Source organism: Papaver somniferum, chromosome 4, assembly GCF_003573695.1.
Source record: "Papaver somniferum cultivar HN1 chromosome 4, ASM357369v1, whole genome shotgun sequence".
In the NCBI taxonomy this organism is placed as follows: domain Eukaryota; kingdom Viridiplantae; phylum Streptophyta; class Magnoliopsida; order Ranunculales; family Papaveraceae; genus Papaver; species Papaver somniferum.
Genome location: NC_039361.1, coordinates 153426748 through 153498836, shown reverse-complemented (window position 1 = coordinate 153498836; position 72089 = coordinate 153426748). Strand labels below are relative to the sequence as shown.

Genomic DNA, 72089 nt, shown 5'->3' with positions numbered 1-72089 from the left:
TGTCCTTTTCTCCAACGGTCTTCTACAACAGCTAGTTACTAGCGGAACTGTTACCGGTTTTTCAAATTTCATTCTTTCTCCAATCTCTTTCTTCTCTCTGATGGTGCACTTTCTCAACCAATTCTGATTTTCTCTTCACCTGTGTCCTATGGCTACCTCTAATCTCTCGATTCAGTGTTACTGTAACTGCATAAACTTCTCAAATCACACACAAACACCCATCCCAGCAACAGAACAGATGAAGAAGGTCACCAAAATCACAGCAATTACCAAAATCACAAGAATTACTAACATCACTGGCATCACAATCGGCGCAAATCACTCAGAACATTACCGAATCACTAGTCACTCTAACCACGAAACTGGGTCTCCCCCTTCCATGGAAAACTCTGAACCCAATTTTATTACCAAGTTACATTATACAGAAGAGTCCTCAATTAGCATTAGAAGCAACAAATCGTTCAATTTCAAGGAACAAAAGCATTTCCCTCATCTGCACTAAAAAATCCTACAAACCCAAACCCAACCTTTTGGGATTTTCCCTCAAAAGATTTTTTTCTCATCATAAAATTTACCAAAATCACTTCATCATCAAAAATACCCAGATCTCTGATGTTTTCAAGACACTCACTACTCCCATTCTCGAGGATGTGAAGAAAAATATCAAATCTATTACAGCTCTATTCAATCTCAGACCTTCTTATTTATCTCACAGTGGATGCTACTTTGGGTACTTCTATGGTATAGATACAGATTCAACATTGGACTACAAGGTTTCTCCTGGCCTTTTGCTACAACAATTTCAATCTCTAGCTCTGAGATATCTAGGCTGCTATCATTCCTGGGTCATCTTCTGGATTCCTGCAAACCATCATCCTGGTATGTATCAGTATACAATCTTGGTTTCACAGTCTGGGGGTAAGTATCTGACTCTCTCTCCCTTTTTTAATGTATTATTCTACCCAAAGATTCTTAAAAGCTTATTCAACTCAAATCATTATAAATCTGCACCTATATCTAGTACTTTCTGTAATCTGAAACAAGGTAATCCTTAGGAGACCCTACCCTTGTATGCTTACTGGCCCTCCTACATCTCCAATCTAGCTATGGTTGAGATGTATTGCATAATTGTTTCAAACACCATAAATGTTAACATGCTCACTGACTTAACCAAAAAAAAACCAATTCTAAAACCCAACATCACTTCGTTCTGCATTTGTGTAGCATGGTACAAACCAAAAAATAAAGCTGTTTGTTTGTATATTACTGCTCACATCACTCTGTGCAGTTCTTTGAAGCCTACCTGGCTAGATTTTGCTTGCATCTCCAGATCCACTGGCTGCATCCTTGACAGCTCTAGCCACAACAACTTGATACACCTTCGCTACAACCCTTGCATCGGCTCCAGGTGGAAAGGTTTCGTCAGCTGGCACTTCAAGAGGATGAGGTATCTCTCCACGCATTGCACTGGCTCTAGCAGCCATATATACCTGACCCACAATTCTAGAATCAACCCTGGTGTCAAAATTTCCTCTTCTGGTATTTCATGCGGATGAGTTACTTCACCAATTCCTGTCTGGGATACTTCGGCCACATCCTTAGCCATCTGCCTAAGTGCTGGAGCAAGCATGAACAGGTTAGATAAGAGTACCTTGTCAGGAGTGGGAGGACGAATATCATTAATGCGAATCTGATCTTTGATGTCATCAGGAATTGGGGCAGCAAAGAACCTCTGTCGAGAACCCCCACACATAATCCTCTCATCACCCACCAACACAATACCTTCCTTCACCACTCGTCGGCCTTGAGTGGGATGAAGTGCAAACAAAACCCGGCCACCCTTAACGCCCACAAGTTTCCCATTCTCGATACTCCCTCGCTCGATCCTCTGCTGTTGTTTACCAGTCTCGGCAAATGCATGCACATCTCTCTCATCTCCAGTTCCTGCACTGCCAAGACTTGCAACAGAATTATAGTGCAACTGATTCTCATTTATACCAGTAAAACCTTCACACACCCTTGCAGTACCATCCTACAAAAATTTCATACCAATTCTCAAAATTATATCAAATTGAACACCCATTCTAGCCTCCTAAACATTAGAACACAAATCATACTCAAAACTAGATTGAATCTCAGAAAAACAAACCTGATGCAAAGGCTGACTTACTCGGGGTCGTTTTTGTTCTCTCTGATTAACATCTTGGGGTATCTGATCACATTCCATAGCTTGAAGATTCAAAGAGAGTATTCTGCTGGGATATCTCTAGGACAGGAAGAAATGGTAGTGTTAACTGGTTGTTTTCATGAAAAACTGAATGAGAAACTGAAAGGAACTACCTTCTCTGCAGTTTTATTTGGGCTGGGAAGAGCAATAATTATTCAATCTCAACCGTCAGATTCCCAAGGTGGCACCCCGATTCCCAGCTCTAAATATTGGCCTTGCAACTTGATGTGCATAATCAAGCCTACTAGCATCATAATTTGGCTTAGTACAAGCAAAGATTTTCCATTGGCCCATGCGAAACGACAACTAACGCTTGGCAAGAAAACCTTGACTACTCCAGCGGGTCTGATCATGAGTATAAGTTCATAGAGCAAACCCCTGATGTCCGACCCGAGTAAAGATCACTATCATCCAGGGTTGGACCAGTTAGAAAATCTGACTCAGAATCCCCCTTCCAATCCAATGCAAGCTAAGTCACATTCGAAGGGGCCAGCTAAGGGGCCAACTCGGCCTGAGGTATGGTGGATGTCAACATTTTATACCCCAGGCACTACTCAAATCACATTCAGTAACAAGGTAATTGTGCAACACAAGGGAAATGTAAAATATGTTCCACTCATCTTGAATTATGTTTTCAAGCTCAAGCCAAAAAACAAAGTAAGCCTAGAAAACTCAAGCTTTCCTCGCTCAAGCCATACTAACTTCTTTAGGATGAGTAAGGCCCTTCTGTTTTGGCTTGATTTGACCAGGTTTTGGCAAATTCTCATGCTAGTCCTGCTGGCCAAAATAAATATTTCTATCTCAGTCAGCCCCATCCACAAGTACAAGGACTCTGTCAAAATTAGCTTATACCATTACGATAAAAAACTCTATCATCCCGTGACAAACTTTCAAAATAAAGCTAGTCATATCATCATCACATGCTTGGATTACAATAACTCTTGCTGAGCACTGATAAGGATACCAGACACTATGAAGGCTATGGAATTTCTATCTGCTACCCCCAATGGGAAAGAAAAGGTAATAATCTCAACAAACTAATTTTCATTATAACTCAATTTTTGTGCAGGAATCTGAGCCAGACCCCATTAGCCATCAACACCAAAAACAGTTTCCACAATTTAAGTCACAGTCACCAGTACATAGAGGAGAAACATCAAGCCAACCAGGAAAAATCAAATCACTGCAATGGTCTTACCCCACCCATTGACCACTACTCATCTAAACCATTTAGAATTGGCATGAGGACAACCCACAAATTAACCAGATACCTACAAAGCTTTTGTTTTGCTGACATGATGAAGAATCTTTTTCAAATTAAAGCCTAGTCTGATTCCTCCCATCATTATTGCTGGCTTTGTCTTACCAAATTACATAGTGGTCACTATATCTACTGGAGGATACTTCTTAACTCTCTCATAATATCTACACAAATGGATTCCTCTTCAAACTCTTCAACTCCATCCATTGAAAACCTTGTTGCTTAGATAAACAAAACCCTCAATATGCCTGAAAAAGATCTTTACCCCAAGGTTTTCTTAAACCCTGAAAATGTCAGAACAAAACAATCTCTAGATTGGAAACGGTGCTTCATTGGGAAGCTTTGCAGCAATATTTGTTTTGAAACATCCAGAGTTAGCAACTTCATCAACAACAACTGGGAATTCAATGGCAGAGTTGAGCTGGATATTTGGAACAGGAGAAGGAATTATTACATTCACAGACTCACCCATGAAGAAGACTATTCAACACTTAGAAATGAAGGAACTAGAGGAGTGTTTGATAATCTTATGGTGTTGGTTGAAGTTCCAGGGGGGGTCCAAATTTAATTCATGAAGAACAATTCACCAAGGTTATGATATGTCTCCTCATCAAAAGAATCCTAACCCATATTATACCAGATATCCAAAATATCCCGCAACCTGTTGGAGTATATCAAACTGCTAAAAGACCATATGGGAGAGACAAATTTTAGAAAAACCTAGAAGTAAAGCTCACAATTGATATTACTAGACTTTTAAAGTTTGGCATTGAAGCCTTTGAAACACCAACTATCTCTCATTGACTTAAATTTGCTTATGCTCTCAATGGTATTAGATTCTGCAAAGTATGTAGAATCCTAGATCACCCTTCTCATCCTTGTCCCATCCCATCTACATCCTCAAAATCTAACTACACTAACTACAAAAACCTACCAACTCCACAACCACTACCATCACCCCAAACTGCCTATCAAAAAGCTGTTCAAGGAAGGAGAAAATAGATTGCTGGGATCATAGAGAATGAGAACGGAGAGTTTGGGGTCGAGAGGAGAGCTCAGGAGGCGTGAATCAAGAGTTTTCAGAACTCTGTTTCTGCTGCTGCACCAAGAACACGAAGAACAAAAGACCACCAGAGGCAGTCATTTATCAACAGTGACAACGACAGCCACACGAGGGTCGCAGAGTTACAACAACAACAGTTCTTTTCTACCGTTCTTTGTAACAGTGTTTTGCAACAATTATAAACTTTGCAAAAACCCAATTTTCATGATTTTCTCCATTTCATCATTTGTACACCTACTTTGAGCAATGAAATCAACTTTTCAGCATGTTTCCAACATCATGATGAAGTAAACCCAATCGTTGGGGCTATGGAGGAAGCCATTGTTTCGGTAAAAGTGATATATTTCTATTAATTAATTACAACAACTCTATTATGATTTTTGCATTGAACTAAAAATTGTTTATATGATTTTGATTAGTTAGGTGTATTTTCTCTTGATAGAATATGCTTGCTTTAGGGTTTTGATATTCTATGCTTGGATTAACATCTATTCTTTTGGAAATCTACATGTCTAGGAAATACTATTAGAATCAATTTGAATGTTGAGTTGGATAATTATTGTTTTATTAAATCACTAATATCATCCAATGGTGGAATCCTAGTCCCATTCTCTCCATAATTTTCACAACATCTTTTTAATTTAGTTCGCTATTTTTATTTATTAAAAAAATCTAAAAATCCGCTTTCACAAGTCTTGAACGAATCATATTACTACAACAACTTTGAAAACACATCAAATTTTTGGCGCCGCCGACGCAGACTTTTCTTTAGGCTAGAGTTTTTATATTTTCTTTTTTCTTAGGTTTTTATTTTATTTGTTCTTCTTTACGTTTTTGGGGTTTTTGTCTTTTTTTTACAGAATTCAGAATTTGGAGCGGAAGAAAATTTTGCCAAAGCTTTTGGTGAACACTTAAAGACTTCAAGTGAAAGGCAAAGCGAAAGGAGTGAAAGAAGAAGATTTTTTTTTTATAAAAAAAAGAGAGAAAAAAAAAGAGACATTTTTATTTTTGTAGATTTTTTTTTTAGACTTTCTTTTTCTTTTGCACTTTATATTTTTGGACTTTGGACTTTAAATTTTGGGACATTATTTTTTTTAAATCCTACGAAAGGGTAGTTTAAATATAAACTGTTTGCAGGAAGGACGGTGATTACGATATCACCTCGGCCCCTCGGGTTCGTACATGATATAGGAGTCGTGGCCCGAGTCGACAACAAAGGTTCATCCCCCGTCTGGTACGGGAGGTAAGTTTGTCGAAACACTCGCGAATCCCCTGTCAGCGAGTTACTGTCTTCCTTCATATGCATATATATTGAGGACTTGAAAATGGTTGCTTTAATTTCCTAGTAAAGGGCAAGGACTGGCCATACAAGATAAGGGTTCGGATTTCATCACCGTTCTCTTCTTGCCCGCCTTAGGAAAACGACACCAAACGCGAACCTAAGCCTAAAATTTTGACTAGAACGAGACCGATATGGTAACAAGCTTAACAGGAAAGTCATTCGAAAAATATTGGTTACTCTTTTAAGCATACTTCGAAGTTCTTGACGGTTTCTGTAAGTTGAATGTGTGACTGCGCCGCCTTGTAATACTGGTGAGGCCTTGGGTATCAAAGCTCCAACGAGCTTCCCTCGCCTCTATTCAACTTACTTTGACTCAGATTGATTCCATAGGGGTTTGCTTAAATTATAATGAGTTCCCGTTCGAAGGATTAGAAGCTGGTATAGAAACAATCTAAGTGGAGCCATCATGCTTTTTGTTTGCTAGAAATCAGTAGGTTTGCTGTGGTGGAGTCAGCCTTGTTTGTGTTTGCATAGAACATCCCTTCCTTTTTAAGACTTTTCTTTTTGATTTTGTTTTTCTAGTGTATGCCCGAAGTTTTTAAACGGGCTTGGAAAAGAAACACTCTAGGTCGTTTGATTAGTGACAAACCTAGTAGTTCTTCTTGTGAAGGCGGGGAGCTCGAAGACTCTTCTTTTGAGAGCCCTGTTTTTGGAAAATTCAGTTTTGAGAATCTGTCTCTTCGTGAGGAAAGTACCCCTAGTACTCTTAGTCCTTTGGTAGTGCCAGAAATGGCAACTTTGAAAGCTTTGCTAAACCCAACTAGGACCTCTCGTCTGTCTTGTATCAAGTTAGCTGAAACCGAGGCAAATTATGAATTAAAACCTGGGACTTTACTGATGCTCCCAATGTTTTTAGGGAAGGAGAATGAGAACCCCTATTTTCATGTTAGGGAATTTGAAGAAGTTTGTAGTACTCTGAAAATTAAAAACCTAAGTGATGATGCGTTGAAACTTAGGTTATTCCCCTTTTCCTTAAAAGATAAAGCCAAATCTTGGCTGTACAGTTTGGACTCTGAGTCAATTGAAACCTATGACCAACTTACTTCTGCCTTTATACATAAGTTTTTCCCAAGGCATAAAACATCGTCTATTAGGACACAAATATGTACTTTTGCCCAACAAGAGGGAGAATCTTTACATAGGTACTTAGAAAGGTTCAATGACTTGATATCTTAATGTACTCATCATGGTTTGGAGAAGGTTCGGTTAGTTCAGATCCTCTACGAGGGTTTAGATTATTCAACAACAACCATGGTTGAGTCCTTATGCACAGGTGGGTTTGAGAATAAAACTGTTGATGAAATGATGACATTTTTGAATGAAATCGCCGATAATACCCAACAATGGGAAAATAGTAGGGAACCCCAGAAAACAATTCTTCTAAGTAGAGGAAATGTTAATAGGGTAGAAGGATCTTATGAGTCAGATGCCAAAATAGAAGCTATAGCCAAAAGGTTAAAAGTCTTAGAATTAGGTCATTCTAGTGGTAGTAGTGGAAGAAATGAGCCTTTTTGGGAAGGCCATGCTGTTGAAGAGAAAGCCAATGCTCTTTATAACAACACTAGGTTTGATAACAGACAGAAGTTTGACCCACATTCAGAAACTTATAACCCTGGATGGAGAAATCATCCAAACCTTTCTTGGTCCAAGGGCCAGAATCAAGGTCAGTCTAGTAATGCTCAGGTTCCCCCAGGTTTTGGCTATACTAAGAATCCTTCAGCTCCGGCACAGTTTCAGATCCCTTCAGATAAGAAAATCATGAGTTTAGAAGAGTCTCTTGCCTTGTTAACTCGGAACACTTTAGAATTTCAGCAATCGGTTGCACAAGGATTAGATGAAAATAAAAATATGGTACAAGCTAACTCTCAGGCTATTTCCGAGTTGAAAACCCAGGTTAGTCAGATAAATGAGACATTGAGAGAAAAATAAAAGTTTCCTAGTAAACCACAACCCAACCCTAGGGGAGTCCATTAAATATCTTTAGCTGGTGAGAAATTATCAAACCATGTGAACTCGATAACAACCCTTAGGAGTGGTAAAACGGTAGACAATAAGGTAGCCATGCCTAGTGGACATACTGTAGTTCCACCTTCTACTTCCCAAGAGGAGCCCGTAGACGAGGAAACTGAAACAGTCTCTAAGGATTCCCAAGAAATTCCTGATAGGTCTACCTTTGTGCCTAGAGCCCCATATCCACATTTGTTAGCTCCAACAAAGAAGGAGTCAACTTTCAACGAGATAATGGAAAATTTTAAGCAGGTGAACATCAATATTCCGCTATTAGAAGCAATTAGGAAGATGGATGCTTATGCCAAGTTCCTTAAAGATCTTTGTACACGAAAGCGTAAGCTTAATGTCCATAAGAAAGTTTTTTTAGCTGGTCAGGTAAGTTCCATTCTTCTGAACCAAACACACCCTAAGTATAAGGATCCTGGATGCCCCACCATATCTTGTCCGGCTGGTAATCACATGGTCAATAAAGCTTTACTTGACTTAGGAGCTAGTGTTAACTTACTCCCGTATCATGTATACACCCAGCTAGGTCTTGGTAAGTTGAAACCGACTAAAATGACACTACAATTAGATGATAGGTCTGTCAAAGTCCCTCGTGGTGTCATATAGGATGTTCTGATTGAGGTTGATAAGTTTATTTATCCTGTGGATTTCGTTGTTCTAGATACTCAGCCTGTTCAGGACCCAAGTCGTCAAATCCCAGTGATTTTAGGTCGCACATTTTTAGCCACAGCTAACGTTGTCATCAACTGTAAGACTGGACTTATGAACATATCCTTTGGTAATATGACCACTGAAATAAATATCTTTAATGTTACTAGACAACCTTTTGAGAACGATGATTTAGAAGAAGTGAATATGATTAGCACTTTAGTTCAGGATTTGGTTCAGGATAATTGGCTTGGCACTTTACCGGTAGATTCTTTAGATGATTTTGAGGAAACCATTCTCTTAGATCAGATATATGATCAATCTTTAGAAGAATATCTTGAGTATTTTAAAGATTCTATGGACCCAGAAATTCAGGCAATAGTTTTAGGTTTTTTTGAGAATAATGATGACCCTAAGTTTGGGGGTAGAGAACTAGAAGAATCTCTTGAGTATTTTAAGGACTCTGAAGATCCGAAAATTCAAGAAATAGTTAGAGGTTTGTCTGTGAACCCTAAGTTTGGGGGTAGTGATGGTTCTTGTGATTGTATCGTATCCCTAATTAGAGTCCCTAAGTTGGGACTTGAGCCTTGTACATCTGAGATATTACTTGATTCTTTTCAGACTCCGCAACCCGATCCTCCTGATACTATCCAGGAGGTAACCCAGGTATTAGAGACCCGTTTTTCGGATGAATCTATTTATCGAGACACACATATGAAGATAAACCCAGTTGTCTTGACAGAAACCTTAGATGAGGACGTGTTCCTTCTTTTCATTTTTCTAAATCAGTGCAGTTGTCTCATACTGGTGTCAGCTCTATTTGGTCTTATGGACCCACAATTGTTTCAACTAATGATATATGACTTTGGAAGGTGACAATCCTTTTTGAGGTATTTGATGTCTAGCTAAAGACTTTAAATTTAGCATTTTCTGGGAGGTACTCATGCTTACGGTAATATCCTTCCTTATTTCTTTTTCCATCCATTTAGTGGTAACAGTTTCTTATTGTTCATACTTTTAATTTCATCTTTAGAACATTGAGGACAACGTTAGATTTAAGTTTGGGGATGGGGAAGAAACTTTTTGTTAGCTCTTAGCTGCAACAAATAAACTTTAGAGCCTAGAAATTTATGCTTATTAAGGTTGGCACTAACCAATCTAAGTGGATGGGAACATCTTAGTTATAGGAGTTGAGGAACCAATCTGATTAGATGGAAACATCTAAAGAGTCTATTCATAAAAGCACAGAGCTCGAATGTTAGAATTAAAAAAAACATGGTAGTTTCGCCATATCTCGTTGAATCCTAATCCTTCTATTTTTATTTTTAAGTGATTTGGTGGGGCACACGATTCAAGTTGTTACCTTTGCTAGGGTGGAATAGAGTGATTGAGATACACAAAAAAAATAAAAATAAAAATAAAAAAATAAAAAAAATAAAAAAATAAAAAAATGATGAGACCAGACCATTATACCAACCGGAATAAATTCAATAAAGTCGACCGCTGGTGCCCTTGTATATGCCAGTTGTGTTGACCTAGAGTTAGGTTTATCGACCAATGGTCCCCTTGTATATGTCAGTTGTGTTGATATTAGTCAGACCGATATCTCAGTTCATTAGGATATGTTCACCTTGGCAGAGGCCTTTAGACATATATGGGAAACACCGTTCACTTTTAACCATCTCTTTATCCATCTTATTAATATTTCCATATGATTTGTTGACTCCGGTTATGATGTACATAAACTATCTGAGTAGAGCTCTGTCACTTATATATGAATTTTAGTATGCTGAGTGCAAACTCGTGTACAACAATTGGAATTTCGCATCAGGGTACTTCCTCCTGTAGTCAATGAGAGTATGCCAACCAAGGAGATTCTTTAGTGCCTTCCAAGGTTCTGCGTAGATAGCTAGGGTCTGGAGTAAAGGTTTTGTGGGTACACCTCTGGTAAACCCTCCAGAGATAACACTCCGCCACTAGGGCCACCTAGCGGTTTAACGGCTTGCTGCACGTGCTAAGTGTAGTCATTTTCATTTTTTTGCTCGAGGACTAGCAAATAATAAGTTTGGGGGTATTTGATAGACACATTTTTGTGTCTTAATTGTCCCCAGTGTCTCTATTGCTAGTGCTTGATATTGTACTTATTATGGTGTTTTTATGTTTGTGTAGGTGTTTTTGAAGAAATACACTTGTGTAGTTGTGTGGAAAAAGTTGCTCAAATAGTGCTATTTGGACCCCTGGAGAACATTTGTTATACGGACCCCAGATTTGGCTAAGGGACACCCAAGGTTATGCGTAGCGCAAATTCATCCTCAGCACCCAAATTTGTCTTCAGCACCCATCTGCTATTCGCACTCAAGAAAAGGATAGGGCACTTCATCTTCAACATTTCAGAAATAAAAATGGCGGGAAATATTCACTTCACTGGCAGATTTTTCGTTCGGATTTTGGAGGAGTTTTTATGCGATTCAATCGCTGAAACTTCATGGGTAGTTGTAGTATGTACTAACAGAGCTGGTATGGGTGTGTGTTTCGATCAAATTTGGTTGGATAACTTGTTTTAATCCAAACAGGGAGTTGGAGGAAAATCATGAGCTTGCACGAGTTGTGAGGAACTTAAACGTGTTCTGCTCATGTTGGATGACTCGAGCAACACTTTGGACCTTGACAAAGATAAATAAGGAGATTTTGCAGATGTAGAAACGCGTGAGAATCTAAATCAGGGAAGAAAATATTCCCATAATATTTTCTTTACTGCCCGAGTTCAATGAAGAATATTGAGAATTATGGCGTGATTAAATGAGGCTGGGGAGTATAAATAGATTGCTGGGATCATAGAGAAGGAGAACAGAGAGTTTGGGGTCGAGAGGAGAGCTCAAGAGGCGTGAATCAAGAGTTTTCAGAATTCTGTTTCTGCTGCTGCACTAAGAACACGAAGAACAAAAGACCACCAGAGGCAGTCATTTATCAACAGTGACAACGACAGCCAAACGAGGGTCGCAGAGTTACAACAATAGCAGTTCTTTTCTATCGTTATTTGTAACAGTGTTTTGCAACAATTATAAACGTTGCAAACACCCAATTTTCATCATTTTCTCCATTTCATCATTTGTACACCTACTTTGAGCAATGAAATCAACTTTTGAGCGTGTTACCAACATCATGATGAGCTAAACCCAATCCTTTGGGCTATGGAGGAAGCCATTGTTTCGGTAAAAGTGATATATTTCTATTAATTAATTACAACAACTCTATTATGATTTTTGCATTGAACTAAAAATTGTTTATATGATTTTGATTAGTTAGGTGTATTTTCTCTTGATAGAATATGCTTGCTTTAGTGTTTTGATATTCTATGCTTGGATTAACATCTATTCTTTTGGAAATCTACATGTCTAGGCAATAATATTAGAATCAATTTGAGTGTTGAGTTGCATAATTATTGTTTTATTAAATCACTAATATCATCCAATGGTGGAATCCTAGTCCCATTCTCTCCATAATTTTCACAACATCTTTTTAATTTAGTTCGCTATTTTTATTTATTAAAAAATCTAAAAATCCGCTTTCACAAGTCTTGAACGAATCATATTACTACAACAACTTTGAAAACTCATCATTTCATGATAGCTTACTTTGACCCCTAGCTAGAAGGCTTCTCTCTAAATATCCCTCAGTTTCCTATTTCTGGCAGTTCTTCATTTCAATAGCTCGGAACTGCCAAGGGATAGGTAAAAAAAATACTAAGAAATACCTTAATGACATGCTGAACAAATTCAATCCTGACATCTGTTTCATCTCTGAAACTAAACAGAAACATGGAAAACTTATAAAAACTATGCAACAACTTAATATTCAGAACTATTGGCATGTTAACCCTAGAGGGGCTAGTAGTACAGAGGAGGCCTGGTAATGACATGGAAGAATAATCTAGATGTTGAAATTCTGGATTACTCCATCAACCATATCAATGCTATAATCAAGGATACTAGTGGCCCTTCTTGGTTATTTACTGGTTACTATGGAAATCCTTATGAGACTAAGGATAAAATTCAATCTTGGAATACTCTGGAGTACACATCTGATAAACACTCTTTACCTGGGTTGGTCATTGGAGATTTCAACTTCATTTTGCATGACAATGAAAAGTACAGTACCCAACCTCTTGACAGTGTTGAAGCAAATCTCTTTAGTAACAAAATCATTGATTTGGATCTGAATGATTTAGGCAGTACAGGATGCACTTTCACTTGGTCTAATAAGAGAAGTGGTCCCTCTCTTTGATGGTTTTTTCAAATTGGTTGTAGTTGTAGTGGTAAAAAGGTTCTTTTCAGACTTGTGAAGGTAACAAAATTTCTAGATTTAAATAAAACTTAGGAAAATAGCAAACTGACGTAAAATTTTATTGAGAAATAGGGGTTAAGATTCCACCATTCAACAATACTTATGTGATCTAATATTTTTTTACTATGCAATTTAAATAATTGGGTTGATTCTAAATATTGCCAAAAGCAGATTTTCCAAAATATCAAATGTTAATCACAAGTATAATGCATCAAGAGTTTAAAACTAAGCATGCATTATCAAGGGAAAACACAGTTGATTAATAAAAACCATTTAAATCATTTTTATCAATGCAATCAATCATATAAAAATATTGCATAAATTAATAAAATAGAGATTACCACATAATTATTGTGAGAATGGCTTCCTCTGTCACCCCTGGGTTTGGGTTTAGCTCCTCATCCCAAAAACACACTCACAAGATAAATTCATGGCTAAATAGATGTTTTTATTGATGATATGGTGTTTAACAGAATTTTTGCAACGCTGTATAAATGTTACAGCGTGACTGTTACAATGTTCGAAAAAAGACTGCCTGTAAACGATACTTATGAACTGCAGCAAAATAACGACACAGTTATGCTGCTGTAGGTACTATTGAAGAACGACGCTCCAGGAGCGTCTGTTCTTCGTTCTTCGTCTTCCTCCTTGAACAGCAGCAGCAGCAGCAACAATCAATGGTATCTTCCTCGTTTCGGCTCTGAACTCTCTCCTATTTCTCTCCAAACTTTTCTAACCCCTCTAAGACTCGAAGCAATGCTTTATATAGCCAACAAAACCAAAATTCTCGTGCAAATCCGAGAGTATTTCTCTTTTTTTCTTCTCGAGCAATTGAGAGAATAATCTCTTTTCTGTTGCTTTGTACGCGTCCTCTGGCCAGTTATTACGCTCCAAACTTCTCTTAAGACTTGAACAAGACTAGATGCATAGTTATCTAGCATAAAAGTCTTCCACAAATCTCTCACAAATATTTGAAAGTGAACAGCACCGTATTGTCCTGTTTGGACTTTGATCCATTCTCCCGGTCATTCCAGCCCAATTGGTTGGGTTAAATTGCTTATACTGATCTTTTTATAGTCTAGGAAGTCCAGCCCATTGAAAATACGATGTTGAATCTCCATAAAACTCGCTCAAATTCGAACCCCTAAAACTGTTCTTCTGCAGAGTTCTTTTCCCGCCAAAATCCAGTTTTGAAACTTTGAAGATGACCTCCCCCTATCCAGTTCCGGTGTCGCTTTAGTGCATCCCCTGAAATGGGGTGCCCCTTATCCAAATTAGGGGTGTCTTTAGCAATTCTTCTGGGATGTTTTCCGCACTTTTTCGGGGTTCCTACAGGGTATTTCTGGGGTACTTCCGGTACACTTCGGGGAGCTTCCGGTATGCTATCTACGGAGGTCCAAATGCCATATTTTTAGCCAATTTCGCCACAAAGTCTTATTCTTCCAAAAACACCTACAAATAAATAAAATAACCAAATAAGTACGATATCAAGTACTAACAATATATACAAATGAGCTATATTAGACACATAAATGCGTCTGTCAAATACCCCCAAACTTATTATTTGCTAGTCCTCGAGCAAATCTAATAGAAAATAAAATCCTAACTCACTGTCGCAGGCATCGTCGATTGCATTTAGCGTATGCAATAAGCCTTTAAACCCCTAGGTGGCCCTAGTGGACGAGTTAAAGTCTCGGGAGGGCTTACCAGAGATATACCCACAAAACCTTTACTCCTAATTGGTCACAAGTATCCAAAGAGCTATGAGGACATAGATATTCTCAACCTATCTCCAAGTAACTATAATGCCAGAGAAATTAAAGGTGTCATCTCTAAAGCTAACTGAAGAAAAGGGGAGACACATCCAAACGACTGCTAGATAAAGAGATATCCGCTATACAGCTAGATAAACATTGTAAGATGCGTCCGCTGCTTTACAGCTGGATAAGATTAGGAGAGAGATAAAAATGAGAGGGACATCTGCTATACAGCTGGACTAATTACGTGTGATGAGTTAAACCAGTGCTAGAAAGATCTTGTGCCAGATTGAAAGCAGACTAACAAAGCAACCAAAATGCATCTTTCTTCGACTCTCTCACAGTGCCCAGTAGAAACAACGCCTTCTTCGGTCTTCAACTGTTGATGATAAACTCTCGAACTTCATAGAACCTTGACAATTAACTCTTCTCTTCGATTTCTTGCTTGACTTATAAATTTCTTCTTCCTTATGGCCTGATTGAACAAAAAGAACGTAATGATGTTTTTTTTTTTTTTTTCTTTTTCTTTCTTCATTCATTTTTCATTTTTTTTTAAAAAAAAATAAAATAAAATAAAATTACAAGACAAAAATTTACATGGCCATGAGAGAAGGACTTTCAAAACTTGGATCTTCGCAACTTGTGATGTCTTGGTATCATGGATTCTAACAACTTATATCATTTGCTCTTATAACTTCAACTTTGATTTTTGAATTATTCTCTTCTATTGTTGCTTCTAAACCTAAAACGTCTTCACTTTCTTCATATATTTTGATGTAGCTCCGCTTGTTGATGATGATAAGTTTCTACTGAGAGAGAGTCGCAATCCAGTAACTAAGACTACATTGTGAGGTTGCTTTGTCTTTCTGGCATTTCCTGACCTACTTGCCTTTCCATCATGTATGGTTAGGTCCATCACGGTTACCCTCTAAAAAGAACAAGTTCTCTCCTGAATTTCAAGGATCTCAATGTCTTTTTCTCTAATGTCTCAATAAGTTGTTATCTGTAGCATTCCAATTTCTATCTTTTCGGTGAGAAACAATATGTAAACTTAGCTAACCGGATACCATGTGACGCTAGAAGTTTCAAAAGTGCAACTAAAAAGTTTCTCCCATACCCCCAAACTTAAATCTAACTTTGTCCTCAATGTTCTAAAGATGAAAAAAAACATGAACAAGGAGAAACTGTTACCATTTGAAGCAAAAGAGATAAGGAAAGATATTACCGTTTTGCGTGAGATTGGGTTACCTCCCAAGAAGTGCTAAGTTTAAAGTCTTCAGCCAGACATCAAATACCTCAAAAAGGATCTTCACCTTCCAAAGTCATATACCAATAGCCGAAAAAGTTGTGGGTCCATAATACCAAATAGAGCTAACATCAATATGAGACAACTGCACTGGTTCAGAAAAATGAACAGAAGGAGCACATCCTCATCTAAGGTTTCTTGCAAGACAACCGGATCTATCCAGAGCCTCCAGTTGGGCTTCATAAGAGTGTCTTGAAAAATAGATTCATCCGAAAAACGGGTTTCTAATATATGGATTTCCTCCTGAACAGTATCAGGCGGATCAGGTTGTGGAGTCTGAATAGACTCAAGCGATACCTCAGATGCACTAGGCTTGAGTCCCAAGTTAGGGACTTCCAATGGGGATACTTGACGATCACAAGAATCATTACTACCCCCAAACTTAGGGTTTTCACTACTCTCAGACAAACCTTTAATTATTGCTTGGATTTCCGGATCTTCCCAGTCCTTAAAATGCTCAAGAGATTCTTCTAGTTCTGTACCCCCAAACTTAGAATTTTCGGTTCCTCTACATAGACTAGTCACAATGTTCCTAATTTCTAGACCATCGGGTTCTTGAAAAAGGTCAATTGCTTTCTCTAATTTATAATCAGGTGGTTCATCCTCTACTTGCTTCATAGCTGCTATGGTTCACTCTAAAACTTCCTTATTTTCTTGAAGCATGGTCTTTGGCCTATTCTCCTGATCACTATCCAAATCGGAAGTTATAGGCAAAATCTCAGATGGGCCTACAAATGCATAATTGGGGTCCAACTTAGGAGGATCTTTAGGCTCTTCGAAATAAGGGCTTAAGGTAGATTCGGTAGCTAGTAATGGTTCAAACCTAGATTTCCATCTATTGGTATCTAACATAGGAATAGAATCCAACAGAGCATTCACTTGTTCAATGTTGCTATCATCGTCGAAATCCATGCTAAAACGGGCTAGACAACTCTCTAATGGATCTTCCGATTCGGTGTTTGGTACAGACTTCGGAACTAAGGTTCCTATCATGTTGACCTCTTCAATGCACGTGTCATCTAGCTCAGAATGTAGCTTATTGACATTAAAAATATTCAACTCAATAGTCATATTACCAAAGGATAGATTCATAATACCATTTCGACAGTTTATGATCGCATTAGACGTGGCTAAAAACGGGCGACCTAAAATCACTGGTATTTGGTTCTCTGGGTCAGGGACAGGTTGGGTATCTAGGATAATAAAATCCACTGGATAAATAAACTTGTCAACCTCTATGAGAACATCCTCGATCACACCACGAGGAACTTTAACGGACCTATCAGCTAACTGAAGTGTTACCTGGGTAGGTTTCATCTCACCAAGTCCTAGCTTAAGGTACACATGGTACGAAGTAAGTTCACACTGGCTCCTAAGTCAAGCAACGCTTTCTCAACACGGTATTTACCTATTGTACAAGCAATGGTAGGGGACCCTGGGTCTTTATACTTAGGAGTAGTGGTATTCTGAATAATAGAACTCACATGACTAGCTATGAAGGCTTTCTTCTGGACACTGAGCTTACGCTTTCGCGTACACAAGTCCTTAAGGAACTTGGCATAAGAGGGAATCTGCCTAATTGCATCTAATAATGGAAGGTTGATATTAACCTGCTTAAAAACCTCCAATATATCATTAAAGTTGGACTCCCTCTTAGTCGGAACTAGCAGTTGGGGAAACGGGGCTCTGGGAACAAAGCCGGGCTCATCAGGACCCTTATTGGTCTCTTTGGAGACTCTATCAGTCTCCTCATTTTCTGGCTCAGCAGGGTGAACTATAGCATGTTCACTATCAGGCATGTAAACCTTGTTGTCAACTTTCTTTCCACCTCAGGGTTGTGACAAATTCACATGATTGTACGATTTTCTCCTTTGGGGTTAGGATCAGTATGACTAGGGAACCTTCCATTTTCTCTCTCACTTATAAACTTAGCTATTTGTCCTACTTGAAGTTCTAACTTGGAAGACTCTGGGAAGTATTCTTCAATTTGCCTAGTTTCTTGTTGAAAGCTCTAGGTGGTTCTTTGATAGCATGTCATGGTTACTTGCTAACATAGTGAGAGTTCTCTAAGGTAGAGATCTTTTTCTCAGAAGTGTTCTGAAACTGGGTTTGACCTGAAGAATTCTTAAACCAAAACCTGGGGGAGGCTGAGAATTGCTAGACTGGCCTTGACTCTGGCCCTTAGACCAAGAGAAATTAGGATGGTTTCTCCAACCAGGGTTGTAGGTTTCTGAGTATGGGTCAAACTTCTGACGGTTCTCAAACCTAGCGTTGTTATAGACAACATGGGCTTGTTCTTCACTAACCTGACCTTCCCAAAATGAATTATCGGGTTCTATTCCACACTAGAGACTTGAGAGGCTCTATTCCTATCAAGGTTCAACAAGAGACCTATGTTTAGACTGATTCAATTCCAAAGCTTCTAACCTTCTGGACAAAGCAGCAAACTTAGCATCTGACGCAAAACTCGTATCTACCATATTCGTGCTACTTCTATTGACCAAGAGTCTTTTAGGGGGTTCAACACAAGATTCCCATGTTGGGATTTTTCAGCGATAGCTCCTAAGAAGGTAAAAGCATCATCAGCATTTTTACTAGTGAACTCACCAGCGCACATAGACTCAACCATGGCTTTGGTTGAATAGTCTAAACCATCATAAATAATCTGTACGAGTTTCATATTATCAAATCCATGGTGAGGACACTGAGATAGGAGATCATTGAATCGCTCTAAAAACCTATAAAGAGACTCTCCCTCTTGTTGCACACTAGCACTAATTTTCTGCCTAACAACTGCAATTTTATGCTTAGGGTAGAACTTCATATAGAAAGCAGCAATAAGTTCCTGCCATGTTTCAATGGATTCAGATGGTAGGTTGTTCATCCAGGTCTTGGCTTTGTCTCTCAAAGAAAAGGGAAACATCTTAAGTTTCAAGACTTCATCAGTAAGGTCTTTTATTCTAATTGTCCCACAAATTTCCTCAAAGTCCCTAATATGGAAATAAGGGTTCTCATCATCTTTTCCTAAGAATATAGGGATCATCTGAAGAATACTAGGTTTTATCTCAAAATTAGCCGTAGTGGCTGGAAATTTAATGCATGAAGCTCGGTTGGTCCTAGTTGGGAACATGTAATCTTTCAAAGTTGTCAACGTTGGCACAACTGGAGTACTAGGGGTACTTTTATCACTCATAGATAAATTCTCAAAACTGAAGTTTTCCAAAAACAGGGCTCTCCAAAGAAGAGTCTTCGAGCTCCCTGCTTAAATCAGAAGAACTACTAGGTTTTTCGCTAATCAATCGACCTAGAGTATCTCTTTTCCAAGCCATATTAACAAAATCGGGCATACATTAAAAAGAATTCAAAAAGAAATAAAAATCCTAACAGGAAGGTTCTAGCAATCACACAGTAGGCTGACTCGACTTTACCACAACAAACCTAAAGATTTCTAGCAAACAAAAAGCATGATGGCTCCACTTAGATTGTTTCTAGACCAGCTTCTAATCCTTCGAAAGGGAATTCGTTACAATTTAAGCAAACCCCTCTGGAATCAATCCTAGTTAAAGCAAGTTGAATCGAGGCGAGGGAAGCTCAGTGGAGCTTTGATACCCAAAACCTCACCGATCCAATGCGGCGCAGTCACGCATTCAACTCGCAGAAACCGTCAAGAACTTCGAGGTGTGCTTAAATAAGTAACCAATATTTTTCGAATGATTGTCCTGTTAAGCTCGATACCCTATAGGTCTCTTTCTAGTCCAAATTTTAGGATTAGGTTCGCTTTAGGTTTCGCTTTCCTAAGGCGGGCAAGAAGGGAGCGGTGATGAAATCCGAACCCTTATCTTGTTTAGGCCAGGCCTTGCCCTTTACTAGGAATATAAAAACAGTCTGGTTCATCCTCAAACAATTATCACCTTAAGGAATACAGTAACCCGCTTGCAGGAGATTCGCGAGTGTTTCGATTGGACTTACCTCCCGTACCAGACGGGGGATGAACCGTTGAAGTCGACTCGGGCCACGACTCCTATGTCATGTACGAACCCGAGGGGCCGAGACGATATCGTAATCGCCGTCCTTCCCTGCACACAGTTTGTATTTAAGGGTACCCTTTCGTAGGATATAAAAATAAAAATAAAAATGTCCAAAAATTAATGTCCAAAGTCCATAAAAAAAAATACAAAAGAAAAGAAAGTCTAAAAAAAATTACAAAAATAAAAATGTCTCTCTTTTTTTTTTCTCTCTTTTTATCAAAAAAAATAAATAAAATTCTTCTTCTTTTGCTCCTTTTGCTTTGCCTTTTACTCCAAGTCTTTAAATGTCCACCAAAAACTTTGGCAAAAATTTCTTTCGCTCCAACTTCAAGAATCTGAAAGAAAAAGACAAAAAACCAGAAACGTAAAGAAGAACAAATAAATTAAAAAAAAAATCTAAAAAAAATTCTAACTAAACACAGGTCCCCGTCGGCGGCGCCAAAAATTTGATGGTTTTTTCAAATTGGTTGTAGTTGTAGTGGTAAAAAGGTTCTTTTCAGACTTGTGAAGGTAACAAAATTTCTAGATTTAAATAAAATTTAGGAAAATAGCAAACTGACGTAAAATTTTATTGAGAAATAGGGGTTAAGATTCCACCATTCAACAATACTTATATGATCTAATATTTTTTTACTATGCAATTTAAATAATTGGGTTGATTCTAAATATTGCCAAAAGCAGATTTTCCAAAATATCAAATGTTAATCACAAGTATAATGCATCAAGAGTTTAAAACTAAGCATGCATTATCAAGGGAAAACACAGTTGATTAATAAAAACCATTTAAATCATTTTTATCAATGCAATCAATCATATAAAAATATTGCATAAATTAATAAAATAGAGATTACCACATAATTATTGTGAGAATGGCTTCCTCTGTCACCACTGGGTTTGGGTTTAGCTCCTCATCCCAAAAACACACTCACAAGATAAATTCATGGCTAAATAGATGTTTTTATTGATGATATGGTGTTTAACAGAATTTTTGCAACGCTGTATAAATGTTACATCGTGACTGTTACAATGTTCGAAAAAAGACTGCCTGTAAACGATACTTCTGAACTGCAGCAAAATAACGGCACAGTTATGCTGCTGTAGGTACTATTGAAGAACGACGCTCCAGGAGCGTCTGTTCTTCGTTCTTCGTCTTCCTCCTTGAACAGCAGCAGCAGCAACAACAATCAATGGTATCTTCCTCGTTTCGGCTCTGAACTCTCTCCTATTTCTCTCCAAACTTTTCTAACCCCTCTAAGACTCGAAGCAATGCTTTATATAGCCAACAAAACCAAAATTCTCGTGAAAATCCGAGAGTATTTCTCTTTTTTTCTTCTCGAGCAGTTGAGAGAATAATCTCTTTTCTGTTGCTTTGTACGCGTCCTCTGGCCAGTTATTACGCTCCAAACTTCTCTTAAGACTTGAACAAGACTAGATGCATAGTTATCTAGCGTAAAAGTCTTCCACAAATCTCTCACAAATATTTGAAAGTGAACAGCACCGTATTGTCCTGTTTGGACTTTGATCCATTCTCCCGGTCATTCCAGCCCAATTGGTTGGGTTAAATTGCTTATACTGATCTTTTTATAGTCTAGGAAGTCCAGCCCAGTGAAAATCCGATGTTGAATCTCCTTAAAACTCGCTCAAATTCGAACCCCTAAAACTGTTCTTCTGCAGAGTTCTTTTCCCGCCAAAATCCAGTTTTGAAACTTTGAAGATGACCCCCCTATCCAGTTCCGGTGTCCCTTTAGTGCATGCCCTGAAATGGGGTGCCCCTTATCCAAATTAGGGGTGTCTTTAGCAATTCTTCTGGGATGTTTTCCGCACTTTTTCGGGGTTCCTACGGGGTATTTCTGGGGTACTTCCGGTACACTTCGGGGAGCTTCCGGTATGCTATCTACGGAGGTCCAAATGCCATATTTTTAGCCAATTTCGCCACAAAGTCTTATTCTTCCAAAAACACCTACAAATAAATAAAATAACCAAATAAGTACGATATCGAGCACTAACAATATATACAAATGAGCTATATTAGACACATAAATGCGTCTATCACTCTTACTGAGCAGAGACTGGATAGAGGACTTGCCACTGAATCCTGGCTGCTCCTGTATCCAAATTCCACTATCACTAATCTTCTAGCTATTGGCTCTGACCATCACCATATTCTTCTTAATACGAATCCTACTTGGTCCACTGGTAAAATACCTTTCAAATTCTTTGGTCCTTGGCTGGATCATAAGGATTGTAAGGACATCATTGCTGAATGTTGGCAGAGAAATTTATCTGGTTCTAGTGTTTTTCTTATAGCCAGAAATCTTAAAGACATTAAGATGAGACTAAAAGTTTGGAATAAAGAAGTTTATGGCAACATCAAGTCTAATATTGGAGAAAGTGAACAACATCTTCACTAACTACAAGGAAACTACTTCAAACACGACAGAAGTAAAGCTATAAAAGCTGCAATGCAAGTTCTCAGAGATTGGCAAGACATAGAAGAAGAATTATGGAAAACCAAAAGCAGAGATCAATTCATCAAGTTGGGGGACAAGAATACTAATTATTTCCACAGAGCTACAAAATGCAGAATAAGAAGAAATAAAATTGATTCTATACAAGATAGTGCTGGAAACTGGACTGAGGACTACCAAGAAATGAAGCAATGCTTCACCAACCATTTCACCAAGATGGCCACTGCTGAATCTCCTGCTTTGAACCATGAAATTATCAACCTCATCCCAACCTCCATAACCAACTCTGACAACAACAATCTCAACAGAATTCCAGACATACAAGAGGTCAAGGCAATTTTTTTCAGTATGGCTAAAGATAAAGCTCTAGGTCCATATGGTTTCCCACCAAACTTCTTTCAAGCCAACTAGGATATTGTGGGAGAAGACTTGGTTAAAATGGTACAACATTTCTTCATGTCTGGACATCTTCTCAAAGAAATGAATACTACCTTCATATCCCTGATACCCAAAATTGACAACCCATCTTGTCCTAGTGACTTCAGACCCATTAGCCTCTGCAACACCACCTACAAAATCATATCCAAACTCTTAGCCCAAAGAATGAAACCATATCTAAATAAAATCATTTCACCTTACCAGTCTGCTTTTTTACCTGGAAGAAAAATTGCTGACAACATAGCTATTGCCCATGAAATTATTCACTCCATGAGAACCAGAAGAGGTATCAAAGGTAATAAAGGAAGTACGAGGATCAAGATTGATATGGCAAAAGCCTTTGATAGAGTTGACTGGAAATTTCTCCATTCCATTATGACAAAAATAGGCTTCAACTCAGGTTGGTGCAATAAGATTATGCAATGCATCTCCACCACTTCTGCAGCTGTTCTTATAAATGGCTCTCCAGATACTTTTTTCAAACCCTCAAGAGGGCTCAGACAAGGGGACCCTCTATCCCCATACCTATTCATTTTCTGTATGGAAGCTCTTTCTAGAACTCTATCTCATGCTGAAGACCTGGACATTATCTCTGGAATAAAAATATAAAAAATGCCCCATCAATAAATCATATTCTTTTTGCTGATGATTGTATGGTCTTTTGCAAAGCCAATACTACTGAAACCCAAAATCTTAAGGATATCCTTATATTTTTGGAGAAACCTCTGGTCAACTTATCAACTTTAAAAAATCTGGTGCCTTCTTCAGCAAAGACACAAATCCATCTCTAATGCCCTCTATATGTAATATGTTAGGAGTTCAAGTTCTACCGTTAAATGACAAATATTTAGGCTCTACTCTCTTCACTAATAGAAGTAAGATTCAATCTTTCAGACCAGGAGTGGATAAGATGAAGATAAGGCTCTCAAGTTGGAAGAACTCTCCTCTAAACCCAGCTGGAAGAGAAGTGTTAATAAAATTTGTTACTCCAACAACCAGTATTAACCAAATGAACTGTTTCAGAATACCAAAGCAAACTTGTCAAGATATGAACAAGTTACAAAGGGATTTCTTCTGGGGGAAAAACCTGGAAAATCCCACAGGTTACTACCCTAAAGCTTGGACAGCTGTTTGCAAACCTAAGGAGCTTGGTGGTCTGGGATTCATGAATATGGAACTATTCAATGGCTCCATGTTAACAAAAATAGGGTGGATATTGGAAGATGATAAAGATTCTCTATGGTTCCAATTGATGGATGCTAAATACTTAATAGGAAGAAATGTGCTTAACATGAATACCAAAGCTAAAGATCGAGACTCTTGGATATGGAAACGGGTTCTTGAAGGGATTCAGAACATTCAGCAACACTGTTCCTGGAGAATAGGCAATGACAACAAAATAAGAATCCGGGAAGATATATGGATACCAAATTCAACTGTCAAGCTCACAAAACCTTTCAACTTCTCCAATGACATTCAAATTCTAACTCACTTGATGACAGATCAAAAGGAACATAACATTCAGCTTATTCAACAAATATTTACTCCTGATATTGCTCAAGATATCTCCGACCTTGCTATACACCCTAGGGAAGAGGATAGTATGCAATGGAGCCTCAACAATACATGCAAATTCTCTGTTAAATCTTTGTACAAAGCCAAAATAGAGAATCTTTACAGAAATGACCAAACTACAAGAGACTGGGGAGCTATATGGAATTTGGAAGTTGCACCTGCTATCAAAATCTTTCTCTGGAAATGTGCTCATGAAATCCTCCTTACTAATGCAAAAACTGCAAGTATTCTTCATTATATTGATCCCATATGCAAAATATGCAAAAGCGGGGAGGAGACAATGACACATTTGTTTCTTAACTGCCCAGCTGCTACTGATGTTTGGCAGCACATGCTAGGTGAAAGTCATGGTCTATTTAACCATCAAACACCTTTCATGGACTGGTTCAATACTTGGTTTCAACATATCAGTACCAGTGAAAACATCAGCATTTATGTAACTACTTGCTGGTTTATTTGGAAGGCTAGATGTGATCTAGTTTTTCAAAACATCACACCCAATGCTAAAAAAACCTCCCTTAGCATTCAACAACATCAATGTGACTTTAACAGAAATCACAATTTTCCTAACCATGTCCTGAATACTCAGGGGTTTCTCTCCGATATCGGTTCCCAAAGAGCAGAAACTGGTAGTCATGTTGGGATCCCTCAACAAAAGCAGTATTATGGTTACATAATCAAAATCTGCATTATACAGGATCCTAACAGTTATCAGTTTTTTAAGCCTAACTGTTACTGATTTTGCAGGAAACAATGTTGATAGCAGAGGACACACATGCCAATGGGGAGCAGAAGGAGCCACAGGAGGAGCAGAACTAGCCTTTGGTTGGGCGGAGAAAAGCAGCACATGGATATCGAGATACATGCTGAAACAAATGAAATCCTGGAACACTTCAATACTCTTTACATCAAAGCCATCAAAGGAAGATTCAGCAGGAACTTCCACAGAGAAAGACAACTTTTGAATGAAGAAATCACCTTAAACATTAAACCTGTAACTTTTATCTTAACGGGTTTTAAACTTCTTCATAGAACTCAAAACTTGCAAGCTTTAAATATAACTATCATCTGTAAGAATCTTAGCAGTGGGTCTCATGTTTGTCCAAACAATAGCACCACTTGCACAACTATGTATCACCTTCGTTAGGCACTGCCTAAGTTTTTTTTTTTTTTTAAAAAGGATACGAATGATTTCCTATATAACTATCTATATAAATATCCATAACGTATTCCGGAGTTTTTAATTGGGTTAAACATTGTCAGTTGTCACCTTAGCGTTCTACTCATGAGTTTTTTGTTTTTTAGGTTTTTTTTGTTTGCAGGTTTCAAGAACATGTCCTGCTTCAGATATTTTCGACGGTGGGGAGTAGTACAAGCATGACACTTGATGAAAATAAAGGAAAGAGCGAGTGAAGGAATAAATATGGAGGCTGTAAAGGTAATCGATGCGCCGGACCCAACTTAATCTACAAAAATGTATTCCATCTTACGCTCCGAAGGTGTAATTCCATCTTAACGTACCTGAAGTTCATGAATTAAGAGATACGTAGGTCCTATTGATGTTGGAAATGGAGAAAATTCTCGAAACAATCTCTTTAGTTAGCCAAACAAATTTATATTTATATACTACCTGCAGGACAATTGAGTTGTTGCCCAAAATGATAATGGAAGTGCAAAAAGCTGAGAAGATCAAGAAATATTTGAATATAAAGACGAGACAGTGAATGTCTGGTACACTCTCTCCCCTACTCTCCCCCTCTTATAGAGACCATTCGTACATCTGAGTTTTGGGAATAATGTTTTCCCAAGTATCTTGTTATACGGGCGACATGGTTTATTAGAGGGGCGGCAGTGTGATAGTAATGTCTCTCTAGTTGGTTAGGGGATGTCCAAAAGAAAATGTAATTGACCAGATTACCTTTTTTTTTAAATGGACTAATTTGTCCCTCCTTTTTAAACTGAAAAGACAAAATTATCCTCCATCCAATACTTTTTAAACCTAATTATAATTAGTTAGAGAAAAATCAAAATCAACTTTTTTTTCTTTCATCTTCTCTACTCCTCCATTATAACCGTAAGCACCACCTCCACCATTAAACTTGATCGATTTTTTTCGGTTAATCGGCGATTCCCAACAGTACTAATCGTTGATTGAAGTATATAATAGAGAATGACGAAGAAGAAGAAGAATGACGAAGATTCAACGGCTTCAAATCAACAAAATCCTTCAACCGGTGAAGAACCCCAATTCCAAACTCCTCAAGTTGAGAAATCAGGATTAATGACTTATATGAGGTATGTAATCAAAAACCCAGTTATTATTTTGTGTATTCTGTTCAATTTAAGTATTCTATATCAAAAATTAGGGTTTTAGGTTCAAAATTAGAATTTGAATTCTGGAAATGAGGTTTCTACGGTTGGTATTGTTTCAATTACCAACCGTATCTGAACTATTTGATGCATATACGGTTCGTAACAATTGAAATCATCAAAAATAACGAACCGTATGTTCTAGGGTTTGAGTTTTTTGTGCAGATACGGTTGGTATGGGACACCCTATTACGAACCGTATTCCTCCCTGCATGTTAATTTTTTTTCTAGTCGGTTCGTAACTGTGAGTTCGTAACCAACCGTATGTGTTATACGATACGTAATGTTTGTTGATTATCAACCGTACTTTTGAGTAGTGTGACGTATAAAATTTCATTCTACGGTACAAGAAATTATGAACCGTAGAATAGTTACGGCACGTAAGTATCATTAGTCTCCAACCGTATGTCGTCCTGATGCTCAAACCAATTTCAAAGTTGTTATACGGTTGGAGACGAAACCAAAGTTACCAACCGTTTCTTTTACACGGTTTGTAACTTTGAACAATTATGAACCGTATCTTTTATACGATTGTTGTGGACATCGCATTACCAACCGTATGTTTTGTGTTTCAATATATTTTGAGTTTCTTTGTTTGTATCTTGCTTGTTCAAACTTTAATAAATTATACAAATGTATTACTTGTATAGGAATCCTGATAGGGTTAAGAATAAGAGAGGGAATAACTTAACTCCAATTGATCATACACCCACCCCTCGCGGTGAAAAGTATTTAGGGGTAGATCATAGAGGTGACCATGTGAAGAAGAAGAATCAGTTTGAGATTAGATTAAGAGAACCATCTGTAAGTAACTCTGGGTTTGAATTAGAAGGAGGTGAGCATAATGATCAACAAATTGAAGAAGAGGAAGTAATTCCTCGTGAATCCAATAAAGAGGAGGAAGAAGAAGGAAATAATGAAAAGGAGGGAGAGGAAGAAAGTGATGAAGATGAGGAAGAGGAAGTAAATGATGAAGAGGGAGTACAAAACAAGGAGAAAGGAATTGTCGTATCTACAATTCTACCTCAAGCCAAACCAGTTAAAGAAAGAAGCCGAGAAAGGAAACCGTACCAAAAGGGTTGCATATTCCTACAGGAAAAAATCTGATGTTGCCACAGAAGAAGAATAGATGTCCCTGGGGCGAGGCACCAGATAAGTCCTCAATCTTATTTGGTTATACCAATTCCTGGGATGCAAAAGTCTGTGCGACTAGGGTATGTTTCTCTTAACACATTGTTATAATTTATTTCGATTTTTTTTGTTTGTATTTATGTATATTTCATTAATCTTAGTTTAACAAAATATGTTTGTATTTTTTTAAGGATTATGCAAGGGCGAACAAATTGCTCAAGCGTCAAAGGGCTGGTTATTGGCCAATAGGTGAAGAATGTGATGATGTTCGTACTCTAGTGGCAGCTTCAGGATTAGGGCCTGGAATTGAGCATAACCAATCGGAGTATGATAGTGTTATAGTCTCTGCCTTCAGGGAACGATTTTGGCCAAAAACCTATACGTTTCATCTCCCATTTGGTGAAATGACAATAATACCAGACGATGTGAAGCAAATTCTTAACTTGGAAGTTGAAGGAAAATGTTTGTATGAAGATTTTGATAACAACATGTCTTGGAATGATCTTTATAACCTTGTTGAAGAAACACTTGAGTGAGGATATCAATGGGCTTCATACGAATTTGTGTCAATGACTCTACGATCTTCTCTTCTTCTTCGGTAAGGCGTCCAATATAAGCGTGTGTTAGCAAACTATCCGGTATAGGGTGGTTATGACTACCGCATACAACTTTCTCCAAGAAGAACTTTTTATCCGCGTTCATTTTAAATTGAAGCTTCAAGGGGCATCCAGTCTTCTTAGAGAAAGTAGTCATCTTCCTCTTTGTCTTTGGTTGGTGCACGATATCTTTGTTTGTGTGACTTTTATGTTTTCCACTACACTCGCAAACCATTTGAAAGGCAATATCACTAGTGGTACTATTACAAACTATGATATACTTAATCAACTTGCCTCGTTCTCTAGCCCACTTATTTGCATCTTCTTTGTCACCCCATGTCTCCTCGGTTAAATAGTGAAAGCTAGAATCTTGGGTGAGAATTTCATTTGCTAAAGGTTGTTCATCCATTAGGGGAGGTACATAAACGACCTGGACAAAAATATACCAACATTAGTCTAAACGAAGCAACAAAACGAAAACAAATACACAAATACGGTTGGTAAAAAAAGAGTAAACACAAACCGTAACAGAGTTACGGTTCTTAACTGTAATCATATACAAACTGTATGTATCATACGGTTGGTAATTGTTTATTCTTACAAACCGTATATCTAGCAAAATAAAATTTCAACACACATGATATCTTACGGTTGGACACGAAAAGTCCTTAAAAAACCGTAACATACATACGGTTGGTACCTTTTTACAACTTATGAACCGTAGCATGTGCAGTAAATACTTCCATGAACATGAAGAGTTACGGTTGGTAACCATAGCACTCAATTATCAACCGTAAGCTACATACGGTTCGTAAAGAAATAAATTTTACCAACCGTAACTGGTTTATTTCTGGGTTTCCCCCAAAATTGAACCAGTTACGGTTGGTAATCGACACATTACGAACCGTAACCTGCACTTACGGTTGGTCCCGAGCTCAATTCCAACCGTATGTTCTTCTGAAGTTTTTAAAAATTTGATTCTTTTAGTACTTTAGATAATTTTGAGCAACAAAAAGCTAATGGGAACTAGTTTAGAAGTATACCTGATCATTTTAAGTGATGACTTCTTCACTTTCTTTGTTAATTTCTTCAATTGGTTGAGATGGACCTTCATCTTGGGTTAAAACATCTCTACCATCTAAAAAATACTCCATATCAGGATATCCATCAAGAGGTATGTAGTACTTGTTTTCTCTATCATAAAGAGATTCACCCATCTCAAATTTGCAACTAGAATCACTCATTTTAGTTGAGTGAATCAAAATCTAGGATTTCACAAGTTTCACAAATATCACATAAGTTTTTCTTTTTCTTCTCCTCTAAACTTTTTTTTTAACTCTAAAAATCTGATTTCGGTTTTGATTTAGAGTTAATATAAGTGAAATTAATCAAGAACAATAAACTTGATTATCATCACTAAACTAGGTTATCAATAATGAGAGTTAATTTGTCATTTTCAGTATTTTTTTGATAAGGGATACCTTGAATGATCATGTAATGACCCTTTTTGTCCTATTAGAATACCGCCCCTCTAATAAACCATGCCGCCCCTATAATAAGATTGTTTCCTAATGCATCAAGTAGACGATGAAATGGCGACTATATTGTATTAATGTTCGAATTGTATTGATGATGACCTAAATCCTCGACTATCATATCAACAATCTGATGTTCGAATTGCTTCAGTGGTGGAGCATTAGCGGATGATCCTTTTTAAAAAAATTAAGATGATGAACTCCCGAGATTCAAATCAAGATTATGACCTATGTTTTTTTTTCATGTATCTTTATGTGTTTTTGATTAATTTCCCAAAAAGGGATTGGTAAGTCAAACAAATTCATGAATTATCAAGATATCAAACGCAAAATAACTCTTTAATTTTCTTTTTAGCGTTTTGGTTGCATCTTGCAAGCACATCACCGATAAAGACAAATCTCTTTTTATGCACTCTTTCAACCATTCTGTTTAGGATTATATGCAGAAAGAGGCCTGTTATGGACCCTCACTTTCGTTTCTAGACCTGTTTTTTTTATTTATTGCAAATCTAAGCATATCGAATGGATTCCATCCAAATCCGTTATCTCAGTCAATATATCTTGTTGACTTGTCAATATCTCGCCAAAATCTCGTATCGAGAGATCTCGTGTAGGTGTTAAGATTACTAAATTGCCCTTTTTGTATGTGTGTCAGTAGATAGTTAATCTCACCCACGTGTGTCAATCTGAAAGCCTAATCTAAAAGTGCTGAAATCTCGAAGATAATTCAACGGCTACAATGAAGTCCATAGGAATTAACATCACACGTGTCGGTCTCAGAATGAGTAATCTGACATATCCAGATCTCAGAGAAATTGGACGATCTAGATGCTAGGATAGGAAGATGATACGGGGGAAAACCCATCTAATTGCAGAAAACAGAGAGATTGATTTTGATTTTGTTCTTCATGGTTCTCTCTGGTTACGAACTGAGAAAGCCATGACTTGCAGTTGATTTGAGAGATGGTGATGAAACACAAGTAGTTTATGGTGGATTTGAGTTGGGTTTCGATCGAATTTGCAATCTGACTCTAGTTGGAGATGTTACAAAGAAATTATGGTTGTGTGGTTATCTGCAATCAAGATGAAATTCATGAGGAATTGAAATGATTTTCAGAGATTCGATGGCTTTATTGTGATGAGAAGATGGAGATGTTGATGTCGATCGATTAGATAAATTTAATCTCCTTCTGTACTTTCATCTCATTCTTGAGTTCAGAAGAACCAATATATCAAGGGTTATAGTTTGCTGCAAAATCTGGAAAAGAAGTCTAGTAACTTGATTCAAAGATGGATAAGAGAGATTTCAGGAATATAACAGATGGGTTGTACTCAATTCGAAGTTCCACATGAATCTGGGAAGGAATTTGTGGATTTTTGAAAAGATGGGTTTAAATAAGAAAAGATGATGAACTGCTGTTGTTGGTGACCCTTTCTGAGTTCCACAGGATTGAGTTGAAGTTGTTGTTCAAGAAGAACTCACGAAGAAGATAAATTAGGAATTAAGGTTTTTTAATCGTGTTTGAATCTGAAATTGAGAAGGGGATTTGGAACTGAAGGATTTTGCAGATTGAAGCAACTGAAGAGTTGAAAGGTTTCTGAAGCTGAATTAGGTTATGAAGATTATGAGGTTGTTGTTGCTGTTGCTGTTGCAGTGGCGGTTGGTGGTTTTGAGTTGGTTCTGCAACTGGAACAAGGAATTGACCTGAGTTATGAAGAATGAGTTAGATGGATGGTTATGAATTGCAGGTCATAATGCCAATTTGTTGATGCTGCTGCAATAGATTGTACAGCTACAGATGGTGCAGTTTGCAATGACTGAAAATGCAGAAAGAGATGGGGTTGTTCTGAATCAGGTAATTATTCAAAAACGAAGAATAATTGCAGGAACAAGGTTCTGGTGTTGCTTCAATTTGCAGATGATTGTGCCGGAATGAGAAGAAATCGGCCTGAACTCGGCCTAAGAAACGCCAGAAAAATCCAAAACTCTGTCTGAATCAGAGTTAGCCGAGTCAACTCACTGATATATTTTAGCTCCATTTTGACAATCTGCGTAGTTGATGGAACATTGAAGTACTAAAACGTCTTTCAAGCTTGAGAAATTTTGACAGTTGGCAGATAACTGCAACTAACTTTCCATCCATCACTTTTGGTCAAAACTTGACTAGTTTTGCAATAAATAAAAAGACATGCCTAATTTTGCAGATCATAAAAAAAACAGGCCTATTTCTGTAAATTGTCCTTCTGTTTACTCTTCTTCCGACCTTCAACTATAATGGTTCGTGTTAACTGTATTGATTGGTGTTTAAGGGTAACCTAAATGAACTGGAAGAGAATATACGAACATATTCACTGACATCGGTTTTTCAACATTGACTTGCATGCTGGCTATTGATGCTAAGGAGTCCTTCTGAGCCAATATATCATATTATTCCATTACGTATGAGTATGTTACTTAGAGTTGTTGACCATTCCAGGCTAGGCTAATGAATCTGGGTATCTTTACAATTATATATAACGCTTGATGGGTTTAGTTTTTTTATTTGATTTGTGTAACAGTTATACTCTTAATTTATTCAATGCAGAAACAAAAAAATATATGTGATGCAGGAAAAGACGCTTGCTGACGGTCACTTGGGACAGGATCTAAAGGGCCATGACGAACAACTACCGTTATGTTAATCGACACAAGTGAATCGAAGACGAGAAGGGTGGGGAGACCGATGATGAGATGCCCCCGTTGGTCGAAGATAGTGATGATGAAATGGCACCATTATCTAATATACTGATGATAAAAACGAAGATGACGAGGGTAATCAAGATGAATAACGATGAAGAGACGGAGATTGGACGCCACGGTACTCCGGAAGTGCTGATATCATGCAGGAGTGTAACTACTTATAATCTTTCTGATATCAACTTTTAATTTGTTATTATTGGATTTATTTTCATTTGATTTGGTATGGGTCTAAAGGAGAAGAACTCAATGGAAACACTAATTAGATTCCAATTGATAATCTCACCAAACTCTGTTGATTCTGTGACAAAAAGTGATGATCTCTCCAAACCCAAATTTTGAAGAGATGGAAAGAAGGGAAAATATTTTGTCAATTGGTAACTTAATAAGTGATATTCCCATTTTTATCGAACAAACTTAAGCCCGTGCAATGCACGGGTGACCCACTAGTGTCATATAATTTGGAATGTTTCGGAAGGAAAATTGTAGCAAGTCGCGAATATGACAAATAAAACTTATTAGACTGGTCTTCTTCACTAGGCCACCGTGAAAAAGGACGGGCACTTTGTGATTGTGAAGGTGTGAAGAGATTTTGGGAGGATGGTACCTCATAAAAGCATTTTTAAGAGCAATGGTCCTTTATAAAAACAAAAAATAATTTATTTTTTATTTTATTTTTTTGAAAGAGGAAGGATATATTAAAAAAAAAAAAAGAAAAGAATATTTACAGGGTTATTTATCATGGTAAAAAAAATAGAGAACTACATGATCATGATATCTTCCCAATGTTTTAGAAGTTGGTGTTGTAGCAAATATATTCCTAAAACACTCCTCGACGCTTGTGCTAGATGATGAGATTTCAGCCGATGGATGATTCTACAATTTCCACGAGATGTGTTCTAGATGGAAGTTGTGATTTATGATGATGATATATCAACTGTTGGATGACTCAGTGGTATTCCTCGTGATACGTTATTGGTAGACGAGGAAATTCCAGCTATCTAATGAATCATCTCCTCCTAAATGCGCCATGGTCTGAGATAAAACTTCATCCAAAGCTTCCGTTGCGTAGTAAAAGGAACATTGACCTAGGCCAATACGCTGCCAAAAATGACATATTGCATGGGCATATTAGTCAAGGTCAATATGGCACCATAAGAGTGTAAGTTGAAAGCTATATAAGCCAATATCGCATCAAAGGATGCATTAGGTCAGTTGGGTAGATGGCCTTGAGAATAGTTAGTGCTAACATAGCACATGACCATGTCATTGGCCTAGGGCCAATATCGCATCACTATGTTGCTGTTGATGGTGGTTTTTAGCTTAGGGTTAAAATCGTAAAACCGTACAACTGACATGACGTCACTATGACCATTAGCACATTTATTGAATCGATCATCATGCCTACGTAAGAATTAGCAGAGTACCTTTTTTTTTATGTGTCATATTCCACGGCAGAACCCTTAACATTGACCGACATCATCTATGCCAAACCCTAATTCTCATGCTACCGCGCCAAGGCACGCCAACCATGCCAGCCGCATCACTGTGCCAATGGAAAACCATGCCAGCCACATCCCCGCGCCAAGGCATGCCAACCATGCCAGCCGCACCACTGTTTCAATGGCAAACCATGTCAGCCACATCTCCGCGCCAAGGCATGCCAACCATGCCAGCCGCACCACTGTGCCAATGGAAAACCATGCCAGCCACATCTCCGCTCCATGACATGCCAACCATGCCATCCACGTCTACCGCGCCAAGGCATGCCAACCATGCTAGCCGCACCATGCGCCAATGACATGCCAAATCCTTGGCCCCACCATGCCAAGCCGTCCGTACCAAACCCTTGGCCCCACTATGCCAAGCCATCCGCGCCATTGGCTTTGGCTCCACCATGCCGTCCTTCCCCATGCGAATACCAAAACGAAGGAGTGCGATGATCAACGGTCACCCTTCCATCTTGGATGCAAATCCTAGCCATCCAAGGTCGCCAAACAAAGCATGGTAACCTTTAGCCCAAAACCCTATTTTTGGCCACGCCAAGGCATGCCATGCCACATGTGCCAATGGCATGCCAACCACCTTGTCGCGCCATACCATGCCGACCTTCCCCATGCGGCTACCAAAACGAAGGCGTGCGACGATCAACAACCACCCTTCCATCCTGGATGCAAATCCTAGCCGTCCAAGGTCGCCAAACAACGCATGGTAACCTTTGGCCCAAACCCTAGTTTTGGCCACGCCAAACCGCGCCAAGGCATGCCACATGTGCCAATGGCATGCCAACCACCTTGCCGCGCCATACCATGACGGCCTTCCCCATGCGACTACCAAAACGAAGGCGTGCGACGATCAACGGCCACCCTTCCATCCTGGATGCAAATCCTATCCGTCCAAGGTCGCCAAACAACGCATGGTAACCTTTAACACAAAACCCTAGTTTTGGCCACGCCAAACCGCGCATGCCATGCCACATGTGCCAATGGCATGCCAACCATATTGCCACGCCATACCATGTGGCTACCAAAACGAAGGCGTGCGACGATCAACGACCACCCTTCCATCCTAGATACAAATCCTAGCCGTCCAAGGTCTCCAAACAACGCATGGTAACCTTTGGCCCAAAACCCTAGTTTTGGCCACACCAAACCGTGCCAAGGAATTCCATGCCACATGTGCCAATGGCATGCCAACCACCTTGCCATGCCATACCATCCGTCCTTCCCTATACGGCTACCAAAACGAAGACCTGCAACAATCAACAACCACTTTTTCATCTAAGGTGCAGATTTAGCCGTCCAAAGTTACCATCTAACGCATGGAAACCTTTGGCCCTAGTTTGGTCGCGCCTAAACAAATCCAAAACCCTAACTTTTTTCCGCGCCTAAACTAGGCCATATTAAAGCCATACGGATCATGTTTTCATGCCATTGCATACCAAACGAAGGGTTACAATAATCAGCGGCTACCTTTCCTCTTAAGATGCAAAATCTTGACCGTCGAAGGTCACCACCGATCCGACAAGTCTCCCAAGATCAACTTTCCAACAACAACAACATGCTACATGTTTTCCACGAAAACACTCGAGACATCAACGCATGTCACAAACTGGGGGATGCTCATTGGGTATTGGTTTGGCGGTTTACAGCGTGCGGCGTACACTACGCCCGTTATAAGAAAGTGTCATAAGGATGAGGCGGTTAGTAAATACAGGGAGTAATGGTGAAACTCTTTCTTTTATGTGACATCAATTCCAGGCGTTACCGGTTACCACCACCTCCCATTTACTCACCCGTTTTCCATTTATTAATGAGACTAGAGTACGTTTCACTTCGAATTGTATAAATAGGCATTACCTATTTCCACCGAACAACAAGTTCGGGTCAGGAGCATACAACACTCAGAAAACATTTTCTAGCTTTTCATCTGTTAGCTTTCCACTTTCTGATACAAGTCGTCAAACCACTACTCTTCCAGAATCAACTATCCTGGTCTCAACACTCTCTTCGCTTCCCTCTCCAAAGCCAACCCTTCTCCTCCACTTTGTGACCGAAGCAAGTCTGGAACGACCATTTCTTGGTTTAAGCCGGGCTTGTACAGATTGATCTCTCGATTCTAAAGTACTCCCTTGCAGTACATTATTTAGGGTTTAGACTTGTTTCTCACCCACATCACACGAAATTACCGAAACCAGCAGAAACTGTTTTCACCCTCAAACAGTTACATCAGGCCAGAGCAGACTGGCCTTGACAATGTGCAGCTATCACGGATGGACAGTGGAGTGGCATGTGGGCCAAAGACGGAACTGCAGCCATCACGACCCTTCACTGGACCTGGCTCAGGAAATATTCATCAATCATGGACGGACATTGGAACTGGCCTGTGAGCCATAAGTGAACGTACAACCATCACGACCATACAATGCAGTTGGGCAGGCTAGTAGTGTGCAGCCATCATGACTTGGGACTTGATAAATGACTTTTCCTCCCCTAATCTAAGTTCTAAAAATATCTTTAAAATATGTATAGGGAGGGGTAGTTGGTTGAAGGTGCGTATGCGGACCATGCACCGAGTAAGCTTCATAGCTTAGCTGGAAGAGTATAAATGATACTTAGGCCATATTTATAGCCGCGTAGCCTTGCCAATGGAGCATATTAAGCATGTGTATCACTATGCCATGCCGCGGACCAGATATGCATCACTTGAATGTATTTTGACGGAATGGCCTATACGGACAAGGCCGTCACCATTATTTCTTGGCCACGGCCTTGCAAACGAGTTGTCTTAAGCTTCTATCCATCCGAGGATGAACTACATTCAGTGCTTGATACCTTTAGAGTAGGGAAGAGTACGTATGAATCCACAATGAGTTGTATCATTGCCGGGCAGCACTTTGTTGCTCGTATCATCTAATTTAGAGATGATTGTGCAATACTGTCCTCTCATATCATCTGGATCGACAGTTTGATGCAAGAGATGATTGTGGCCAAACTTGATGAGAAAAGTTGCATTCCATTATAACTCTAGAGACTGTGCGGAGTGGACTCATTTGCTAGTATTTTCCTTCAATGGAAAATTTAAAGTTGGAGATTAGGCTAACTTTTGCGCGGAAAGAGTTTGTAACTGCTATGGTAGTTATTATGCGAATCGATATGAGCTTGTTAAGTACTGTGAGATCTTGGCCTAAGTTGTACCCCACTTACGAGTGGATAACTGGAAGACCGTTCGGAACGGTAGGCGTACAATGGAACTGATCATCCCCTCATGTTGGAAACTGGCAAACAGTGTGCATTGTCGGGCCGTCTAGCATCCCACTTGCGAGTAGCAACCCGGATGATCGTCAGGGGCGGTGGGCAATTGGATCCTGTTACACACAGTACTGTGCTAAGATCTTGTCATTACGATGATATTTTTCAACCTGTGAACTTTAGGGATTCTTGAGTGGTGGTATAGAACGCCCCTTAGGATACCTGATTGAGATATCTTTTGGAAACTGGCCAATTGAGATTCTTGGTAACGTTTTGGACTCTTTTTAAATTCTTGAGTATGCGGTATGGGACGTATGCTCAGAAGTTCCTAATTGATGCTCCATGAAAAACTGAAGAAACCTTGCGTGATCTCTGAGCATCTGGTATGGGATTTTTGCTCAGGAATCCAAACCGAAGAAATTGTCCACAATAACTCTTGTTTTGAATTTCAGGGACGATTTTTTTTTTAAAGGGTGATGATTGTAACACCCCATGTTTTTAGCATGTCGTATGCTCAAAAATGCATCATGTCCTGAGATGAAGCTTCATCCAACGTATCTGTTGCGTAGTAAAATGAACATTGGCCTAGGCCAATATGCTGCCAAAAATGACATATTGCATGGTCATATTGGTCAAGGAAAATATGGCACCAAGAGAATGTAAGCTGAAAGCTATATTGGCCAAACGCCAATCACGCATCAAAAGATGCATTGGGTCAGTTGGGTAGATGGCCTTGAGAAAAGTTAGTGCTAAAATAACACACTACCAAGTCATTGGCATAGGACTAATATCACATCACTATGTTGCATCAGGACAGAGCAGGATGGCCTTGGAAATGTGCAAACATTACGGCTGGATAGTGGAGTGGCCTATGGGACAAAACCAAAAATATAGCCATCACGGCCGTTTACTGGACCTGGCTCAGGAAATGTTCATCCATCATGGCCGAACATTGAAACTGGCATGTCAACCAGAACTGAATGTACAACTATCACGGACATACAATGCAGTTGGACAAAGTAGTAATGTGCAGCCATCACGGCCTTGGGACTTGATGAATGATTTTTTCTCCCCTAATCTAAGTTCTAAAAATGTCTTTAAAACATTTATAGGGAGGGATAGTTGGTTGAGTGTGCATATGCGAACCATGCACCAAGTAAGCTTCATAACTTTGCTGGAAGAGTATAAATGATACTTAGGCCACATTTATAGTTGCGTAGCCTTGCCAATGGAGCATATTAAGCATGGACATTACTATGCCATGCCGCGGGTAAGATATACATCACTTGAATGCATTTTGATAGAATGTCCTATACGGACAAGGCCATTACCATTATTGCTTGGCCATGACCTTGCAAACGAGTTTTCTTAAGCTTCTGTCCCTTCGAGGATGAACGACGGTCAGTGATTGATCCCTTTAGAGTAGGGAAGTATAAGTAGGAAGCCGCAATGAGTTGTATCATTCACGGTCCAACACTTTGTCGCTCATATCATCTAATTTAGAGATGATTATGACACATTGGCCTTTCATATCATCTGACTCGGCAGTTTGATGCAAGAGATGATTGTGGCCAAACTTGATGAGGAAAGTTTCATTCCATTCTTTGAATGCTCATACTTCCAATTAAGGCGTTCGACTTACTCATATGTCGATGGAGCATTGGGAATGTCCTCGAGAGTAAGCTATATCAGTATGCAAGTTAGCGGAGCTTGCATGAGCCTAAGGGAGATGGAATTAGGTCGTTAATGACCTATGCAAGTTAGCTAAATGGATAATAAAGTTAGCGGATCTTACATAAGCCTACGGAAAGTATGGCATGAGCCCGATTGATGCGCCTTTGACATGAGTAAGACCAGTGCATGCTCTCAGCAGTGCCTAAGCTAAGTAAAGATTTGTAAATAAGTTGCAATGACCTATGCATAAGTTCAAGGTATGCCTTATGTCTAGAAAAGACTCGGAAGACAGTAATGCATTCAAGGTGCATCGACCTTTGCAGAACAAGGGAAAGTTAGAACGGTGTGGGATCTAAGTTAGCTGCATCATGTTCCACGAGCATGCTTGCAAGGGAAAATGAACGTGCACTTGCCTAGCTTTAAAGCCCGGAAGTTAGCATCATCATGGCGCATCGGGGAAGTTATGTTCTGCGTGCCTAGGCGCGCTACGCATAATTTTCCCGTCTGTCGTATTGGTGTTGCTGGACGATAATTTTCCATAGTCGAACATGAAGGATGCCTGATGATTATATCACGAGTTTCAAGTTATATGTTTGTTGTAACAGGTATTCTTGTTTGCAGTACAACAATTTATTTATTTTTTTGCACCGTGATAATACTATTGCACCGACTGCTATTAATGTAGGCACGTCTCTTGGATAATGTATCTCGATTTTGAGACAAGAATTCCTGGTTTCATTGGTGCAAAACTTGGTGAGATCTTGTGCTTGCGATGAGAGAAAAAAATTATGTCTCCACTTGTTCGCATAGGATCAATGAACATCCATTGATTGATTCATATTTCGAGATGTTTAACAAGACAAGCTTGACTCGAAATTTATTCTTTGCAATAAATCTACTAGAAGGAGATAGAAGGGTAAAGCTTGTGACTACATAGAATGGTTCAGTCTTCACACTTGTTGGTGAATCTCTCCAAATGTCTTCTTCGAACTTCAGTCTTCAAGGGTTATTCAGTGATATTTGATACTCAACTACCAACTTCTATACTTAGTCCAAGACTTGACTTCGTAGACTAGATATCAAGATATAGTTTTTCTTCATCGAACATTGACAAAAAGCTTGAGATAGAAAAACTTGTGAGTTCGACCGAGCAGTTCTCAGACACTTCTGACATCCCGTACCAATACAATGCTCCTAAATAGATTGCCTACTAGTATATAGCTACTTATAAATAAATTCTAGTGTTATATTCATCTACTGGATTCCTAGAAAATATTTTAATATCCCCAAAATACTTTATTACTTCAATTCATAGTGTTTTCAGCTAAATCCTATGAATTAATAATAAATATTTGTCTTTCGGTCTTACTGGTCACCACCAATCAGCCCCGAAAAAATAGTATGGGTGTACTTAACAATAATGCTTCAAACATCATTCCAAAATATGGATTACAAATGATATGAAAGTCTGAGCAAAAGAGGAAAGGATTTCAAATAATAACAATAAAATAAAGGAAATCCACATCGATGCCGGCCATGCCGCCGGTTTTGGTCGGTCTCCACCCCTTTTACTTTTTAATAAAAGATAATCAGGATTCATACAAGGATTTAGTTGGAAGCCTCGCTATAAGCTGGGCACCAACCCCTTTTTATTTTCTATTTTAAATATTTTATTAATATTTCCTTTTCAAAGGACTTCCTCTTTAAAATCAAACTCTTTGATTTACCATATCTTATCAAATCTTGCTCCATAGACCATATGGTTACAAAGCAAATGGTCTCGCTACCGTTAGGTCTTTACACCATATAATATATTAAAACATTATTAATAGAATATTTCTAAATGTTGGTCCTTAAAGAAAAATCATACTTGGTCTTCAAAGCGTAATTAGGTGTTTTAGTCAAGATCAAACTCTTTTGAAAGCACCAAAATAATGCTTGAAAGATCAACTAAAAAACAAAACAGGAATAGTCCGCAATCACCATGGTCGTCCGTACACCCCCATGGTCGAACCCTTTTTCTGTGGTGGTTGTTTCTTCCTTAATCATTAATTTGTCCTCCACCATTTAACTAATCATCGATAATCCATTTGGTAAAACCTCTTCGTTCCACTTGGAAGATTATCCATACACCACACGCTTGGTCCCTCACCCACCAATTGCAGGCCCTTACATATTGGTCAGCCCCGATCTACCATATTAAGTTATACTACCTAGTTCTCTGTAGAGCATAATTCTAATTGGTTCAAACACAAAGTGTTGGTCCAGCTACCAATATGTTAACCAATTATTTTATATTGGTCCATCTACTGATATGTTATAGTTGGTCTTACTGTCAATACTTTCATCGATAAAACAATATTTGTTTCGAGTATAAATAAATCAATTGCTTTGACAAGAACTATTCCAATTGCTCTGACTAGCAATATTGACCCGGATACCAATATTAATTTAATCGCTTTGAGAAGCAACATTTTATATTTATCTTCCTATCAGTATCAAATCCAATTGATTCAACTATCAATATTTCATTGGTCTGTCAACCAATATTTCATTGATCTTACAATTAATATTTTAATATTTTAATTTTTATTTTGTCATTCAGACTATCCATGACATGGTGGATCGAGGATGAATATCCTATAATAATCACTCAGCAATATACATAGTCATACGATTTCATATCAAATGCTTGACATGTCAAAATATATGTTGGTCTATGATCGATCGAGTAATCTCATGAGACATATGCTTATCGATCCTAATCATATGATTATCATTGTTATCATAGCTGACACAATGATATGTCACAATCATCAAACTCTCAACATATATGATCCATAAAGCATCATTATTATCTTAGATGATAATTTATTCTTCATTCATAATGATAAAAAATAACGAAGCACGCCAACTTCATCATTGAGAATCATGATCAATACATCAATATGTTAATACTGGCAGTCTAGCTAGGTCAACGATTGACTAAATAAATACACGTCTGTAAAGCAGAATTCACATGAGATGTCAACCATGTCACATGAGGGATGCACTAGGGTTTTATTCTGGCGGTCTACAACACGTGCGAAGCAGTAATACATCCACGATGAGAGAACGAGTAAGTTGTACTGGCATTTGAAGTAGTAAATGGAGTAGTGATCCGATAATCATCCAAGTCTCCCTACCAAAGCGGATATGGTTCAACCACGATTCCCTACTTTACTGCTCTTACACTCCTCTTCAACCATCACCACTTATTGGAGATCAATGTATTAACTACCTCTGCTACAAATAGGTTCCTCGACCTATAATATGATAGCAAAACTGAATTCATCTTTTCATATGTTGATACATGAAAATAGTTTCCCCTTAGAAGGGCTGAGGAGCCCCTAGAGGGAGGATAAACTTGTCTTGAAACATAGGGGACTTGGGGATTGAATCCCAAGCCCAATAGGATAGACCCATAAAGTATAAACGACAAGGAAAGGATTAGTGGAGAAGTAAAATGTCACATTAGGAGGAATGACAATAGTTTTAAATAAAGGAATTCCCATGACATGTGGCATGATGTCATGAGAAAAAGGGGTTTGGGAAAAGCCTATAAAAGGAAGGACATAGTACAATAGGAAACAAGCTCTCTCTCATACTATTGTAGGAAGGTGTTATCATTGTTGTGACTAGGACGTGTAGGACCAATCTCATATTCAACCCTCAACATTTGGAGACCACACCTGGAGGCTCGTCTATCGTCTACCAAGACACACCAGGAAGGCATCATCACAAACGCGTTGTAGAATCATCCAGTTGGTCAGCCGCTTAACCTTTAAGGAGAGAAAGTGGGAATAGTAGCAAGTCCGATTGCACAAAGAAGAAGAACAGGGGATCTACAGGAAAATGACAAACAACAAGCATCCATAGATACACCATCCGCGCAATCATCCCTGCAGGACATACAAAGAGAGATGGAGGATCACATCAGGAGAGAGCAAGAATTAAGAAAATTATTGAAAGCGGCTGAAGCTGAACAAAACGCTAAAGAAACGACAAAGGATACTGGAGATAGATGGGAAACACCCGTAGTTATGTCACAAGAGGCGATAGCAAAGTATTTGGAAACAAACTACTGAGTGGTGAAACAGGACAACTACGATTTTATGAACATCCTATATTCCTCCGAAGTCGTAGAATATCAATACCCCGAGGATTATACCGCACCAAAGTTCAAAGTACACAACATCCAAGGGAACGCGCGTGAAAACCTTAGTCGATTCCTGTCAACCATGAACGATCAAACAACTACTGGGAAGCTATGTTTAAGGGAATTCCCAAAGTCGCTAACAGACACAGTGTTCACCTGGTACGACAACCTGAAACCATAAGCGCAAACTCATGGTCGGCCATGTTCACTCTTTTTCTCAGAAAATTTTATTTATCCAAGAGAAAAATCACATTGATAGATTTGAGCAGACGCAATCAGCGGATATGAAAGGAAAAAAATACATCACCAGGTTCCTCCATTGCACATTGGATTGCCACGAGGATATCAAAGAAAACACGTTGGTATACATTTGCATACGAGGAATGACGCCTTCTTTCAAGAGAAACCTAGTTAATTTTCGGTTCCAAACTTTCGTTGAGCTAGAAGAAGCGACAACAAGGATTTCTGGCTGTGTAGATGAGTCAAATGCAGACTACGCTCAACATATCAGCATCCCCACGCAATATTCACGCAAATAAAAATCAATAAGGATGTAATGCACAGATGGCTCAGCCATACAATCGAGTAGGCGCTAGATATCAAAAGAGAGATTTCATCAAACCACTGCCCCTATCATGCAACCTGGAACCAATCGTAGGTCTGGTAGAAAAATGGATGTCAAACAAGGAAATCCAATTTCCACCAACGAGGATGGATCCTAGTACGGATGATCATAGCGATGCCAAGGTACTGTCATTATCATTGAAGGATACAACACCCGACGGTCGAGTGTTACAACCTACGATGGATATTCCGTAGAAAGCACACAGCGGGAGAGATCGAAATGAATAACCAAGGGAGCAATGAGCCGATCCAACACAACGTCATGATGCTTTCACATGACCCAAGTGAAGACGTATGAAAGCCGTGGAAAAACACCCAAGAAGTGTATGAAGCAGAAATTGTTAGAGCATAGCTCGGTTGAACTCACAAAGCGTTGGTATGTCAAGTTTGGTTGTCATATTTTAGTATCAAAACTCATTTAGATTCGCTTGGTTAAATACTAGATTCAACTTCGTTTAGGTTGGACTGGAAAGTGTAGGAATGTTGAGACGTACAAGTATTACTCCGAAGACATGAAGAATGTGAATAAGTAACGACTACGACGACGATATCATCCTTCCACTTGAGGTTAGTAATGTTGATTTGATCTTGTTTCCATTCCTAACGTATCTTTCGAGTCGTGTTATATTGAAAACATAACATGCGAAGCTGTATATATTGTATATAATACTCTAGTGATGTGACTTGGCCATCAGAGTATGATCAAAGTGTCAACGAAAACATATTACGAAGTATGAATGCTTATCTTTTGAAACTGCGTAAGTACGATATCGACATAATCCATTGTATACATACCAGTTAATTGTGTGGGTTTATACTAATTCATGATTCCTGCGCCCGTAAGCCATCACGGCCACATGATGTACCTTTTGGGAAGCTCTTAATAGATCCCAAAACTGCCCGACACTCTACTGTAATAGGGTCCACCGTAACAGCATCATTAGGAATGTCAGAAGGAGGCGCAACTGTATGCTTTTCCTACAACTCATAATAAGTGATTTCATTGCAGGTAGCTACTCCATTAGATGACAGAACTCTAATAGCGGCAGCGAAGTGACCACAACATATTTTCTTCTGGCAAGCTATCAAGTTAGATGCCTGTTTCTTCGACTCAGTTTACTTAGCCCCATCACGGAGAGGTAACTGCAGCAGTTTGTTAACCAATATGAAGCACCCATTAGGCTCGTTCCAAACCGATAGATTGTGATGTATGGCCTTAATCTATAAGTGTTTGCGATTCCCAGACTTTGCTTCGGCAGCGCTTCTCGGCATGTACAGATTTAAAGTAAAAATGGGAAGGAGGATAAGTTGTATCCAGGAAGACATATTAGTTTGGTTAGCAATGACCCTGTCCAAGCAGGACTTCAAAGCCCTCAAAAAAAAGAGCTTGCACTGATGAGGAATGCAGATTACTGTGGTGAACTGTCGTTGAAAAACCGCATTGAGGAAATCTGTAGAAAGTGTGCCAAGAACTTCTACAGCATCACCAGAAGCCTCCTCCATAGAATCACCACATACTGCATCATTAATTCTTCTCAAACCAACAACACTTACCTCAACAACATCGTAAGTATTTCCAAAACCAGCACTTACCTCAACAGGCTTAACTATACCGTGAAGAAGAAAATCTGAGACCGCACTATTGACTGGACTTACAATTACGTCTCCATGAATCCCTTACCTACCCCTGCACGGCTTCTTCCAATCATGTAAATGCATGCATCTACAACACAACCACATCCGTAAGCAGCAAAGGACCTTCTCCCAGGCAAGGTAAATATGTAAACTATTAGCAATCAACTCTCTGAATATGGACTTGTTAGCATCATAAAAGAGGTGTCTGTCATGGTTCTTGAAAGGGCAGTGAAAAAAACCATCCTGATATCCATCATGGTTCTTTAAAACCAATCCTTTGGCATAAACCCTGCCATTTGAAAAAGCGGGGGTCTAACAACACCACCCAATATTTCGCTTAGCAATCTGTATGGACTTAACTCCAATATACTTTACTAGAGAATCAACTACATAGTCAGACTCAATCTAGATTAAAGTACATAGAGGAGTTAATATCTCTCTCTTGTTTTGATTTACTCGAGCTAATAGAAATCAGCGAGTATTTAATCAAACACAAGGAATAACTTGGATGGTACCAAAGACCAATATCCAAGGATCAATCAATGACAATCAACAACCAAAGGTTGGATTACTCTTATTGATGATCTAAACGCACAACCTGTATTATTTCAATTATAAAGATAAAACAATATAATGCAGAAATTGAAATAACACAGACACCAGAAATTTTGTTAACGAGGAAACCGCAAATGCAGAAAAACCCCGGGACCTAGTCCAGATTGAACACACACTGTATTAAGACGCTACAGATACTAGCCTACTCCAAGCTAACTTCGGACTGGACTATAGTTGAACCCCAATCAGTCTCCCACCAATCCAAGGTACAGTTATGCTCCTACGCCTATGATCCCAACAGGATACTGTGCACTTGATTCCCTTAGATGATCTCACCTATAACTAAGAGTTGATATTACCCAAAACCGCAGGCTTTAACAATAAACAAATCTGTCTCACACAGACAAGTATATCAAAGGATCAATCTGTCTCCCACATATAAACCCTAAAGGTTTTATTCCGTCTTTTGATAATAATCAAGGTGAACAGGAACCAATTGATAATCCGGTCTTATATTCCCGAAGAACAACCTAGATTAATCAATCACCTCACAACAATCTTAATCGTATGGTAGCGAAACAAGATGTTGCGGAATCACAAACGATGAGACGAAGTATTTGTGATTACTTTTTATATCTTGCCTATCAGAGAACTCTCACGATCTCAAGCCAATAAATCCGATTGTACTCGTACGATAGAAGATGCAAGATCGGATCACACAACTATGATAAAAGTAGTATCGGTCTGGCTTCACAATCCCAATAAAGTCTTTAAGTCGTTTAACCCGGTTTGAGAAAAGAAAACCAGAGGGTTAAAGGAGAATCGACTCTAGTATGCAAACTAGTATCACACGTAAGGTGTGGGGATTAGCTTTGCACAATACTAGATGTCTCCTATATATAGTCTTCAAATCATGGTTTGCAATCAATGTTAGCTTAGTAACAAAGCATTCAATATTCACTGTTGGATGAAAACCTGATTCGGATTCAATCTAATATTTCTCAACCGTTAGATCGCAAACTTAGCTTGTTATACACTCTTGGACTGCACGCTTCTAGGTTTGTTAACCGTACCCAAACGTGTGCATTGTTGGTTTAAACATAGTCAACCAAAAGGTTAGCCGTATGAGCATTCATATCAACCATGTTCTTCTTCACCATAACTAGTTCAAATGGCTCAATTGAACTAGTTAAGAGAGTTGTTCAATTGCAAGGAAATCTCATGTACTAGATAAGACACAATTGAAGCAAAGATGATTTGACTCACTCGAATCGGTTCATGAATTTATAGCCACGGTTTGCAAAATGCATTCCTTAGTCTTTATAAGTTTAAGTTCAGAAATCATCTTCAGATATATAACCTTCTCAAGTTCGCAGACTAGATTCGCGGACTTAAGCAATCGGATAAAGTTCACAATCTCCAACAGAAATTCTCGGGATGAGAACTACGACGGTTCGCGTACTGGGTTCGCGAACTTGTCTCACGCAAGTAGTTTTTCAAACTCCAACAGAAATTCTCGGGTTTGAGAACTTCAGAAGTTCGCGGACTTGGCACTTGCCATCCGATTTCTCTTGATCAACAAAGTTCGCAAACTTTGGTTCAAGATATAGGACTTATACATAAATGTGTTTCCACAAAAATGTTTATGTCCACCATTGGTTATGTAATCTAAACTCTCATTTCAATCATTGAAACATTCTCAGAGAACGTTATATAGTTGTTATTCACATAGTATTTTTCGCCAGAGCAATTTTCAAAGTGATTGAAACATATCATGACTTTTGTCACTAGGTAAAGATAAACTTGATCGAAGCAAAAAGCTTACCAACACTTATTTCGAGATATAGATATGCGAGGTATACTCGGATCAAAATACCAACTGTGTATAATCCCGTCTATATATATAGCATACGACTTCTTGTCTCAAAGAGTAGGAGATAGAGTAGATAGACTTTTGAGTGATAGATAAGTTCAAGTCTTCACATACCTTTTTGTCGAGAAGCTCCACCGGTTCCTTGAGTAGTTCTTATTCTTGTATGATGAATCGCCATGATGTCCTTGATCTCAACTACACTTCCTATCCTAGTCCGATACTTAGCTATAATAGACTAGAAATCAAGACTTATAGTTTTGATCACTAACAATTACAAACATGCTTGAGATAGCAACGCATGCGAGTTCAACCGAGCAATGCTCTAACAATCTCCCCCTTTGTCCATTTTAGTGACAAAACTATCAATACATACGGAATACAAAAAATAAAATAAAACAACTTTAGTGGCTCCTTTTCCATAGTCTAATCTTCAACATTACCCGAAATCTTCGTCACTTCCAAGTACTCCAATGATCCCAAAGGTTGTAAGTTTAGTATCACCGTTGTTGAAGATCCATAGCTATAATAATAAGAAAGCATCGGTCTAGATCATTGTTATACAGTGTCATAGTATTATTACATAGTGTCAAAGTTCAATTGTATCACAACTTCAACAATAATACTGTGGTGATATGTATCACTCTCACTTAGTCAATACTCCATCTCACATGGAACCCACTCCCCCTTACATAATGATCCGAAAACCATATGTATTTGTAGTATGAAACTACATATTAATTCTCCCCTTTTTTGTCAATAAAATTGGAAAAAGTACAAGAACGAGATCATAATGAAATTTCCGTAAGAGACATTCCATGACCAAAACAAAAATACATACCAACTTAATTTAGATGCAATCATATAGCCGAAGCTAATAGCATTCATCAAGGAGTTTAAAGATACAAGATAACCCCTCTAATATTCCACAGCTGCACTCCCCACATAGATATGACCATTAAGCACAAGTTTAAAAGAACTCTCTCCCATTTGATGTCATTCCCGAAAGAACAACAAGAGAGACCTTAATTTCAAAAAAAAAAAAAAAGAAGGATTTTATTGGACACTAAAAACTAAGAGAATGATTTTCTATATCCAAAATACTCCATCAAATTAATCACAAGTAAACCCATGATTAATTTAACCGGTATACACAATCAAATTAAACACAAAAAGTGGTCAACTTAATTGAATATGCTCAACATAAATAAACTTACGGAACATATGACTAACATAACCATTAGAAAATGATTAGGATAGCCGTTCATATACTCAACACAAAGAAGGCTTATGGAATATATGAATACTCAACTAGATTAATTACAAGAGAACTCATAATTAATCTAATTGGAATACACAATCAAACTAATCACAAAATTAATCAATTTAATTGTCAATTATTTTTGCTCGACATAAGAGAACTTATGGAGCAATAACTAAATAATCAAACGAGATGATTAACTTAGTTCAAAATGCTCGACACAACATACCTCACAGAACAACCAACAAAGCCAATCATAAATAATCAACTTTGTTGTATCGTGCTCAACATAAGATACATTACAGAGCCTCACAGTAATACAAAGGATATGGATCAATAAATATCTTACTGTGGAATACACAAGGATTCGTTCTATCTTCCATCATTATATTCATAACAACATTAATAGAGATAATCCTTGAAAACAAAAGATTTTAACCTATCTTCCATCAAATAATTGACAATATAGGCTTAACCTTTGTATTTGTCAAAAGTCTATTCATCCTTTAAATCAATAGTGAATACCGATCATGAACGACTTTACTTTTGACAATATATGGGACCTTCAAGTTCACGGACGCAAACATACATATCCCGTCACAAATTGCAATATAACAAATCATAAAGATTAATACTGCAAAAACATCATCCTCCAAATATTTTTAGAATTTTAAACCCAAAAACCTAAAAAAGAAACAAGAAGATGAAAAACATAATAGCTATGTATAGTCACAATCATCGTTATTCAAGCACTAGTTATTCTTCCAACTAAGCCAAAAAGAAGATATACTAGGCAACAATAAGAACGAAGATCTGACTAATTCTAAATCCTATCATCAACTAGAGATTGAACATGAACGAGCTCCTCAGTTACCTTCTTTAGTTCGTCTTTCAGAAAATCAAGGTTCCTGGTTGCAATACCGAGTTGTTCTTGTACAACCTTAAAATCTCCAAGAAGATTTCCTACCAACTGTGAAGAAATCTGAACTGGTAGTTTGCCTTTGTTTTCATGATCAAGAGCATGAAAGCACGAGATAACAATAGGACATAACTCAACATCATCCACCTTGTTGCATCCTTCCATTGTGAACCAAAAAGACTTTTAGAAAATATATTTGTTCTTCTGGAACATATTATGATATAAGGTATTCCATCAAACCCTAGGGAACATGATGTTCGTGTGGGATGGTGTGTGTACTAGAGAACAAGGTCCATGCTAGCCCAAAATTTCTTTTGAGGAGTAAACGAAATAAGAACCACAAATAAAACATACATAGTATGATCCTGACCACTTTCTCAAGAAGACTTACTTGAGAATCATGAGCACCCCTTTATATAAAAAAGAGATGCAATCATAAACATGCCAGGGTGTAATAAGATGAGCACCTTTCTCATCAAAAATCACTTCTCCTTTATTTTCAACGGTAATTAATAAGCTACCTGGTTTAGTTGAAGAAACATTATCTAGAGAAGATTTAGGAGTACCTGAGTTAACAGCCTTCCATGTTTTCTTGATATTTTGTCTGAGTCTGTTTATGAAAATCTTCGGATCAGACACACGTTTATTGACATGTAAGAAGTCTGAATTGGAAGTCTTGGATTTACCCCTTTCTTTCTTTCTTTTATGCCTTTTCCTCTTTCCCGAAAGATTCACAGGACCAGTCATACTTTTGTCACTCCTCCTTCTGTCGTTGAAGGGACTCTTCGTTTTGTCAACACAGTTAAGAAAGGACTTATCTTTGTATATTACTTGAGGATAGGAATTGCATTTTATTCCAACAATGTGTGAAACTGGTTTAACAACTTCCTTGGACATCCATGTAAGAATGTTATGAAGTTTTTCATTCCGCAAAGGAAGACGACATCTTTGCTCAGAATGTCCCTTGTTCCCATAGTAGTAGCAGTTAAAGGGATTAAATTTTACTGTTCTCTTATGAGCAGATTTAGAAGGAGCAATATCCTTATTTCTAGAAACATTGCACTCTGTCAAAGGTTTTTCACGTGAAAAATTATCAACAGCTTTAACAAAATTAATCTTACCAGATTTTGGAGTGTCTATTCCTTTATAGCCCAGACAACGTGTGTCATGATGTTTTTTACATACTCCAAGTATCGAAGATAATTTTGCAGAGCTAGAACTAAATCTTTTTAGATTTTCTTCCACTGGTTTCACTTTATCAAGAGTAGCAGTAAGCTTAGTTTCCAAGGATTTTTCTTTTTCAAGAAAATTGCGTTCTTTGTCGTTAAAACATATCTGTTGAGATTCACATTTTGCTTCAATTTCAGCAAGTCTTTCTTTTAACACATAAAGGTTACGAAGAAGATTATCACATCCAGTTTTTTTTCGAGCGAACCTCTTCCTTATGATCTTTAACAATGGATTCCAAGAGTTTATATCCACTATCATATCCTTTAAAGAGTTTTCTCAACTTTCTGTTTTCTTGACAGAGAGGACCCATGTATTTCCTCAAGAAAGTTGTTGACTTTTTTTCTTTTAATGCACTGTCAAAAACTTGATATATTGAGAGACTTCCTCATCAACACTCTGTTCTTCTTCTGAATCACTATCGTCTGAAAGATCATCCAACTGTTCATCAAGGTATTTTTTCCAGTCGAATGTAGATTCAGTAGATGAAGAGGGATTAGAGTTTTTCTCAGAAGTTTCAGGGCTTAGAAACTTAACAAATCGTCTCTGAACTGCTATTGCATTAACATAGATATTACTCTTGTCCATAAAGTCAGATCGCTACAAACACAGACTTATTAGGTCTTCAATGTGTTTGCCTGCTCTGATACCAATTGAAAAATCGGGGGTCTAACAACACCACCCAATATTTCGCTTAGCAATCTGTATGGACTTAACTCCAATATACTTTACTAGAGAACCCACTATACAGTCAGACTCAATCTAGATTAAAGTACATAGAGGAGTTAATATCTCTCTCTTGTTTTGATTTACTCGAGCTAATAGAAATCAGCGAGTCTTTAATCAAACACAAGGAATAACTTGGATGGTACCAAAGACCAATATCCAAGGATCAATCAATGACAATCAACAACCAAAGGTTGGATTACTCTTACTGTGATCTAAACGCACAACCTGTATTATTTCAATTATAAAGATAAAACAATATAATGCGGAAATTGAAATAACACAAACACCAGAAATTTTGTTAACGAGGAAACTGCAAATGCAGAAAAACCCCGGGACCTAGTCCAGATTCAACACACACTGTATTAAGCCGCTACAGACATTAGCCTACTCCAAGCTAACTTCAGACTGGACTATAGTTGAACCCCAATCAGTCTCCATCGATCCAAGGTACAATTATGCTCCTAAGCCTCTGATCCCAGCAGAATACTGCGCACTTGATTCCCTTAGCTGATCTCACCCACAACTAAGAGTTGCTACGACCCAAACCCGCAGGCTTTAACAATAAACAAATCTGTCTCACACAGACAAGTCTATCAAAGGATCAATCTTTCTCCCACATATAAACCCTAAAGGTTTTATTCCTTCTTTTGATAATAATCAAGGTGAACAGGAACCAATTGATAATCCGGTCTTATATTCCCGAAGAACAACCTAGATTAATCAATCACCTCACAACAATCTTAATCGTATGGAAACGAAACAAGATGTTGCGGAATCACAAACGATGAGACGAAGTATTTGTGATTACTTTTTATATCTTGCCTATCGGAGAACTCTCACGATCTCAAGCCAATAAATCCAATTGTACTCGTACGATAGAAGATGCAAGATCTGATCACACAACTACGATAAAAGTAGTGTCGGTCTGGCTTCACAATCCCAATAAAGTCTTTAAGTCGTTTAACCCGGTTTGAGAAAAGAAAACCAGAGGGTTAAAGGAGAATCGACTCTAGTATGCAAACTAGTATCACATGTAAGGTGTGGGATTAGCTTTGCACAATACTAGATGTCTCCTATATATAGTCTTCAAATCAGGGTTTGCAATCAATGTTAGCTTAGTAACAAAGCATTCAATATTCATCGTTGGATGAAAACCTGATTCAGATTCAATCTAATATTTCTCAACCGTTAGATCGCAAACTTAGCTTGTTATACACTCTTGGACTGCACGCTTGTGCATTGTTGGTTTAAACATAGTAAACCAAAAGGTTAGCCATATGAGCATTCATATCAACCATGTTCTTCTTCACCATAACTAGTTCAAATGACTCAATTGAACTAGTTAAGAGAGTTGTTCAATTGCAAGGAAATCTCATGTACTCGATAAGACACAATTGAAGCAAAGATGATTTGACTCACTCGAATCGGTTCATGAATTTATAGCCACGGTTTGCAAATTGCATTCCTTAGTCTTTATAAGTTTAAGTTCAGAAATCATCTTCAGATATATAACCTTCTCAAGTTCGCAGACTAGGTTCGCGGACTTAAGCAATCGGATAGAGTTCACAATCTCCAGCAGAAATTCTCGGGATGAGAACTACGCCGGTTCGCGTACTGGGTTCGCGAACTTGTCTCACGCAAGTAGTTTTTCAAACTCCAACAGAAATTCTCGGGTTTGAGAACTTCGGAAGTTCGCGGACTTGGCACTTGCCATCCGATTTCTCTTGATCAACAAAGTTCGCAAACTTTGGTTCAAGATATAGGACTTATAATAAATGTGTTTCCACAAAAATGTTTATATCCACCATTGGTTATGTAATCTAAACTCTCATTTCAATCATTGAAACATTCTCAGAGAACGTTATATAGTTGTTATTCACATAGTATTTTTCGTCAGAGCAATTTTCAAAGTGATTGAAACATATCATGACTTTTGTCACTAGGTAAAGATAAACTTGAACGAAGCAAAAATCTTACCAACACTTATTTCGAGATATAGATAGGAGAGGTATACTCGGCTCGAAATACCAACTGTGTATAATCCTGTCTATATATATAGCATACGACTTCTTGTCTAAAAGAGTAGGAGATAGAGTAGATAGACTTTTGAGTGATAGATAAGTTCAAGTCTTCACATACCTTTTTGTCGAGAATCTCCACTGGTTCCTTGAGTAGTTCTTCTTCTTGTATGATGAATCGCCATGAAGTCCTTGATCTCAACTACAGTTCCTATCCTAGTCCGAGACTTAGCTATAATAGACTAGAAATCAAGACTTATAGTTTTGATCACTAACAATTACAAACATGCTTGAGATAGCAACGCATGCGAGTTCAACCGAGCAATGCTCTAACAATCTCCCTCTTTGTGCATTTTAGTGACAAAACTATCAATAGATATGGAATACAAAAAAAAATAAAGAAACTTTAGTGGCTGCTATTCCATAGTCTAATCTTCAACATTACTCGAAATCTTCGTCACTTCCAAGTACTCCAATGATCCCAAAGGTTGTAAGTTTAGTATCACCGTTGTTGAAGATCCATAGCTATAATAATGAGAATGCATCGGTCTAGATCATTGTTATACAGTGTCATAGTATTATTACATAGTGTCAAAGTTCAATTGTATCACAACTTCAACAATAATACTATGGTGATATGTATCACTCTCACTTAGTCAATACTCCATCTCACATGTAACCCACTCCCCCTTACATAATGATCCGAAAACCATATGTATTTGTAGTATGAAACTACATATTAATTCTCCCCTTTTTTGTCAATAAAATTGGAAAAAGTACAAGAACGAGATCATAATAAAATTTCCGTAAGAGACATTCCATGACCAAAATAAAAATACATACCAACTTAATTTAGATGCAATCATATAGCCGAAGCTAATAGCATTCATCAAGGAGTTTAAAGATACAAGATAACCCCTTTAATATTCCACAGCCGCACTCCCCACAAAGATATGACCATTAAGCACAAGTTTAAAAGAACTCTCCCCGTTTGATGTCATTACCGAAAGAACAACAAGAGAGACCTTAATTTCAAAAAAAAAAAAAAAAAGGATTTTATTGGACACTAAAAACTAAGAGAATGATTTTCTATATCCAAAATACTCAATCAAATTAATCACAAGTAAACCCATGATTAATTTAACCGTATACACAATCAAATTAAACAGAAAAAGTGGTCAACTTAATTGAATATGCTCAACATAAGTAAACTTACGGAACATATGACTAACATAACCATTAGAAAATGATTAGGATAGCCGTTCATATACTCAACACAAAGAAGGCTTATGGAATATATGAATACTCAACTAGACTAATTACAAGAGAACTCATAATTAATCTAATTGGAATACACAATCAAACTAATCACAAAAGTAATCAATTTAATTGTCAATTATTTTTGCTCGACATAAGAGAACTTATGGAGCAATAACTAAATAATCAAACGAGATGATTAACTTAGTTCAAAATGCTCGACACAACATACCTCACAGAACAACCAACAAAGCCAATCATAAATAATCAACATTGTTGTATCGTGCTCAACATAAGATACATTACAGAGCCTCACAGTAATACAAAGGATATGGATCAATAAAGATCTTACTGTGGAATACACAAGGATTCATTCTATCTTCCATCATTATATTCATAACAACATTAATAGAGATAATCCTTGAAAACAAAATATTTTGACCTATCTTCCATCAAATAATTGACAATATAGGCTTAACCTTTGTATTTGTCAAAAGTATATTCATCCTTTAAATCAACAGTGAATATCGATCATGAACGACTTTACTTTTGACAATATATGGGACCTTCAAGTTCACGGACGCAAACATACATATCCTATCACAAATTGCAATATAACAAATCATAAAGATTAATACTGCAAAAACATCATCCTCCAAATATTTTTAGAATTTTAAACCCAAAAACCTAAAAAATAAACAAGAAGATGAAAAACATAATAGCTATGTGTAGTCACAATCATCGCTATTCAAGAACTAGTTATTCTTCCAACTAAGCCAAAAAGAAGATATACTAGGCAACAATAAGAACGAAGATCTGACTAATTCTAAATCCAGTCAGCAACTAGAGATTGAACATGAACGAGCTCCTCAGTTACCTTCTTTAGTTCGTCTTTCAGAAAATCAAGGTTCCTGGTTGCAATACCGAGTTGTTCTTGTACAACCTTAAAATCTCCAATAAGATTTCCTACCAACTGTTAAGAAATCTGAACTGGTAGTTTGCCTTTGTTTTCATGATCAAGAGCATGAAAGCACGAGATAACAATAGGACATAACTCAACATCATCCACCTTGTTGCATCCTTCCATTGTGCACCAAAAAGACTTTTAGAAAATCTATTTGTTCTTCTGGAACATATTATAATATAAGGTATTCCATCAAACCCTAGGGAACATGATGTTCGTGTGGGATGGTGTGTGTACTAGAGAACAAGGTCCATGCTAGCCCAAATTTTTTTTTGAGGAGCAAACGAAATAAGAACCACAAAGAAAACATCCATTGTATGATCCTGACCACTTTCTCAAGAAGACTTACTTGAGAATCATGAGCATCCCTTTTTATAAAAAAGAGATGCAATCATAAACATGCCAGGGTGTAATAAGATGAGCACCTTGCTCATCAAAAATCACTTCTCCTTTATTTTCAACGGTAATTAATAAGCTACCTGGTTTAGTTGAAGAAACATTATCTAGAAAAGATTTAGGAGTACCTGAGTTAACAGCCTTCCATGTTTTCTTGATATTTTGTCTGAGTCTGTTTATGCTAATCTTCGGATCAGACACACGATTATTGACATGTAAGAAGTCTGAATTGGAAGTCTTGGATTTACCCCTTTCTTTCTTTCTTTTATGCCTTTTCCTCTTTCCCGGAAGATTCACAGGACCAGTCATACTTTTGTCACTCCTCCTTCTGTCGTTGAAGGGACTCTTCGTTTTGTCAACACAGTTAAGAAAGGACTTATCTTTGTATATTCCTTGAGGATAGGAGTTGCCTTTTATTCCAACAATGTGTGAAACTGGTTTAAAAACTTCCTTGGAAATCCATGTAAGAATGTTATGAAGTTTTTCATTCCGCAAAGGAAGACGACATCTTTGCTCAGAATGTCCCTTGTTCCCACAGTAGTAGCAGTTAAAGGGCTTAAATTTTACTGTTCTCTTATGAGCAGATTTAGAAGGAGCAATATCCTTATTTACAGAAACATTGCACTCTGTGAAAGGTTTTTCACGTGAAAAATTATCAACGGCTTTAACAAAATTAATCTTACCAGATTTTGGAGTGTCTATTCCTTTATAGCCCAGACCACGTGTGTCATGATGTTTTTTACATACTCCAAGTATCGAAGATAATTTTGTAGAGCTAGAACTAAATCTTTTTAGATTTTCTTCCAATGGTTTCACTTTATCAAGAGTAGCAATAAGCTTAGTTTCCAAGGATTTTTCTTTGTCAAGAAAATTGCGTTCTTTGTCGTTAAAACATATCTGTTGAGATTCACATTTTGATTCAATTTCAGCAAGTCTTTCTTTTAACACATAAAGGTTATGAAGAAGATTATCACATCCAATTTTTTTCGAGCGAACCTCTTCCTTATGATCTTTAACAATGGATTCCAAGAGTTTATATCCACTATCATATCCTTTAAAGAGTTTTCTCAACTTTATGTTTTCTTGATAGAGAGGACCCATGTATTTCCTCAAGCAAGTTGTTGACTTTTTTTCTATTAATGCACTGTCAAAAAACTTGATATATTGAGAGACTTCCTCATCAACACTATGTTCTTCTTCTGAATCACTATCGTCTGAAAGATCATCCAACTGTTCATCAAGGGATTTTTTCCAGTCGAATGTAGATTCAGTAGATGAAGAGGGATTAGAGTTTTTCTCAGAAGTTTCAGGGCTTCGAAACTTAACAAATCGTCTCTGAACTGCTATTGCATTAACATAGATATTACTCTTGTCCATAAAGTCAGATCGCTACAAACACAGACTTATTAGGTCTTAAATGTGTTTGCCTGCTCTGATACCAATTGAAAAAGCGGGGGTGTAACAACACCACCCAATATTTCTCTTAGAAATCTGTATGGACTTAACTCCAATATACTTTACTAGAGAATCCACTAGACAGTCAGACTCAATCTAGATTAAAGTACATAGAGGAGTTAATATCTCTCTCTTGTTTTGATTTACTCGAGCTAATAGAAATCAGCGAGTCTTTAATCAAACACAAGGAATAACTTGGATGGTACCAAAGACCAATATCCAAGGATCAATCAATGACAATCAACAACCAAAGGTTGGATTACTCTTACTGTGATCTAAATGCACAACCTGTATTATTTCAATTATAAAGATAAAACAATATAATGCGGAAATTGAAATAACACAGACACCAGAAATTTTCTTAACGAGGAAACCGCAAATGCAGAAAAACCCCGGGACCTAGTCCAGATTGAACACACACTGTATTAAGACGCTACAGATACTAGCCTACTCCAAGCTAACTTCGGACTGGACTATAGTTGAACCCCAATCAGTCTCCCACCAATCCAAGGTACAGTTATGCTCCTACGCCTATGATCCCAACAGGATACTGTGCACTTGATTCCCTTAGATGATCTCACCTATAACTAAGAGTTGATATTACCCAAAACCGCAGGCTTTAACAATAAACAAATCTGTCTCACACAGACAAGTATATCAAAGGATCAATCTGTCTCCCACATATAAACCCTAAAGGTTTTATTTCGTCTTTTGATAATAATCAAGGTGAACAGGAACCAATTGATAATCCGGTCTTATATTCCCGAAGAACAACCTAGATTAATCAATCACCTCACAACAATCTTAATCGTATGGCAGCGAAACAAGATGTTGCGGAATCACAAACGATGAGACGAAGTATTTGTGATTACTTTTTATATCTTGCCTATCAGAGAACTCTCACGATCTCAAGCCAATAAATCCGATTGTACTCGTACGATAGAAGATGCAAGATCGGATCACACAACTACGATAAAAGTAGTATCGGTCTGGCTTCACAATCCCAATAAAGTCTTTAAGTCGTTTAACCCGGTTTGAGAAAAGAAAACCAGAGGGTTAAAGGAGAATCGACTCTAGTATGCAAACTAGTATCACATGTAAGGTGTGGGGATTAGCTTTGCACAATACTAGATGTCTCCTATATATAGTCTTCAAATCAGGGTTTGCAATCAATGTTATCTTAGTAACAAAGCATTCAGTATTCACCGTTGGATGAAAACCTGATTCAGATTCAATCTAATATTTCTCAACCGTTAGATCGCAAACTTAGCTTGTTATACACTCTTGGACTGCACGCTTCTAGGTTTGTTAACCGTACCCAAACGTGTGCATTGTTGGTTTAAACATAGTAAACCAAAAGGTTAGCCATATGAGCATTCATATCAACCATGTTCTTCTTCACCATAACTAGTTCAAATGACTCAATTAAACTAGTTAAGAGTGTTGTTCAATTTCAAGGAAATCTCATGTACTAGATAAGACACAATTGAAGCAAAGATGATTTGACTCACTCGAATTGGTTCATGAATTTATAGCCACGGTTTGCAAATTGCATTTCTTAGTTTTTATAAGTTTAAGTTCAGAAATCATCTTCAGATATATAACCTTCTCAAGTTCGCAGACTAGGTTCGCGGACTTAAGCAATCGGATAGAGTTCACAATCTCCAGCAGAATTTCTCGGGATGAGAACTACGCCGGTTCGTGTACTGGGTTCGCGAAATTGGCTCACACAAGTAGTTTGTCAAACTCCAGCAGAAATTCTCGGGTTTGGGAACTTTGGAAGTTCGCGGACTTGGCACTTGCCATCCGATTTCTCTTGATCAACAAAGTTCGCAAACTTTGGTTCAAGATATAGGACTGATAATAAATGTGTTTCCACAAAAAATTTTATGTCCACCATTGGTTATGTAATCTAAACTCTCATTTCAATCATTGAAACATTCTCAGAGAACTTTATATAGTTGTTATTCACATAGTATTTTTCGTCAGAGCAAGTTTCAAAGTGATTGAAACATATCATGACTTTTGTCACTAGGTAAAGATAAACTTGATCGAAGCAAAAAGCTTACCAACACTTATTTCGAAATATAGATAGGCGAGGTATACTCGGCTCGAAATACCAACTGTGTATAATCCCGTCTATATATATAGCATACGACTTTTTGTCTCAAAGAGTAGGAGATAGAGTAGATAGCCTTTTGAGTGATAGATAATTTCAAGTTTTCACATACCTTTCTGTCGAGAAGCTCCACCGTTTCCTTGAGTAGTTCTTCTTCTTGTATGATGAATCTCCATGAAGTCCTTGATCTCAACTACACTTCCTATCCTAGTCCGAGACTTAGCTATAATAGACTAGAAATCAAGACTTATAGTTTTGATCACTAACAGTTACAAACATGCTTGAGATAGCAACACATGCGAGTTCAACCGAGCAATGCTCTAATACCATTAATCCCATCCTAATATCCATCATAGTTCTTGAAAGGGCAGTGACAAAAACCATTGTCGAGGTGTAGCATCAGCTGTAGAAGAAGAGCATGGAGACAGATCCCGGGAAGAGGGGTTGGTAATCAATGTGTTGCGGGAAGAAGAATCCCTGGTTGATCTTCCCATGAAAACTATAGGTGAACCCAAACTGGAGAAGAAAAATATGAACCCTAAAAATAAGAAATAACAACAAGCAAAAAAAGCGAAAGGAAAAACAAAACCCGTGTAGCTTGGATTAGCTCATGTTAGTGAATCTGATTATTCAATTAATTAAGTTTTTTTGTTAATTAACCTTATTATTGATTTAGTATCTTCATTATAGATTTATTTTTTTACTCTTATTGTTTAACTCTTGGATTAGAGCCTTCTTTTATTGTTTTCGGAGTGGATTCTGCTTGGTTATGCTACTATTTCTATTTACTTATGCGTGCCTTATCAGGTGGATTCATAGCTACAATTCGATCTAAAAAGATTGATAGAGATTACTCAATCAAATAAGATTACAGATGGGAATAATGGTGAAAACTTTAGTGAGAATAATGGCGTCAAAGACCCGATGTTGTTAACGATCTAAGCGCAAGAAAATATCATTGCCGGTATAGGGGAAACATTGTTGTATCACACAAAAGTTATGAAATATGTACACGATTTAATGAAGGATTTGATGTTGGTTAATATGACCAAGATGAGAATAATCTTCAAGGATATTGGCGACCTTATAATAATTTTCACAATGTGAACCAACAAAGATTCAACTAAAGGATTTGAGAGTTGTGACTGTTGTGAAACCAGAAATCATTGAACTTCGAGAGGGTTCCGAGAATTCAAACATGTATAAGTTATAGATTAACCTAGTTATAAAAAGTGTGGTGTTTTTTCGAGAGTCCCTTGGAACGGACAAAACAATAATGGTTGGCGTAGAAAAAATACTCGTTATTTTTGTGGGTTTTCAGAATTTGATTTTGTTCTTGATAATTTCACGGATTTTGAAGATGGAGAAGATTCCATGCTGCAGAAACCTACACATGAGAAATTTACCGGAAGGAGAGATGTCTATGATGTTATAGCACTGCTCGGTTGAACTCGCAAGTGTTGTTATCTCAAGCTTGTTTGTCAATTTTAGTTGCCAAAACTATAAGTCTTGATTTCTAGTCTACTTATAGCTATGTCTCGGATTAGGATAGAATGTGTAATTGAGATTTAGACTTCACGGAGTTCATCGATTGAATACGAAGAACTACTAAGGGGAGCTTTTGGACTTCATCAACAAAAGGTATATGGAGAATTGAACTCATCTATCACTCAAAAGTCTATTTCTATTATATCTCCTATTGAGACAAAAGTCGTATAGCTATATAGACTTTACTTTATACACATTTGATATTTCGAGATGAGTTTAACTCGCTTACATATTTCTCGAAATATGTGTTGGTAAGCTTTCGCTTTAACCAAGTTCATCTTTTATTCTTGACGAAAGTCAAAAGATGATCATGTGAAAATCGCCTGGTAACATCTTACAAGATTTGTGTGAGATAGTCATTTGATGTAGACTCGGAATGTTTCGTATTGATGAATTAATCAGTTGAAAATTGCTTTGAAGCTAATAGTTTGTGTGAGACAACTATTCCCGTCTTCTAAGAGTGTTTCTATGATTAAATGGGAGTTTAGAAAAATTAACCATTGATTGGATATAGCAAAGAATGCGTACTTGTATGCTAAATGTTGTAGATATACTCCAAGTATGGAAATTTGCATACTCGTATGCATACTGGTTAAATAATTGAAGTCCAGGAACTTAGTATGCATACCCGTATGCGTACTGATTTCAACTGATATTGGACGTGAACGACAGTATGCGTACCCGTTTGCATACTGGGGAACAGACCAAGTCCGGCTACTTAGGTATGCATACCCGTTTGCATACTTGAGTAGGTTAAGTTCTAAAATCGGTTGTTCATGAAAAATACATTTATATAAGAAGGAATGCAGTCTTTTGGAAGCCGTGTCTATAATGTTCATGAATTGATTCGAGTGAATCAAAATTGATTTTGCATCAATTGTGTCTTGTATACTTCTATGAGAATATAAATAATTGGAAAACTCTATAACTAGTTTCATTTGAGTCATTTGAACTAGTTGTGATTAAGATGAACAAGGTTGATATGGCTAACTTCGGTTAACTGTTGTTGATCCAACTAAGTGTACACGTTTAGGTACGGTTACCCACATCTACATGAGAGCACATGTCATTTGTGTATAAATAAGCTAAGTTCGATCTAACAGTTGAAAGATATTAGCTTGAGTCTAATCAGGTTTTCATCTAACGATGAATATTGAATGCTTTATTACCAAGATAACATTGATTGCAAATCCTGATTTGAACACTATATAAGGGAGAACTCTAGCAACTAGGAAACCTAATCCCCACACCTCATGTATGATACTAGTTGCGACTAGAGTCGATTCTCCTTTACCCTAGGTTTTTCTAAAACCATTATAAGTTAACGACTTAAAGACTTCAATGGGATTCTGAAGCCAGACCCAACTATTTTCTCTGTAGTTGCGTGTTCTGATCTTACTTTTTTCTATCGTATTGAGTACTATCTTCTCTAAGATTTGCTCGAAATTTAATCTCCGATAGGTAAGATAAAAAGTAGTTACGAACATCTTCATCTCATCGCTTGTGATTCCACAATATCTTGTTACTCTTCCATACGGTTAAGATCATTGATATTACTAGGATGCTCTTAGGGAATATATGTTCGATGTATCAATTGGTTCTTGTTCACCTTGATTTATCAAAAGACGGAACAAAAAATCGTAGGTATTTATGTAGTAGACAGATTTATCTATTCAATAGACTTTTCAGTGTGAGACAGATTTGTTTATCAAGTCTTCTACTTTGGGTCGTAGCAACTCTTAGTTGCGGGTGAGATCAGCTAAGGGAATCAAGTTGGTGGAGTCCTGCTGGGATTCAGAGGCGTAAGGAACGCGATTGTACCTTAACCAATGTGCGATTGGTTAAGGATCAAATACATTCCAGTATGAAGTTAACTTATAGTAGGCTAGAGTCTGTAACAGCTTAATACAGTGTGATGTTCAAATCTGAACTAGGTCCCGCGGTTTTTTCTGCATTTTCGGTTTCCTCGTTAACAAAATTTCTGGTGTCTGTGTTTTTTCTTTTCCACATTATTTTTTCTATATAATTGAAATACCACAGGTTGTGCGTAGTTCAATCAATTAGATTGTCCAACCTTTGGTTGTTGATATAAATTGATTGACACTTGAACATTGGTCTTTGGTACCGTTCAAGTTTTTTCTCATATTAATCAGGCTCACGGATTTCTATCTGTTTGATTTGCTGATTACATTGAGAAACAGAGACATAACTCTTGGATGCATTTTCCTTGATGGAGTCTAATGTCTAGTTGATTCTCTTGGAAATATATTGGTGTTAGTCCATACAGATTGTCTAAACGAAATATTGGGTGTGGTTGTTAGAACCTCGATTTTTCACATGATATTACCCAAGAAAATCCTAACATGGTACAACGTCTTAGGTCGGGATAAGAACCAAAAGTACATGAATAAACAACCCTGTTTAAGATAAAAGAAGAAAAGAGGGAAACTGAATTCTTTTGCGATGAGGGTTATCAATTCAATACATCACATGATGTGATTATGTGATTGATATTAAGTCATCATATAAGATGAAGTTAGAAATACCAACACATGATGGGAAGATCGACATCGAAGGGTTTTTAGGTTATGTTGCTGCTGTTGAAGACTTCTTTGAATGCATGAAGATTCCTTAATATCAACGTGTAAAATTGATGTCTTTCAAGCTAAAAGGAGGAGATGCATCTTGGTGGAGGCAAACCATTTACAATAGGAGAATACGGGGTGAACCGATGGTCACTTATTGGGGTCAAATTCCGCGCCTGATGAAAGTATGATTCCTCCCAAATCGACTATACTCAAAATATTTTTCAAAGTTATCAACAATACGCACAAGAAAGAGGTCAGTTAATGAGGATACATAGGAATTTATAAATTGGGTTAAAGGCTTAATCTTCCTGAGACCGATGCACAACAGGTTTCCGTTATCTAAGCGGGTTGGATATTGAAATTAAGAAATTATTTACCTCCATCGAATACATATACTTACGAAAGCCATCAATATCGCTCAAAAGATTGAATTCTAGCCGAATATATTAGCGAAAACGCCGGGTGAGACAAAGTGAAACAAATCAACACTTGAAACGACTCCAACAAAGTTTCCAGTAACACCGCCTACCTTTCAACCATAAAAGTCAACAAAGGTACCTACAATCGACTCCTTTACGACTGAGGGAGATCATATAAAACCTTACGGGGACAAATGTTATCGGTATGGACTGCCAGGGCACTACTCGAATAAATTTCCAAAATGACGACCAATAGGACTCGTTCAAGGAAACGACGGTAAATTTATAAACATGAAACTATATGAAGAATAATAAGGTGTTGGTTATGTCTTTGTTGATGACATCAAAGGCACTTGTATGGTGGTTCAAAAAGTAGGTCAATGTGAAGCAAAGAATAGGAAAGTACTCCTTGTTCGAAAAATAGATGAAGAATCTCAAAGGAATAAATTGTTCATGTCCAAAGGTATTATCCTTTAAAATGTATGCATTTTTATTACCGATATTAGGAGTACTGAAAATCTTTTTTCGTGAGGATTATCTCGAGAATTTGGCTTACCAACAGATCCACCCAAGGATTGAAAGGGTCTGCAAATTTCCAATTTCTTTTGAAAGGGTTTACCGCGACAATATATTTTTCCAAGTAATAGATATGGATTCATGTTATGTTCTTCTGGGATGGAACGACAGTTTGATGTGGTATTCTTTTCCATGGCAAGGAGAATAACTATGAGTTTTGCTGGAGGGAGATAAAAATATTACCATTACCAACCAAAAAACACCAAGTCGGGGAGGAAAAAGGTGTCATACCAAAAAAAGACTCTCACTCTTATTGCTGCAATAAAAGGTGCTAGTTTTAGACTGTCACTACTCAAGGTAATCTTGAGACGAGTTTAGTCGCGGTGGGAGAGCCTCACAAGTGACGTATTTAGAGGGATTATCCTTCGAGTCCACAACCCAAGTCATGCCTATTTGAGTCTGATATGTTAGGATTTATTTGAGTCTGTTAGTTTGTTACAAGAGTCAAATAAGATATACTCCCTCCATCCCTATTATAAAGGCGGAATATTGAATTTTCCAAGTCCCACTACGCGGAACTCCAATTCCAGCATGCCTTATTTTAACTTATGTAATCATATTCATATTGTATGGGGTATTTTGTAAAAGCCAAGCATTTTCTTAATATAAGAGATTTCACGCTCTCCATCTCTATAAGAGGGATGGAGGAAGTAGAACCATATATCTTGATAAGTGAAAGTATTGATATTATCAGGACCTTTTGGAGTTCAAGTCGTTAGGATAAATGACACGTATACGTAGTTTAGGTCAGTTGCATATACATATAAATAGACTGTTATTTTTTGGTATTCGAGGTAGCTTGGATTACTCATGTTAGTGAATCCGATTATTCAGTCAAGTAAGTCCTTTCGTTAGTCAACCTTATTATTTTCATTTAGTATCTTGATTTATTTGTTTACTGTAATTGTTTGTCTTGAATCAGAGCTTTCTTTTACTGTTTTAGGAACGAATTCTCCTTGTTTCTACTACTATCTCAATTTGCTTCCGCCTGCTATATCAAAACCTCTTATAATCCAGCGTTAGGAATATGCTATTGCTAGCCAAGTTACATACATATATTTTTAGAGTACTCTAATTATTGAACTTGGGCTTATTTCCTTGTGTTTGTATTGGGCTTATGAGTACCCTTGTGTTGTATATGAGGCGAATGACAAATCGGTTGGAATAAAAGAACAGAGTTGTACTTTTGTCAAAATGGGTGACGAAGATTTGCAACAAATGGTCATTTTATCATCAATATGTATATGACCTGAAATCTAGTAAGGATCACATGATAACGTCACAAATTAGAAAAATCAGAAACTTATTTCCTTAAAATATGAGCAATGAGCATCCCCATCTAACAGTTTGTTCTTGCAGTCTCACTCAAAAAAAAAAAAAGAAAAAAAAAACACACCTGAATTGAGAAAAATGAATGGAAAAGAAGAAAACTTTAATTCAAATGAAGGCATCTTTATTGGGTCTCTTGATCAAGGAACAACAAGTACTTCAATTCAATTGTTAGTAACTCTGAAGTTATTGGTAAAACTGGAGTAGGATGGCCAACTATTGGTGTTCCAATTGCTGGATGTCTTGGCGATCAACATGCTGCAATGCTTGGACAGGAATGTAAGAAAGGTGTTGCGAAGTGCACGTACGGAACCGGAGCATTTATATTGTTGAATACTGGCAAGGAATTGATCACCTCAACCAATGTATTACTGACTACTCTAGCTTACAAACTCGGTCCTGATGCACTGCCGAGTTATGCGTTAGAAGGTTCAATTGCAATTGCTGGCGCGGCAGTTCAGTGGCTTCGAGATAGTCTTGGTATAATCCAAAGTTCTGGTGAGATCGAAGAACTAGCAAACGAAGTTGAAAACACAGGCGTAGTGTATTTTGTCCCAGCTTTTAATGGCCTGTTTGCTCCATGGTGGCGTGACGATGCACATGGAATTTGTATCGGAATCACAAGATTTACTAACAAAGCGCACATCGCTCGTTCCGTTTTAGAGAGCATATGTTTTCAGGTTAAAGATGTTGTAGACTCGATGCATAAGGATTCTGGCGAAAATGATGAATTGAAGGATGAGAATGGTGATCTTATTCTCAGAGTTGATGGCGGAGCGACTGCTAACAGCCTATTGATGCAAATTCAGGTGGATTTGTTGGGATGTCCAGTGGCGAGACCAGCTAACATTGAAACAACTGCTCTTGGAGCAGCATATGGCGCTGGACTAGCCATCGGAGTTTGGACTGAAAACGATGTCTTTTCCGATCAAGGTAGTGACGAGAAAACCACCACTTTCCATCCCAACTTGAGTAAGGAGCAAAGGAAAACAAGGGCGGATTCTTGGTGCAAAGCTGTCTCGAGAACTTTCGATTTGGATAACCTTTCCTTCTAAATTTTTTCAGTTTATGAATGTAGCTTTTATTTTTCAATAATGCACAAGTGGTTGAAAAAAATCATTTTTCACTTATCTACTCTCTTCATTTTCAATTTTTTACAAGAGGTGAAAATAATATAAGTGCTATATATAAAGTTCGTTGAAAATAAGTAATGAGAGTTGCAGCGGGGATATAAATGATAAAACTGCAAGTGTCACATTGCATGTGCTACACACAAGCACAAAGGAAAGGCTCATTAAACACCAAGTCACCCATAGCCAGCCTCATGGCCTGTTGTACTTGACTTGACATAACTAGTTTCTGAAATTGCTGACCACTGACAAATGCATAAAGTCTCCCTAAGGTTTTCCCACTTTGAGGGTAAGTTTTCACAACTGCATACATCTGATCTACCACCCACATATGAGACCTCATTAATAATATTAGGTCATGGCAAAGTTTGCAACCACCTTCCCAAAATTCATTGCACCTCTCCTCACCACACCATCCCACCCCCATTTATTCCCATTCTCTCTCACCTTCAAGACCCATGCTTGTATGATCTGTTAAGTATTTATATTAAACTCATATATATTTTCCTTGAGCATCTCCATCAAAGTTCATACAGCTAAACAGAAGATAAGAACAGTACTCTTTCTGTATATCTAACGAAGATCATATTATGATGATGAGGATGTTTGCAGCTTTGTTTGTGTTATGCAGTTTGATGATGCTTGAACCAGCTTTATCAGCAGATGCAACACCACCTAATATTCAAGAGCAGTGTACTAGTCAGTTTGGGAAAGTAGGTGCATGTCTCACGTTTGCAACAGGGAAAGGACCAACACCGACACCGGACTGTTGCTCAGCTGTGAAAGATATCAGACAACATCAGGCGGTTTGTTTATGTTATATCATCTTGGAAACTCACAAGGGTGAATCTTCACTTAAGGATATGGGTCTTAAAGAAGACAGGTTACTTGCTCTCCCATCTGCTTGCAAACTAGCTGATACTAGTGTTGACAAATGCCCCAGTAAGTACTAGTATTTTCTTTTTTCATTCTTCATATTCTCATATACTTTCTAAACCTAGGGAGATTTTAGAACTTTCAGTTGTCGGATAATCGACACATACTGGTGGATTAATTAGTTTGATAATATGATGCTTGTTGTTTGTTAATTTTGACAGAACTTCTCAACTTATCTCCAACTTCTCCTGACTATGCATTTTTCACAAATATAACATCACCAGGTATTATATTATGTGTAATCTCTGCATTTTTTTTTCATTTAAAATTTTAATTCCTTTACTTACAATAATTTTCTTAAATTTATATATGTAGCTACATCAACTACTCCAAGTGGATCAACAGCAACATCAGCAACACCAGCAGCAGCCGCAAAGGATGATAAATCTGTGGGGAGTATTCATGGACCACGTCTTATTGTAGCTGTTGTCTTTTTTGCCGTTTCTTTGTTCATGGTATGAATATGATGAGATTGCGGTGAATTTTCTATGATCATACCACCTGTCATTTATGTAACAGATGTTGTGACGTAAAACTTGTATGATCTAAAGAACTACTTTTAAGAAATTTATTTACTATTTCCACGTATCCTTGTTTTTGTTGAAGTTGCGGTCCTTGGCTTTTATCCACTTTTAAAATTTCAAATATTTTTGGAGATTTGATCAGGCCTGACTTTGAAGCCTGGCAACATGGCTCCAGCCCAGGATAGTAAAAGAAAAATATTACCATCTTGAAGCCCAAAGATACTGTACTTCTTACATCGCGTTTTAGGCTCAATCCAATAGTTTTAGATTGTGAAGAAGTAGAACTTCAAGAGTTCAATTCCCAGTCTTTCTATAAAGTAAACTGGAAAACATTATTTATTTTGTTATGAAATAAAGAGGAGACGTTCGCTTGTGTAATTTCACAGTTTTAAGACTCTATATAACACTTAGTATATGGAAACTTTATCAAAATTCCTAAGAGATGGGTACGTTGTCTAATCAAATGTGGGTATCGAATTAATACAACTTCCTCTAATCAAATGTGGGTATCGAATTAATACAACTTCCTCTGAATGACCACCTGGTGGAATAAATTTCCCCACTAAAACCTGGTGAATGAAACCCGATGAAAAAAATTGGATGGAAGAAAAAGAGCACAATTTCAACATTTTGAATTGAAAATCAGAACCTAATGGACATATTCCAAATCTGCAGTGGAACTTCAGGACAACTAATTAACTTCAGCAAATCAGGTGTTTTCTTCAGTAACAACATTGATCCTACTCTAACTACCATCATAAGCAAGGTCACCTATTTCAAACAAGGAGTTGATAAACTCAAACTAAGATTGATTAGATGGAAAAATGGTCCCCTTAATCCTTCTGGATGACATGCTCTCATCAACACTGTCACATCAACTACCAGTATTTATCAAATCAACTACCAGTATTTATCAAATGAACTATATATTTCAAACTGCCAAAGAAAACTTGTCAATATTTAAACAAGCTGCAAAGAGATTTCTTCTGGGTCAAGAGTCTAGACAAATCCAAAGGTTATTACCCAAAAGCCTGGACAGCAGTTTCCAAACCCAAGGATCTAGGAGGGTTGCGATTCATGAATATGGAGCAATTTAAGAGTTCCATGATCACTAAAATTGGTTGGAGATTGGAAAAGGATAAAGACACCTTATGGTATCAGCTCATGGATCCAAAGTACCTCATTGGTAAAAATGTTCTCAACATGGATATCAAACCCAAAATGGAGATTCTTGGATTTGGAAGGTATTCTGGAAGGCATAAATAATATTCACGATAATAGTTCTTGGAGAATTGGTAATGGCAAGAAGATAAAAATATGGGAAGATGTTTGGATTCCTACCATCCCTTCCCCGGTTTCTAGACCTGCCAATTATCCATCAGATCTCAATTTGGTTGAGCACCTACTTTTACCAACTGGACAATGGGATACCAATCACTGGACAATGGGATAACAATCTAATCAATTCTTGGTTCAACACTGTAACTGCTGAGGCCATCCACAAGATTATTCCCCATCTTGGGAAGAGGATAATATTGTGTGGAATCTCACAGATCCTGGATAATCTTTACAGAGATAAAATGGATAATCTTTACAGAAATGATGTCCAGACTAGCAGTACTGGAAAATGGACATTGCTCCAATAATCCAGATCTTTCTTTGGAAATGTTCATGGAATTATTACCAGAAAATACTAAAAATGCTAGCATTCTCCACTACATTAACCTATGTGCAAGATATGCAATAGTGGGGAGGAAACTATGACACATTTGATCCATAATTGTCTTGCTGCTACCTCTGTCTGGCAATTACTACTAGGACCTTCCCATGGAAAGTTTGATTGCAACACCAACTTCATGGATTGGTTAAACTCCCGGTTCATATCTGGAACAACTAACAACAACAATAATATTTATGCTACTGCTTGTTGGTACATTTGGAAGGCTAGGTGTGACTATACTTTCAAACACATCCAACCAAATGCCAATCATACTACTACTAGTATATAATAACATCTATGAAACTGTTAGAGTACTGCTCGGCCAAATGATGTGATTTGTAGATAGTGGTAAAAGTGGTTCGATTCTCAGACTTGTGAAGGATATTAATGAGACTTAAATTCTAATATTAAAATAGAAAACTCACTAAAAATTATAGCAAACTCAATCAAAGATGATATCAATACTAAAAGAAACACTGAGGCTAAGATTCCACTATTTTCCAAGTTCAAAGTGATTAAACCAATACTTATATTTATGCAATTTTCTTGTTTAATTTGATTCTAAAATATTGCAACAAGTAGATTTTCAATAGTAATAATTGTAAATACCAAGTATGAATCATCAAAAGTCTTAAAACTAAGCATACTCCATCAAAATAGATCACAATCACTCAAACAAAAATCATATTCAATAATAGTTCAAGGCAAATAATAATATAATTATTGCAAATAAAAAGATAAAATAGAATATACCACTTTTTGTTGGAAAAATAGCTTCCTCTATCGCCTCAGCAATGGGGTTTAGCTCCTCATACTAATCATGAT

General features: G+C 37.6%; 2 protein-coding genes across 2 annotated transcripts; both read left to right on the top strand.

Annotated features, from left to right (window-relative positions):
- The first annotated feature begins 31904 nt into the window (after positions 1–31904).
- On the top strand, positions 31905–68009 carry LOC113273312 (glycerol kinase-like). Its single transcript, XM_026523052.1, has 2 exons — positions 31905–31999; positions 67100–68009. Exons 1-2 carry the CDS (start codon positions 31905–31907, stop codon positions 68007–68009), a joined length of 1005 nt encoding a protein of 334 aa, XP_026378837.1.
- A 466-nt stretch (positions 68010–68475) lies between these two features.
- On the top strand, positions 68476–69608 carry LOC113274375 (non-specific lipid transfer protein GPI-anchored 1-like). The gene is made up of 3 exons (XM_026523785.1): positions 68476–69026; positions 69182–69244; positions 69336–69608. Exons 1-3 carry the CDS (start codon positions 68675–68677, stop codon positions 69479–69481), a joined length of 561 nt encoding a protein of 186 aa, XP_026379570.1. The 5' UTR covers positions 68476–68674; the 3' UTR covers positions 69482–69608.
- The last annotated feature ends 2481 nt before the right edge of the window (positions 69609–72089 follow it).

What these genes read in the sequence shown, in the direction of transcription:
- LOC113273312 (XM_026523052.1), top strand. Translation starts at nt 31,905, where the DNA reads ATGGTGCAGTTTGCAATGACTGAAAATGCAGAAAGAGATGGGGTTGTT. An exon ending in AGAATAATTGCAGGAACAAG is followed by an intron (nt 32,000 to 67,099) that starts GTTCTGGTGTTG and finishes CTCTTGATCAAG; the next exon opens with GAACAACAAGTACTTCAATT.
- LOC113274375 (XM_026523785.1), top strand. Translation starts at nt 68,675, where the DNA reads ATGATGATGAGGATGTTTGCAGCTTTGTTTGTGTTATGCAGTTTGATG. An exon ending in TAGTGTTGACAAATGCCCCA is followed by an intron (nt 69,027 to 69,181) that starts GTAAGTACTAGT and finishes TAATTTTGACAG; the next exon opens with AACTTCTCAACTTATCTCCA. An exon ending in CACAAATATAACATCACCAG is followed by an intron (nt 69,245 to 69,335) that starts GTATTATATTAT and finishes TTATATATGTAG; the next exon opens with CTACATCAACTACTCCAAGT.